Raw genomic sequence first — 72,089 nt, 5'->3', positions numbered from 1 at the left:
CAGATATCTTCTCTTCATTTTGTAATTGTTGTTATTTTTCATCTTTGAAATCTCAGTGATCTTTTTCAATAAGCCTAGAGTTAATTGTTCTATGCAAGAATGAGATGACATATTTTTCTTTTCTTTTTTTCCAGATTCTTCCAGAATTTGATTTTTCAACCCATAAATATTTTCCAGTGGTCAAGATAATCTAATGAGATTAAGGACGTCTTCCTAAATATCGGCAGAAGACCATAGCTGGAATGTTCTCCTTTAATGCTTCTTTCTTCCTCATCCTTGAAATAAATCCTGTCTACTTTTAACAAAACAAATGAGGGGGAACAGTAAAGTATGTTACTGTTTTAGAACAGTGTGCTTATTTATTATCGATAACTTGATAAGCAAGCATACGTAGAATAATGTACTGGAATTTCCTACGCGCACAAATATTTTGTATGAGTCTTGACGTTAAAGCCAATTGAAAAGAAAATAGGCCGCTTGTGTTCAATTTATATTTATTGCAGATTCCAATGAGAAGCTTTTCACATCAGGTTCTGATTTGTTTGCCCCCTTTCGCCTAAAGTCCTAACATTTACTTCATGTGACTTTAGTTGCATAAGGAAAAACTCAAAATCAAAGATTCATTTTCATTCAAAGGGGATTTCTTTTAAAAGCCCAGTTGACATGACAATTGTTTCCAATAGAATTTTGTTTTAAAGTTTCGATTTTTGAATAACATTTTTATTTACCCTGTAGAGAAATTTTTAACACTGTTCTATAGTGAATAGGTTTTAACTGAACTGAATTAGAACTAACGCCCTAACCATTTGATCATTTGAAAATCCAGTACTTTGTTCTGTCTTGTTTAATTGGCTCATTCTAAGAATGAAGCATGGAAATATGGATTAATTGCACAGGGCAGTTTCATCTTTGTGGGCATTTAAAGAGTGGATCTTGAACTCGTTTCTTCAGAAACAAGCAGCGTTTCAAGTAAAGAGTGGTGACATTTAAACAGATGCCATTACCGTGTGTGCTGTATTATACATTTTGTTAAAGGCCGAAGTGAAATAAGAAACAGGTAAGCAAATCAAAGTTGACATTCAGAGTTTGCTTCCTTTTTTTTTTTTTTTTTTAATGTTCGTTGCCTGTGATGCTTGTAATAAAATCGGAAAATCAAATTTTGTTAACCGAGTAAGAGTGTATTTTTGTATGTGTTTGATTCAAATCAAAAATTCATTTGTCCCCTGCGCACAGTTCAGTTTGTCAGATCCCATGCTCTGCAATTCCTATGCCTGCTTGTTTGCTTGAAGACTAAGAAGTCTTGAATGGTTTCCACTGATCTGTGCACACTTTGACTTGCCTCATAAAGCCAACACATCATCATTTTACCTCATTTTTGTTTGGCGTGGCTGTGGACTATTAAAAGAATTGCTATTCTTGTGTTTTTCGAAATGCACTCCTTTTTATGATGCAATCTTCTTCTTTCGGCTGCTGCCGTTAGGGGTTGCCACAGTGGATCATCTTCTTCCATATCTTTCTGTCCTCTGTGTCTTGTTCTGTTACACCCATCACCTGCATGTCCTCTCTCACCACATCCATAAACCTTCTCTTAGGCCTTCCTCTTTTCCTCTTCCCTGGCAGCTCTATCCTTAGCATCCTTCTCCCAATATACTCAGCATGTCTCCTCTGCACATGTCCAAACCAACGCAATCTCGTCTCTCTGACCAACTTGAGCTGACCCTCTAATGTCCTCATGTCTAATCCTGTCCATCCTCGTCACACCCAGGGCAAATCTTAGCATCTTTAACTCTGCTACCTCCAGCTCTGTCTCCTGCTTTCTGGTCAGTGCCACCGTCTCCAACCCATACAACATAGCTGGTCTTACTACCGTCCTGTAGACCTTCCCTTTCACTCTTGCTGATACCCGTCTGTCACAAAGTACTCCTGACACTCTTATCCACCCATTCCACCCTGCCTGCACTCTTCTTCACCTCTCATCCATAGTATTGTATCACTTTAGATAGTTCACAGAAATATTTGTCTTGGGTTATGTTATGGCTTCTGGATTACTGTATCCCTAGAAAAGAGTAAATGTGTTCGAGTTCCAAATATACTTTTTGCAAAAAGTGAAGCAGCAGAACAGGGAGTTCAAACGCAGATCCTGGGGGCTACAATGGCTTCAGGTTTTAATGCTTTAGTGTTAATTGACTTGCTTTTCAAGACTCGGAACCCTTGTTTTTTTTTTTTTTCCCCCTTAATCAACAATTAATGATATTCAAAGCAAGCCAACATGACAAGCTAACCTGATCCGATTTGCATTAGTGTGTCTATCAAGCGAAAATCTGAGAAATCGCCATCTGTTTTGGTCCGCAATTCAGTCCTCAGTAAAAAGAAACTCAACACGTTTGAAAATGCAGAATACGAGTACCAACAACCCATAGAATTAAAAAACTGGTTTTCCTAACATAAAGAATTGGCTTTGAATTCAAAACTGGGTGGGGCTCGAGGTCCCTGTCTTAGTTGCTCATCTGTTAGCTCACTTTGCATCTCATGTTTGTTTAACTGCTCATTAATAAACAATTAAAAGTTCTGAGTCTTCACAAGCAAGTCCATTAAAATCAACCACCAGCCACCCCTGCAATAGAATAAGATCCAGCGCCCTGCACAATTATTGGCTCTCCTGGTTAAGATGTGTTCTTAGGCTTCTAATAAATTCTTTTTTTTCCCCGATAAATATAGGCTCACGACACAAAAAAGAGAAAAATCCAACCTTTAATTGAAGCACATTATTATACATTTTTTACATGAAATCACGTGTGCCACGATTATTGGCACCCCTGCTGTTAATATTTCGTACAACCCCCTTTTGCCAACAAGACAGCACTTAATCTTCTTCTTTAACATTTCACAAGGTTGGAGAATACAGAGACAGGGATTTTTGACCATTCCTCTTTGTAGATCATCCAGAGTCCTGGGTCCTCCCTTATGCACTCTCCTCTTCAGCTCACCCCACAGGTTTTCAGTTGGGTTAAGGCACTCTGGGGACAAAACTTGATTTTGTGCCTGCTGAGCCATTTTTGTGTAGATTTTGCCATCCTGCTGGAAGACCCAATGACAACCCATCATCGGCTTTCTGGCAGGGGCCACCAGATTTTGATTTAAAATGTCCTGGCATTTCAAGGAGTTCATGATGCCACACACCCTAACAAGGTTCCCAGGGCCTTTGGAAGAGAAACCACATCACAGATCCTCCACCATACTTTTCAGTGGGCATGAGGTGCTTTTCCGCATACTCATTCTTGGATTCATGCCAGACCCACTTAGAATGGTTGTTGCCAAAAAGCTCAATTTTAGTCTCATCTGACCAATGCATACAGTCCCAGTTGAAGCCCCCAGTACCGCTTAGCAAACTCCAGACGTTTGTTTGTGATTGTAGGTGAGAAAAGGCTTTTTCTTTGCATGTCTCCCAAACAGCTTGTTGGCATGGAGATAGCATCTTATGGTTGTCATGGAGACGTTGTGACCCCCAAGATACCACTGTTTGGTGCAGTTCTCTATCAGTGAGGTTTGGAGAATTTTTCACTTCTCTTACCAGCCTCCTCACATTAAACACTGGTGCTCCTTGTTCACTTGTCACTGTTCCTGTTGTTTTACACTTCTTTATTATTCCTCTGACTGTAGCCACAGACGGCTTTAGGCGAGTAGCTATTTTCTTGTAGCCATTACCTGACTTATGAAGGTCGACACACATCTGCCTTACTTGAATGGCATGTTCTCTCGTCTTTCCCTTGTTGAAGAGTGGCTGTGAGCAATAGGACTCTGTGTCACATCATATTTATACCCCAGGGATACAGGAAGTCATTAATTACTAATTCAAAGTTCCAATTTACTCTGATCAACTTTAAAAACTAAACTAGAAATTACAAAAATACTTCACTTATATTTATTTTATAGGACTTGTTAGGGGTGCCAATAATTGTGACACACATGATTTCATGTAAAAAATGTACTTCTTAATGTAGGATTTTTTTCCCCCCAATTAATAAATGTACTTCAATTAAAGGTTGGATTTTTCTCTCTTTTGTGTTGTGACCCTATATTTTTTTGGGGAAAAAAACAACAACAACATTTATTTATATAGCACATTTTCATACAAAAAAGTAGCTCAAAGTGCTTTACATAATGAATAAAAGAAAAATAAAAGACAAATAAGAAATTAGAATAAGACAACATTAGTTAACATAGAAAAAGAGTTAAGGTCCGATGGCCAGGGAGGACAGAAAAAAACAAAAAAAAAACTCCAGATGGCTGGAGAAAAAAATAAAATCTGCAGGGGTTCCAGGCCACGAGACTGCCCAGTCCGCTCTGGGCATTCTACCTAACATAAATGAAATAGTCCTCTTTGTATTTAGGGTTCTCACAGAAGGACTTGATGATGACGGTCATGCAGACTTCTGGCTTTTAATCCATCAATGTTGGAACATCATGGTGCTTTGAGTAGATGGCGGTGGCGCAAGCCCCCACCACAAAGAAACCAGAAAAAGAAACAGAAGAGAGTAGGGGTTAGTACAGATTTTAGAGCCGTAATTTTAATTTTAGAGCCGTAAAAATAATTTATTAGAAGCTTAAGAACACATCTTAACCAGGGGTGCCAATAATTGTGGAGGGAGAATTGCTGTATCTGGGTATCTTAGAAGAAATGAACGTAATATTAGACCGCTGTAGGCCTACAGCCCAGTATTTGATTAAGCAGATCTAACAAACACTTGCTGCAAAACATCTGGAAAAAACTTTTTTGCACAGTACTGCATCTAATAATTTCACGAGAGTATTATAAAAAAATCATCATTACATGACTTTAAAATCTGAGTAACATATTTCAGTGTCTCAACATATCAGACGTGAATGGCCTACTTACTTTATGATTCATTCTGTCCCACGCAGCTTCATGGCTCTTTGTGTTCTGTGCCTTGTTCTGTCCAGCCAAAGATACGAGAGGGCATCTTCATTTCATTTTGAGCAAAAAGTGATCAACGCAGGAACATGTGCTCTCCATTAAAATTTCACTTTTTTTTGTCACTAGAACAAGAGAAAATAATATTCCATCTCATTGCTCCACAAAGCATTGAGCCGTTTTTTCGTCCTTTAGGGTATCCATGATGTGTTCATTACACACTAAGAATCCCGAAGATGATACTTCTAGCAAACAACTTACAGAGTGTCAGGAAAAATACAAGACTGTTTTAGGCAACTCCGCCCAGTATAAATTTGACCAATGCTTATCCACTTTGGTTAGAGATCTCTTCTGTCGATTCTTAGAGGCACATAAGGTCACAACCAAGAGATCTATTTGACAGTCTTCATAAAACGGTGGTTGTGAGCCTTTAAAGCAGCAGTTGGCAACGTCAGTCCTGGAGGGCCGCTGAGGTTTTTCGTTCCAACCCAGTTGCTTCATTAGAAACCACTCCTTGCCAATCTGAGATCTTATTTAATTGTATAGCTTGTTAGTCTGTAATGTTAGGTTCTTGTATAGCAGATTTCTTCCTTTCCAAGGACATCGTCCAAATGGTGTGAAGCCTAAAACTGATCATTTTCAGTCTGTCACATTTTTCTCTTGGAGTGTTTTATTAAACCAAATAGTGGCTGATCAATCCACACAGGTGTAAAAGACAACAAGATAGATGGAGAACTGCTGCCTCCTTTGTTATTTGCATCTTATTGCTAATAAGGAGCCATTAAAAATGGCAAATGCATCTGTTTAAGACTGAAATAAGCAATTAAGGGTGGGGAACCTTAACAAGCGAGACCACTAAAATGAAGCATCAAAATGTCATCGGCAATAATTGACTTCTCATTAAGAAAGAGGGTTGGGAACAAAAACCTGCAGCCACTGTGGCCCTCCAGGACCGATGTTACCCCCTGCTTTAAAGAATTCTGAAATGATTTTTAATGGTTTGGAGATCCATTAAACTACAGCTGCAACCATACTGTCCAAACGTTTGGCCAGGTCAGTCGATCTAAACTGCTGAAGTCTACAGCAGGGTCTACTCAGACTCCATATCCCCAGCCTCTCCTGACATCAGAGATTCTGTCTTCTGAAGCTGCAAGTCCAACTCAACCCCGAGGCATCCTAAAGCCATTCACAGTTAAGACACTTTAAGCCATCCACTTTTTTGATGTCCAAACAAGGATTTTGTAAATTTAAATGGGTCACTGAAAAAAGCTGCCCTTGCCTGTGACGTCTTTATCCTATTTTTTTCCTCAGATTCTCTGCTCCCCATAGCGCTCGTTTCCTCTTGTAGGACCTCTATGCCCTGTCGCTCACTACAAGAAGTTGCCTTTTTTCCACCATTTTCTTAGCTTTCTTCTTTCTAGCACTGTTACATATTTGCCTTTGCCGACACAATTGCACTTTTTGTTCTCCTGCCTTTTCTATTATAAATGACATAGCTCATCTTTTCGAATTTTTTCTCAACGGCCACCTTACTATTACCAAGAATTCTTACCAAGTCTTCGTTAATTGTTTCCCGTTCATGTTTCTCAGATTCCTTTGCCCATTTAACCTTGGCTCTCCTTCGACATCCCTTTTCTTGTCTCAGCTTTTTTCCTACTTCGGCCCTCATGGCCTTGGATTCACCGCTCTCCACTGGTCCTCCCTCATTCATGCAAGGGATAATGTGTACTGTGGTCTGCCCACCAACCTCTGGACTTCACCCGACTGACTTCTCAAGAAGCACTGATCAATGTGGCATCCCTCCACTGCCTTCAAACAACCTTTCTTACCTTGTTGCATCCTTGGACCTCTGGCTTGTGCTAACCTTTACCCACCCTCATGAACAACCTTGCCATGTTTTCCCCCTTCCCTCATAAGACAACCATCCCTTTTCAGTTCTGCTGCTTTGAACAAAACACAGCAGCAACTAGAAATGCCCCCAACTGAGTTTTATTTGCAGCACTCTGTCAGATACTCGCTAATCTAACGTCAATAGTCAAATCTTTTGATCTAAGAAGCCAGTTTAGGCCTGCCACAACAGAACCCTACCCACTCCTAAGTCATTACTCATTAAATTTCCAGGCAAAATGTGGGAAAACAAACTAGGGAAAATATAATTTCTTAATTAAACTAATCAAAAGTGGCTTCATTTCTAATTAATATGCATGGAAAGCATGCATTCTAGTAAATTAAGACACTCCAAGTCCTGTCATGTCAGCCTGAAAACAAACACCAGTTCTGGCACCGCCGGCCGGAGTCGTGTAGATACAGTAGGTGTAACAGATTGTATACTGGAGTCTCGTTCTCCGTATGTTCTTTTAGAAAAGGTCACTGCATTTATGAATGAGTCACCCTTTTACAATTCAAAATTACAATCTGCCAGAAGCATACTTATCTCTCTAAAGGTCAGAGGTTGGAAACTGGCATTGTCTTCTTAAAGATACTTTTGAAAACCTCTAGGCAAACAATACTTTCTGTTTCTTAACTGAATTGCATGTCTTTCTGGCTACAAGCATTTGACTCTCTTTCTGTTTCTATCCAGGGATTTGATTTTTTATGTTGGTTTACACTTAGTTCTGTTATGAATATTTTGTTTTCTTTACATTGAACAACATTTAATTTCGTAACAAATTTTCATATAAAATATGTAACTCAAAGTGCTTTACAAGATGTTCTGCTGCAAAGCCTTACTTTGTTTCACAGAGGTATATGGTGATTGAGCTGGGTTTAGAAGACAGTCAGTGGCTGAAAATAAAACTCTTGGACTTCCTGCATTATCATTAACTGTACTTCACATGAGAAATTTCCAGTACAGTTTGCATGTTTTGTATAAAAATGTAGACTGAGATTGTGCTCCTTATGCGCAGTTGCCAACAAGGAGCCAGGGAAAAGAATGGCACATACGTGTTGCCTCCGACGACGGGTGAACAAAGTGAGGTGGGAGCGTGTGACACCTCATGATGAAATAAGCATCCGTAGTATGTGTGTGCCCTTTTCAGTTATTATTGCCTAATGGTCTACAGCAGGGGTCCCCAACCACCGGTCCGTGACCCACTACCGGGCCGCGAGAGAACTGCCAGCAACGGAGACTCACTCAGACTTTTCAGAACGCTTGGCGGGCAGGGCTTTGCAGCGGCGCAGAGAGAGGAGAGGGACCGAGGTGAGAGACTATTACAACAAAGTATTGTTACGGTCCCGATAGTTTCCCAATATGACACGAGTCTGTAGAAATCGCGTTACTACGAAGTACATTCAGCAGATGCTTTCATTACAACGAAGTGACCTTGAAATGCCTGAATGAATCATCCACAGAGCAGTTAGATCTGTGGTCACAGCTCAGTACACGTTTGCACAACGATCCCCAAACAGAAACATTGTAAAAAAAATTCTTTCTTCGAACTTTCCTCGTACTGTTTTTTTTTTTTTGCTGTTTTTGTTGTCTGTGGATTTCAGTGATACCTTTTGCTTATTGCTTGTCAGCATTTGAAAAACATCCATTGGAATTTAACTCATTGTCACCCTCCAGAGAAATGGCAGACATGAAAAAAACGATAACAGTGTTAATGTTTGTGATATGCTTTGCATTTGCCATTCCAACAGATTGCACATGTCTTTGTTATATGCAAAAAAAGAAGACAAATCTCGGGTTGCAAACGTATGCGAACTGCTTAATAATAATAGAAATGTTATGTAAATTGTGTATAAAACTCACCCCCACCCGCCCCGACCGGACTGCATCTAATAAAGTGGTCCTTGCTGTCAAAAAGGTTGGGGACCACTGGACTACAGAACACAGACGGCAATTCACATCTGGAAATCAACCGTCAAAGTCAATAACTGAGCTGATGAAGACTTTCTGATGTGAATCCCCGTCCCTGAAAGATTCCACGGAAGAAGATGAGCGATACCGGAAAGCGCACAGTCTCTTTATATAATGGCTGAATGTCATAACAATGCTTTGCGTTGGGCTTCTTTCTTTCTTAAACTGACATGGACACATTATTTTGCAATATGTACACAAACTCAAGTTGCAGATCAATACTCAGTAACTTTTTTGGCTCAAAAAAATGGACGTATTCAATAAGTTTTAATGATTTTTTATTCAACTATGGTCCCATGTATCCATTAGCCCCCATTGTAAGGTGCAAGAATAGACGAGGAATTTTTAAAATTTATAATAAAAAAAAAGCACTTAATTTTAGATCACAAAAATTGTGATCTAAAATGAAGTGCTTTTTTTAAATAAATTTTAAAAACAAATTAATACTGTATATACCATGACTGTGAAAAAATAACATTGACTTGAAAAATACTGAATTTATTCTTCTGAAGAGTGAAGACTTCAGAACAAAGCATCACCTCCATCCTGTGACAACTCTTAAGTATTACTGCTTTATACCGGGGTTCTGAGACTTATAGTGAAGATATGGGAGGAAGACGAGTGCATACAAGCTGTGAAGAAAATCAGCAGCGATATATTAAAGCATGTATGCACCAAAGAACTTACAAATTAGAGAGGTGTATCCTTTCAAGTAAATTAAAGATTAGAAATCTTTCAAAAGCATTTCAAAGATGGTTCGGAATGAATAAAGGGTTCTTGGAGTAATTCTTTAGACAATAATTAAAAACAAGAGATATAATTCATAAGTCTGTGCCCTCTTCTTTTATGCTGTTTGCTTATAATCCTATATACCGGCATGACTTTAGGAATCTTAAAATCTTGACATGATGTTATTTTTCAAAAACTAGGGAAATACAATTGACAAGCTTGTTGAGTTTAATGATCTGTTCTCATCAAATCTGTTCTAATATATCCATCTTCTATTACCTTTATGTTATAAATAATTTAGAATTTTCAACAACAGTGAGTCAATTTTATTATATAGCTGATTTTTAATAAATATTTCCTGGGCTTTGTCTAATTTTTTTTTTATTACATTGCTTTTGAATTGCCAAGATTTTCAATATTATTATTGTTTGCTAATTATATATCTTTAAGCCTTATTAATTTTGTACATCATGTTTTACATTTTATTTGTACAGCAGTTTTTAGAGGACACTGACATTCTGAAGATCTGTTGCTATGACTAGATGACCCTTAGCTTGGGAGTTCTGGAGGCCACACTGTGTGACGTTAGCAGTGCAACTATATTGAAGTTTCTATAATGTGTTACACTCTGTGCAGACTTTCTGAAAAACGTTTTTGCCTGTGCTTTAGTTTTTATCTTCTAGTTTTACTGAGTTTTATGATTTTTGACTTGGCTTTGACATTGTTCTGCCTCAGAAGAAGACAGTAAAATGAAACACAGCTAGGAAGACAAGCCAGGCTCAAAGCCCAAAATCAATGTGATCAAAAATTATGTTAAACAAAATCAAAGATCTTTGTAACAAAAAGATGTTTGGTAGCTGCCAGATGGAGTTTAAATCGCAAAAGTCACACACCAAATGCTATTGTTTTTAATCCTATACTCGGAAGAATTTTGAGTACACATGCCCACACGTTGCACCAATTACGTCACATATCAGGGATTCCTGAATATTTGCAGGAAAGTTTGCTGAACCAACAGGTGACACAACCGTAACAAATGGTGGCACATTTGGTACTTTTTCAGGAAAACTGACAACCACCATCTGATTTCTTGGGTCGAAAAAACCCAAATACTAAAATGCATTCAAGAATTGACACAAAATTTGATTTGATATCCCAATCACAACTGACACCCGATTTTTAGCCCACACTTTCTTTTGTGACATTTCATTTTTCTGTCCATTTTTTTTCATTTTCAATGTCACTTTTTCACCGTGTGTCAGATATTTCCAGGTTAGTTGTTGACAAATCGCCTTTCTCCACTTCCAAATGACAAATACAATAGAGAAAGCAAAGCTTGCTCTGTGTGCACCTTCCCTGATTTATTGAAATTAATTCCTTTTATATAGTTCTGACATCCTGGCTTGATTAGGATATTTCATACCTGAAATTGTCTTAAAACAGTACTCTTTGATCCATTTAACTTTATTACAAACATGAAAGCCTTAATTGATTGATCACAGTTTCTATTTATAATAAGTCATTTACCACAGGCTCATATGTCTGATTTAAATGCAGTGCATATGGAAAGTATAAAACAAAAAAAATGAAACACGTTCAATCATATACATCATATAGCCTCCAGATAAAAAAAAAACATATGCTTGAGAAATCTGAAAATGAATTAAAACTCAAAAGTAGAGAATTGTAACTTGACTTTTACACCCACCTTCATTCAACTGTAGTAAATCACCTTATTTCAGAATGAATTCTTCTGTTCCTGTAGCAATCTTTGGCAGTCAAAAAATCTCATAGAAAAAGACGGACTTGGGAGGGTGGGATGGAGAAGCAAGTGGCTACCAATAGACTGCCAAGAGGCTAAGAAGGAGCATAAAGCAGGGTACAGATATTTAAATGCCTTATGATTAAAAAAAGTCAAGGCATTTACTAAGGAAATTAATCCACATGGTTCCAAAAAGACTCTTGATAGGTCAGGGAGTACAGTAATCCCTCGCTACTTCGCGGTTCACTTTTCGCGGATTCACGACTTCGCGGGTTTTTAAATACAAGTGATTGCCCGCCTATCGCGGAAGTTATGTTCCAGACCCATCAGCAACAGGAGAAAATCTGCGATATAGAAAGACCATATAAATAAACATTTTTATAGTTTAAGCCTTAAAATACCCATCCCACATGCTTTAAACACATGTAAACTTATAAAACACACTTTGTTAACACATATGATATGTGGATGTCGGGCTAAGGATATGAGTAACATTTCACTATTATAAAACATTTTAACTTCACGCAAGACAAGACAGTGAGACAGGAAAATAGGTGCTGTACAGGCTTTTAAATTATTGACACGCAGAGTGACAAGCAGCACAAAGCCAGCACAAAGTCCACTTCTCCTTAGCGTTCATTTAGCTCCCCACCCCCTTGACAATGCGAAGTGGCAGGAGCGTACTGCGCTTCCGGGGAGGGGGGGTTTGAGCGAAGGTGCGTTCAGCTCTCACACACCCACACACACACACTCACACTCCTCCTCCTTCCAAACGGGCAGAGTGACAAGCAGGCATTTTGGCAGAAGCAGCACAAAGTCCATTTCTGCTCAGCGTGAGTTCAGCTGCCCCCCTTCACAAAGCGAGTGCAGACACATCGACATCTGATCGCAGTGTGCAGTGTTGGTCTGAGGTGTTTAAGAATGTAGAAAGTGTTTAAGAGCATAGGAAGTGTTTATAAGAGTGTGGGAAAGGTTAACAAGAGAGCGAGAAAGGTTTATAAGAGTGTGGGAAGGGTTTATAAAGCCTTAAAATATGTATAAATAATAAAATAAATATAGGTCGCTACTTCGCGGATTTTCACCTATTGCGGGGGGCTCTGGAACGTAACCCCCGCGATAGGTGAGGGATTACTGTATAGCCAAAATGGTTGACCACAGTATGGTGCAAGATGATTTAATGGCATGAGTTACAGGCCTCGTTTTCAAAAATGGTCAGTGCATGTTTATACAGCAAACACTTAACAACTATCCAAAACCGGTATCGGCTGATCGTTACCAACAATGGCGTACAGTATATTCATTTCTAGAATGTTTCATTAATAGCAAAGACCTAAATCCTAATAACTTGACCAAGACACCATTGTCCTATCTTCTTTAAATCCAAATAGGATTCCCAATTCTATCTATATGTAACCACCCCACATCTCAAATTGTCCTTCCATAACAGCATAATGAGACCACTTGTCAAAGATCTGCCATCCTATATAAAAGACCCTAACCAAATTCCCTATTTGTTATGCGGCTTTAGATCTTAAAATCTTGAATACTTCACTTTCACCATGGACATTTTTTTTTATCTGTAGTCCTTTACTTCCCACAATGAGGACCGGATAACTCTGAGACTGGACTTCAACAAACATCCCAGACGTCCTATTCAGAATATTCTCCTCAGAACTTTTTTCCTTCAATAAATGAAAAGAAAAAGGCTGTGTATCGAGTTTACACAGGTTGTATTTTGTATTATAATTTGTCTGGTGACCAAAAACAATTGTGTATTATGAATAAGGAAAGAAATAAAAAAAAAAAAAAATTGGACATGTACCGTATTGTCAAGGCAAGTACTGGGCTTTCAACGATTTCAACAAAATTTCTTTTTCTGTGGCAGAAAATTAAAAAAAAGAAAAAAAAAAAAAAAATCGATCAAATTTAGAGCTCAAGTTTTAATTTATTGTGGGCTTCTTGAAACCATCACAGTGTCAAAATTATACATACAACACACCAAATATTTGATCAAATGTCCCCGCAGCATGTTTCACCTCAATCAGAGGTTCTTGAAAGCCATCAACAAGCTTCTGGCAGAATTCTGGTTGGATATTTGATCACTCTTCTTGACAGAATTGGTATAATTAAACTGAATATGGTCGTTTCCTGGCATGGACCTGACTTTTAATCACATCCACATATTTTCAATTGGGGCAATGTCAGGACTTTACGAAGGCCATTCCAAAAAAACAGCTTTGTTGGGTATTTAAGGTTCATTGTCCTGTAGAAACACCCAATTGTTTCAAACCCAAAGTTTCAATATTCTAGCTGATGGTTTAAGGTCATGCTGTAGAATTCAGAGGGAATCCTCCATCATCATTATTCCTTCCACTTTGTGCAATGCAAAACAGCCTGAGAGCCACCCCTACCTTTTCTCCTCCTTACATACCTCTGGTCACTGTAGCCAAACAGCTCAATCTTTGTCTAATCTGATTATAACATTTTCCTCCTGAAAGCCTTTTCTTTTTCCATGTGATAAGTGACAAACTTTAGTCAAGCTTCAAGGCTGTCCAAGAGAAATGCTTCCTCATCTGTGAGTTGTGGAAGAGGTGGCTTGTCATAAAACGCAAGTCAGGAACACAGTGATTAGGTACATCAGAAAACAAACTGTTAAAATAATCATGTATTTCCTTATTAATAATTTGAGAATCAGTAGATGTTGAAACTGGTTTAGCTCTAGAGGAGATTATTGCAAATGCATCACATTTTCTAAGACTTGGTCAAGTACTGTAATTTAATGGGCTTGGCTCCCAATATATAATAATGGGTCCTGGTGCAGACAATCAAAAACTTGGCTCACTCAGGGCACTGACCTAACCATCTCTAGATCATGATTCTTATCCAATAGCTGGGATGTGTTCTTTCTAATAGCAAACAAATTATTCTTCCAATTGAAAAATATAGTAACACAAATATGGATATGAAATATAGTATGTTAATATTATAAAAGAAGAAGCAGTAAAACCTTTGAAATAACATTTAATTTTGACAATAAAACTGGAGTGCATAAGCTGAAACTGAAAATGGTTGTCTTTAAATTAAATTTGAAATATATACACACATTCAAACAGCTGTTCATCATCATGTGTTCTATGCATCTTCTGTGGAATATAAACCAAAAAAAAATAACTTTTTCCTTCCATACTAAATAAAAATTAATATAAATACTTTCACATACATCCACAGATCATCTCAGTAAAATGAATGCTTATCTACCAATGAAGTATACACAATATACTATACACTAAAATTTATTTGGCTCAATGATCTATGTGCTAGTTTTATAATAAAATTGTAAGTGTTCAAATCAATTTTTGTGTACAGATTATGCTTTGAAACTTTCATAAAGAAAAAAGTATAATGCATTATGAATCACTGTTTGCCTCTATTTGAAATTCACAAGGCCAAACCTAAAACTGAGAAATAGAAATTCTGCATGCATACCAATTTTGAGAATATTGAGCTCATAAATAAAGGAAAGCTTTGTTGTATGTCAAAATTTCAATTATAACTGATGAAAGTGGAGGAGGTAGTGTTATAGACAGTAATAACCAACTAATGATTCCTTCTTTGACTATACAATAAGGAACACTAAGATAAAAATTACAGGACGTAATGCAAAAATAGAAATGTATTTTTAAAAACTACAACAGATATAAAAACATTTTTAATATGCAATGAAAGGTCCATGCAACATGTTGAATTAAGAACATGTTGGGTACTTGTTATATTGTACATACTTATATATGGAGTCTTTGATTAAAACCACAAAACAGTGTGACAGCCCAGTGAACCAAATGTGCTTGGCTACTACATTAACAGAAGCTCAAACGAGTACAAAACATGGTGGTTCAGTCTAACGTGATGTGATATGGGCTACTGTGGCACTAGGAAACACAGGTTACTGAAACTTGCTTCCTGCTGTTTCTCTAAAGAACATTAAATAAATAAATGCTGGGAAAATTATGCTTATGAGAAGGAATGCACCCAATACTTGGGTTTAGGAAGAAAGATACCACAATCATGAATAGAGAAAGTGGCAAGACAACCAATGAAGAGTAAGGTGTGCATGTGTGGCATAAGGGGAATCAAGAGGATGTAAAAATTAAGATTTGTCCGTCACAGCTCAATGCCTTTTAGACATCCCATCCAGTTAAAACCAAACATATAAATACAAAGTCAGTGAGTACATTAACAATAAATGCCACTAAAGTTACGGATCTTGGTATATTTTGCCATACTTCCTTATGACATGGCTCTGTGGTAATCAAAGCAACATTCAAACTTTTGACACTAGTTTGAGTCTTCTAAAGAGGATAACAATGCAATGCTCTAAAAATTGGTTATGGGTCTGTACTGTAAAACTACAAGTATGTAATAATAATTAAAAAAATAAATAAATTAAGACAACACAGACACAGAACATATATTATGAAAAGTGTATTAATGCAGCTGGCCAGTTACCTGCTACATTGCTCCAAGGAAAATGGACATAACCTGTCATTGCTCTTTTAATTTGCTAAATTTAACTCTGGTTTTGTTTTCTTCCCTCCTAATGCAATGCATTTTAAATTCTAACTTCATGTTCCTTATATATACATCTATTTGTCAACATACAGTATGTTTTTTTTTCTTAGGCTTATTTTGCAAATATACAGTATGTTCAAAGTATAATTTAAACTATTACGTATTTCATTTAAGGCATTAATACATAAGTATAAATGTACTAACAACTATACACAGCAGCATAGAAATAACTATTGATAGGCAAGATTTTTTTGCTTTGTGTAGCAACCCCATAAAAAAAGTTTACTTATAAAAAAAGAAAAAAAAAAAAAAAGCTTTTCATTGTAGAAATAGAAAATCTGTTAACTTCACTAAAATAAAACAAAATATTTATCAAATGTCAAATATTAGGTATTACATTTTGTAATAGATTTAGGTACTGTCAATTTTTTGATCTGTCAGACATCCTTTCAGGACCAAGTTCTTACCTAGGTATTACATACATTGCTTTTTTATCTTAATGCAGTTCAAAGCATATTCTTCATCCTAGTGATTTGGCGCATTTTAGAAAAATGGCAAAAGAGGCTGAATGTGTACCAGTAATGTTCAAGAGATACCACATTCATTTCCTTGGAAGCACTTATTAGACGTAATCTCAAACCACTATATGAATAGAGCATGCTCACTCCATTTACCAAGTTAATTATATTTCTCCTGTTAATGGTGATCCTGTTCAGTTTCATCTCTTTGTTCAGAGTCTAATAGAGAAGGAAAAAAAACTCAATAAATTTTTTTATCATAAACAACACTAGAATATTAAACTCTCATGTAGTTTAACACAAAACTATACATACCAAAGGCAAATGGTCATTTAAAGTTTCAATAATTAGAAGGTATTCTGATGACACAAACAGCATAAAAAAGTCTCCATGAAAGTTTTCCCAGAGATATCAAAATCATAATAAAATAACATAGCATATATTTAAACAAACAACATTACGGGATTTTACCAGTGTACTTACTGCAGTAAAACCTATTGAAACAGCACATCTTTATTTTTATTTATGTCTTATCCAGTATATATATCTATATACTGTATATATATCACCTGTTTGGATTTATATATATTTATTTGCATACTTAGCGAATTGTAAACCTTGTATCACAACAGAACAAATCACACATTCCAAAATAATGTAGATTTGCATAAAATAAATCTATATACCCAAAGTTAATTACTCTCTAAGGAAATATTATATATATATATATATATATATATATATATATATATATATATATATATATATATATATGTATAAGTAACAGCGCAAGTACAGACACAAATCAAGTGCATGTGTGTACTGTATAATATTAACAAAAAGAGCAGCTTACTACTGAAAACGGCAAATATAGGAGTGAGTGGGGATCGAACCAGGACTCTTGATTACACTTGGTTTGTGTCTGTACTTGCGCTGTTACTTAGAGAGCCAGATCGGGGGAGGGGTGATGTTAGAGCGGGTGAGCTTATTCAGTGCTGCAGAAACAACGCAAATGTTGATCTTTTTTTCTTTCAGTACATGTGCCTTCCCTGTTTGTTTGTATATCTCTGCCTGTCTGTCTCTGTATTACGCAGTGCTCTGTCTGTCTGTGTGTTATGGATCTTGAAAAAAATAAGTTATATGGACAGTTGTTCATGTTAATTGCAGTCTCAATTGTTAAAAAAATATTTTAAAAGGAGCATCCCACATGAAAATATAACGATCTCATTAACTGACAGTGCATACCAATTTACAAATTTTATGTCCATTTGAGGTTAAAAAGAAAAAAAAGAAGTAACACTTTATCCCCAGCGGGGAATTGAACTCATGTTTGTGAGGCAGAGAAAAGCTACTCGGTCTGAGAGGCAAATCTTAGCGCGCTACGCCACGGAAGCTGTTATATGGTGTGTGAAGCTTTTGTGGAAGTGTTTATTTGATCTTAGGAACTCGGGCTTTACACATTCTATAGTTTATGCCTACATTTTGTAACATTTATTACTAAAATATGAAAAAGTTTCTGTTTTAGCAATGTGTTTACACAGATTACTGTAGAAACGGATCACGCATGAAATGCATGTATTCCAAATAGCGATCTATTATTTCTATTCTAAAACTCCAGCAGTTCAGTCACTCCCAGGTAATCAAACAAGGCATGAGCTGGGAAAACTTAGTGAACGTTCTGCGACGGTGGAGGATGGAATAGCCGGCTGTTCGCTGCTCCTCTTAATCGGCACATTTAGAAGACAAAAGAGAGGTGAGAACGGTTTTAAGGTGGGCCGGATCTACGAGTTTTTTCGTAGACTCTGGTAATTCTAGTGTTAAAGATGCTGTTTTATGGTTTGAATTTTCTAGAATTTTTGTTTGCTACTTTTGTTCCATTTTCTTCTCCTACGTTTTGTGTTGCTTTTTAGGAATTTATTAATAAGTTCTTCACATGTTAAGGAATTGTCTTTGCTGTCCTTGGACCAAACATTTTAGACAATTTCCCCCCTCCTATTTAAAGGCCATTTTTGGCCTAGAAAAAGGCATTAGCACAATTTTTGAGCCTGTACAGTCCAGGAGCCTCTTGTTTGAGTTGGGTTTAGGCTGCCAAGGGTGAGGCCAATTTAGTGGCTCAAGACCTGCATAGAGGGTAGGACTGGCTTTTGTTACTTTTGAATCATTTACTTCAATTTTGAATTTTGCTATGACAGGAATCATAACAATTTCCACACTCCAAAGACACATGTCAGGTTTACTGATGACTCTAAGTTGGTCCTATATGAAAGACTGTGGACGTGTATCCTATGATGGTCTGGGTACCCATTCAGGGTGGAATCCTACTTTGCCAATGCTGCAAAGGCTGCCTTCATCTCTCTGCTGTATACAATAGAATATGCACATTCATAAAAGGCGCAGAAATCTTAAGCACAGAAGGTAAAATGGACAATCTATTTAAAAAAATAAGTTTACAAAACATTCCAAAACTGTATTGTGAACTAATAGAAAGCAAGAAGCCATGCAGTTCAATTTTAAAATTTATGAGTTAAAATACAGATAAATGAGAATCTGCGTCTATAACAGATTTGGGAAAAAAAGATAGAAAATTTTAAAATTAACATTTTTTCAGTAAAGTAATTGAAGGAAAACTTTTTTCCACAAAAAGACATTTGTTTTCATTTCACAAATTAAAATGTGGAGAAAAACTGAAAATTATTTGACCTAACTGTAATACTTCCCCAATGTACTGATGAAGTCAGTAGGACATCTTGGCTCCCTTGTTCCCCAGGCTTACTATACTCACACCATGTCTCTGCTTTAGCATCTAGCATAAAAGTAGTACTCAGTAATCATGTGGAGAATGATGGTGTAATGTTGTAATACATAAAGAAGAGGTCACTGCACAAGCTATGATCAAAGATTTTTTGGACTCACCATCTCTGAAATTCATCTTTAAAGAACCTTATCTCAAGATGGATCAGTGCCTATTAACTCAAAGAAAACCATTTCATCTGAGATTATTCTGTGCTAGCATTGAGCTGATGTACTTCAAGCATTCTCTTACACCTTAAAAATTGTTAAGACAGAGTCAAGGACTTGCACTTGATTCAGATGATACTACAATGCAATGGTGGCAGCCTTCACTAGGATTATTTCTTGGAAGTTCAAGTTATGTTAGATTATAAAAACAGTAAAATCCAATACATGAAAAAACAAATGAGTCAAGAAGTAGCAATGTGTTTCACTGATATAAGAGCTCTATAGGCATGACTGCAATACTGGATAAAATATACAATTTTTTATGTGTACCACTATTGTGTTATATTCCAACACTAATCTTTACCATGTTATTAACAGGCAGGATATTGAATCAAAGTATGCTTATTTTTATATGATTTTCATAACGTAATAAGACAAAGAGTTACCTTAAAGGTAATGGTCTTTCCAGGCATGTGTGTCTGTGTCATTAACATTTTATTAACACCAGATAGTCTAAAAATTTAATTTGCTATAGTACTAGCAAATGGCATCTAAACATCGGAAAGCACTAATTTACCGAATTTCTAAACTTGCATTCTTGCTCTTTTGAATTGTATTCTTGTATAATTTTTTTAAAATGCCTTGTTTTGGGGTGCTGTGTGAATGCTGCTATAGGAAATAAAGTTTGACTTATTAGCAACTTTTACACTAGGTGAGTCAGAATTGTTTTCTACACTGTAGAACTACTTCTATGGAAAGTACTTCCAAGCCATCAATCAGAACCCTATATGTAATGTGATCTGTCCTGCCCTATTTTTGTGGTTTTTAAAGATTTTAAGGAGCCCTCTGTTAACATGAAAATGTGTTTATATGCTTTCACTGTAATGGTATATAAGCCATTTGTGACACTGTCCAGGCATTCTGTGTGATACCAACTCTTATGGCTTTTTGGTATGAATGCTGGTGTGTAGATAGATGTGCTTCCAAATGCAGCAGGCAGGTTAACCAAATTCATGGATGATGTAGACACATTAACATTTGTATAAAGCTAAATGATAGATAGATAGATAGATAGATAGATAGATAGATAGATAGATAGATAGATAGATAGATAGATAGATAGATAGATAGATAGATAGATAGATAGATAGATAGATAGATAGATAGATAGATAGATAGATAGATAGATAGATAGATAGATAGATAGATAGATAGATGATAGATAGATACTTTATTAATCCCAAGGGGAAATTCACAAATATCAATATTATTCTTCTTTCGGCTGCTCCCGTTAAGGGTTGCCACAGCGGATCATCTTCTTCCATATCTTTCTGTCCTCTGCATCTTGTTCTGTTATACCCATCAGCTGCATGTCCTCTCTAACCACATCCATAAACCTTCTCTTAGGCCTTCCTCTTTTCTTTTCTTTTCAATATGCTTTATAAGAATTACCGTAATTTATTTCCATTTGTGTATTTTTGGTGGCTTTTGCTCCACAGTTTTTTCTGGTAATGGACAAAATAATGCAGTATACAATTAAACCTAACTGTATTATTTTATACAATAAATAAGGCTTTTATCTATAAACACACTTGCAAATTATTTTGCAATAAGACTAAATTAAAATTCTGCAATGATCAGATACTCTAAGAAAGTTTTAGAATTTAGGATAACAGTGGTATTTCACCTTTTCTTGTACTTCTAGGCAAACTGATCACATTTAAAAAATGTTCCCATTAACTCATAAAGGAGAGTGTGTACTTAATTACCTTTGTGTTCTGCTAAGGCAGCCTGTTTATCAGCTTCAAACTCGCCAACATTGTCGTCATCACCATTGTAATCAGCCTTATTGTCTTGCTGGTCCATTTCTACATCGGGATTGTTATTCTGCTTACCTGAAAAAATATGGAAAAATTTAACAATGAAAAATGTTAAACTAATACTAAAGTATAAAGTTTGCAAAAATAATTTCTATCCAGCCTGTTAATTTATATTTTGAGTTATTTGTTGAACTATAAAACAGTAAATGTTGCCGATGAATAATTTGAAATATTCAAGTCTAGGGTGGCTATATTGAAGTTGACTGTAAAAATGCAATGGTCTTCATTATTTAACTGTTAAATTAAGGAGTCTTTCAGGACAGAGAAAATGGTGGAAAAATAATGAGCATGTAAATAATTTATCCAATGATGGGTGTATAATTTATTCACATGTACTGTTAGGAATAGTGGCCACATTGTAAAAAAAAAAAAAAAACTGTAAACAAACACAAATGTACATAATCAATCTCTCTAAACCTGTTCCAAACAGCTTGACAGGCTTGCCACTTCCATGGCCAAATAAGTCTTGATTTCTGCTGCAACATTCGAAAGGTAGGATCAGTATTTGGAGTCAAAAATATGAAAGCATGGATCCATCCTATATTCTATCAACGGTTCAGGCTGGTGGTGGTGGTGTAATGGTGTGGGAAATATTTTCTTGGCACACTTTGGGCCCCCTACTACCAACTTAGCACCATGTCCATCCCTTTACGACCGCAATGTACCCATCTTCTGATGACTACTACTACTAAATAAATATTATACTTCCAGCAGGATAACGTGCCATGTCACAAAGCACAATCATCTCAAACTGGTTTCTTGAACATGAGAATGATTTCACTGTACTCAAATGGCTTCCAGAGTCACCAGATCTCAATCCAATAGAGCACATTTGGGATGTGGTGGAACGGGAGACTTGCTTCACGGACATGTAGCTGACAAATCTGTAGCAACTGTGTGACGCTATCATGTCAATATGCACCAAAATCCCTGAGGAATGTTTGCAACACCTTGCTGAATCTATGCCTTGTGGAATTACAGCAGTTCTGACGGCGAAAGGGGATGAACACAGCACTAGCAAGGTGTACCTAATAAATTGGCTAGTAAATGTACATAAGTGATTTTGTTTTATGAGAATTCAACTAGTATGACCATTTTGGACAAAGCTTAGTTATTTTTTATCATCTGCTTAGAAAGTGTTTCATGTGTGAATGCTGCCAACCTACATTCTTGTAGATGTGCTACATGGGTCAGGACACTGAAGGGGTCTCAACAGGACACACTTCAAAAATGATGCAAAGTATATTTATCATTATACTTAAAAAATACACCATACTGTTCCACACAGCCTTTTGTGTTTGCATCTGGCAAAGTTTTTTGTATTTTAAGTCCTCTGAAATAATAAGCTATATAAACAAATTTCTGTGTATGCCGAACTCAAGGCAGTTTTTAACGAAGGAAACCCATCAACCAAGTTCAAGTACTTTGTGTCTTTCTGAAACACTCAGTCTGAGGTCAAGAGTGCTCTGAAGCAGGATTTCATTATGGATATCTTTGTACTTTGGTCCATTCAGCTCTCCCTCAACCATGATTATTCTCCCAGTTCCTACCACTGAAAAACAATACTACAGCATGATGCTGCCACCACCATGCTTCCACACTGAAATGGTATGGTGCAGGTGATAAGCGGTTCCTGGTTTACTCCAGGTGTGATGCCTAGAATGGAGGCCAAATAGTTCAGTTTTGGTTTCAGTAGACCAGAGAATTTTGTTTCTTATATGAGAGTCCTTTAAGTGTCTTTCTACAAACTCCAAGCAAGCTTAAATGTATCATCTAGCCACTCTGCCAGATTAGTGGAGTGTTGGTGTGTCGGTTATCCTTCTGGAAGATTCTCCCATCCCCACACAGGTTCACTGGAGCTCAGCCAAAATGAACATCGGATTATTGGCTACCTGCCTTACGAAGGCCCTTCTCCCCTAAGTGTCATAGTTATTCCAAACTTTTCCATTTAATTATGGAGCCCACTGTGCTACTTGCATCAACGTGTTATTTCATTTTTTTTAATGAATTTGCAAAGATTCCCAAAATCTGTTTTTTGATTTGTTATTCTAGGGCATTAAGTGTTGTAAAATGACAACAAAAAGAATTTAAACGATTTTAGAATAAGGCTGCAACACAACAAAATGTGAAAAAATGAAGGCTGAGATTTGTTTTATGGCAAAAGCTGGAGAATATACTACTCTTTAAATTATTGTATATCTCCTCCTTTCAGTGAATTACCTCTGCTCTTTCATTCTAAAACGTAAAGCCTTAAATATAAAAGGCCCACTGCACACTCATACTCCATTTACTGTCTTGCTGCACCTGATCTATGGACTAGAAGAACTTGCTTTCAAAACAGTACTTAGCTCAAAGCTGTGAGATGCATTAACTTAATGGCTTGATCTCAGACATTTCTGCACATATTTCATGCCCAACTCTTTTTGTTACGTTGGTGGTTCATTGAATACTACCACTCTTCTCATGCTTGATTTGACTTTTTTGTTCTCATAAGCCTCACCAAATCAAATTCTACATATTTTCTTGTTTTTATGGCAATAAAGCAAATAGTGTTTACCACCTAGGAATTGACGTTATACATAGTAAATTTTCCATTACCTTTTGTAAATAGTAATAAATACTTGTAAATACCTCCATAACCATATGAAAATATACCATAGGTTTTAAATCCTATTTATTTAGTAAACTAATGTATAACTTGTGAGAAATCATACTTGCCTCTGTGGAGGATTTACTAACCTCCATCAAATAACATATCATCTGGAGAATCATCAAAGATCTCTAAACCATTCTTAATGAGTTCTTCTTCTTGAACTTCTTCCTCTGTTCCTTTTGTTTGAATTATATCATTTTCATGTTCTTCATTTAATCGCGCTGTGTCAGTTAATGTACCTTCATTTACTTTTCCTGGATTCTGTAATTCATCTTTAAAAATTGAATTTTCATTAACTTTCAGCTTTTCTTGGTCTTCCACACTCTGAAGCGGTTTAGTAGAAATTGACTGTGCACCTTCAATATTTGACTTTTGTTCTGCAAAATTATTAAATTGCATATGATTTAGTAAAATACAGTACAATTTCAGTAAATAATGCTAAGCTGCTTTCACGGTTTGCCTAAAACGTACAGCATAGAAACCAATCAAGATTTAGTTTTGACTCATGGGCTAAAACTAACAAGAAGCAGCACCTTTGGTTTGATTTCTATTTTGAGAAAATAAGACGCATTTACACTTTCTAGTGTTGGTCTCAAGTTAAAATTCATTAATAATATTTGACCATATGTATTTAGTCTTGCTGTATATAGGACTTTCTGTTAAGGTAGACTTTTAATGGAAGGAATGATACATGGTTGGGATTGCTGTGTCAGTCTCCTTTTCCATGTGCCATAAACACACTAAAGTAGATAAGACTTACATGAAGGGATTTCAGTGCAGCAAAAATGTATAATGCTTTTTTTTTTTTAATACTTTCATCCAGGAAATTTACAGGATGTTAGTTACTTCATGCAAACAAATAGGACGATCTAATTTAAACAAACAAATTGAAGTGGGCTGACTCTTTAAATTAGGTTCAGTTACTAGATTAATTAACACTTGTTCTTGATGTACATGTTAAAACGAGACAATTCAAATCAATGAGAATCTGCTTTCCTTGTTTGGTCCTAACTCATTGAAGATCTGCTTTTTATACATGAACAGGTTTGCTATAAAAATGCAGAAAAAAGAATGCTATTTTTCCAAAATCTTTTTTATACTTGATGTCCTATTACATTAGAAATGTACTACCCACTTGAAATGATGTAACCTCCAAGCAATGACAGTAACCAGCTATGGATGCCATGACAGAAGTATGTGGAAGATAACATGGAGGATGCTTCAGACTTCAGAAAACTGATAATTGAACTGGGGCTGGGCGTGAAAGTAATTAAAGAAATCAACACAAAAGTGAAGTAACGTCTGTACTATTTGCATCAGGAGATGAACAATTGGGGGAAACATACAAGTAATTACTTAAAGGCAAAGTTCAAGTAATTGCTTTAAGGTAAAGCAGAGGGAAAACCTTGGAAGGTAATATAGAGCAATAATAATAAATAACATCAGCAAAATTCAGGAATAAACTGAACTAGATGATCAAACTTGAGGATGCGAAATATATAGTCACAACCCACATGAGACAATGGAAACAAATGGTGACTGCACCTCATGGAAGAATAAGTGCAATAGAATGTGAATGCAAAATTTCCCATAACATATTTGTGGAGTCTGAATACAAAATAAGAAGGTATTATAAGAAACAAGCAAGTTGAGATTCTGTGTGTACATTTTGATATTGTTTACTGTTTCTGCACGTGTCCCCATTGAGGCCTACTAACGTTTCTCCCACTAACGTTTTAAGTCATAACAGGTAAGTTACAGTAAATGATTTTACCAATCATAAAAGTATAAAAAAGTACAATGGGTTATGTAAGATATGAATGAAGTACCCTGTGGCATGTAAGTTGTTTTGCACAGAGCAAACAAATATTTTGATAGTACTATTTAACTTACAAATCAAGCTCAGTGCTCCATTATCTGTAGATTATAATGATTTACTATTTCAATGTGATTTACAATAGGATTTACTAGGGGGGCCTGATATTCAGGTGACATGGACAATCCTGATTTCAGGATATGCGTCCAAAAGATAATTGAAGAATATCAGAATGTCACTGTTTTAACAGGCTGTCCATATAATAAAAAAAGTGCTCAGCTGAAACAAACATCTTCACAATATACTGTATTTAGAACTATGAGTATGAAACGCCAAGTGGGACCGCCCTCTCATACCACATTTCCCAGTTCAATGTAATATACATAATAATAGTTTGTTCAAAACTCCACTGGAGAAAGTTTGATTAAGGAAAACCAAGAAGCAAACAAAAACAGTACTGCCATTGATTTGTTTCCACTTGAAGCATAGTGTGAAATTATATGTGTTCATATGTAAAAGTGTCCTGTCTCCACTTGTGCCCTTCTTTGGTGATTATGACGAGATAAAGCAGGTATTGAACAAATGAGGCTGGGATTTATGCCTGGGTATAAATGCTAAGAAAATAATATAAAATGTTCTCAGTATTTATTTCTTATAAAATAAGAGTAAGAGCCATTTGCGAGTTATTTAGGTCATGTTAAGTTGATAGAAGTGTTTTCTTAGTTATGGTAAATGTTTGCCTATAAATTGGAGCATAGCATATGGAAGATTCTTATAACCCCCCACAAGCAGAACTGAAATGGAATATTCTCACTATCTCTTGTCCCTCTGATTGCAGATTAGTCTCAGTTAGTGACTGACCTGCCTTGCCTTGTGTAAGGCACACAGGGCACACGGTTTCAAACCGTGCCTTACCGTACTCACTGGTATGTGCAGAGCCGTACGTTTAGAACGTATTGAATGTGAAGTAAAGCACAGAGAAATAATTCAACATTAATTGTAGAAACAATTGGGAGTTTAACAAGAAACATTTTTCTTTTTTTGCCTTTTATTCTACAACCTTTCTCTATTATTGTGTGGACTGTTTGCTTTGAAATTTCATTAAACCTTTTTAAAATTAACTTTTTTTGGACTGAGAGATTTCTTTTGGTATGCATTTGGCTTGTGCTTGATCCTAACTTACTCACCAGCAGCTACAATAAGCAAATACTGTCAAAATGTACTTACTTGTATTCTCAGGAATTTCATTTTCATCTTCCATCACATTATTGTTTATCTCAGGATTTTGTTTTGCTTTAGAGTCATCTTTCTCTGGATTATCTGGTTGTTTACTGAGACTATTTGATATTTTTCCCTCAGGTGTTAGATTTTGATTTGTCACATTTACACTACTTTGTTTTTTCTTTTCACTTTGAGCAACCTGAAAAAGCAAAAATGAAAAATAAACCAGACATAAATCTGAAAAATATGCACAATTAGATTAAATGCATAAACAGAAAATGCCTAAACAGATTAAATGTGTAGCTGGATTAAATAAAAATAAATATATATTGACACTATTTTTACCGATACCAAATTTCTTAAGGTGGTCTACAGAAAACCTAAAGCTAGTATTTTATTTTTATATGGTTTGGACCCTGCAAGGGTCATCTGCCATGGTCTGTTTAAAAAAAAACGGGAAACACATTTAAATTTGTAAGTACCCATCCTCTCTTTGAACCAGCTTTTTCTGTCTCAAGCCTATTCTAAAAGCAGTCTGTGCAAGGCAAAAATATTTCTACCTTAGGCATACTTGCAAGAAAGAAAGAAAAAAACTCATAAGAAGAGTAAGGCCAGGAGAAGTTGGCAGTGGTCAGAGCTGAACAAGACAGCTACTGTGTATCCTAAAACATGCTGATGCAAAAAATGTATCAGGCAGAATGTTGTTTTCTGAAATTTGCAGAGGTCTTAAATCTGGCACATTTTTCATGCAGTGGAGTTAATTAAAGGCTGTGACAGCATGAATGTACAAAATACTAAAAAAAGGTTACTCCAAAGCAAAAAAAAAGTACAAAAGTCTCAATATTTTGCCTATGCAGCTCTAATCAGGGTCCGGAGTCTTGCAGGTTTAATTTTTTCACTTTTTTAATATATATAAAAAGTGGAGTGTGCTTTACGCAAGCCCTCTAATGAAGAAATAAAGTCTTCCATTTTTTCCATATTGAGTGCAGACATTAACTCTATATTCCTGAATCGCTGTAGCAGACACTCTCCTTTGTATTAAATGGCTCTGAAATATATGGCAAACAACGTATAAAACACAATGTCAACTATAGGATTTATTATTTACATATTTTATGCCTGTGATTTGATGCTGCTGAACACATGACAATTCAAAATGGTGATGGTGGAATGCAAAAGAATTAGATTTTATCAGCCCCTCATTTTAAACATGTTTTCTCACCTTCCTCAATTCCTCCAGCTCCCACAATGACACCCCCAACTCTCTGCCATGCACCCCAGTAGATTTTGAAATACTGGAGTTAAGAAGCAATACAAAATAGACAAACAGCTAACCAACGTTTACATCATGCAGCGTCTTTATATAGTGATCCACCGTCAGATGATTCAGTGCAATAATTTAGTGTTTTTTTTTTTTTTGTTTTTTTTTTAAACAACTGGATTACAATTCTACATGGGTTAGATGACTAAGTACTATTTTAATCAGACCCATATAATGATGCAGGAAAAGACCTTTTTACTGATTTTCAATGTTTTGAAGAAGAAAGAAGAGACAACTGACAGACAGAAATCAGCATGGCACTAATGAGGTGAACTATGTATTTAGTTCAAAGTTAGGAGTTACATGTAGTAACATATCTGGCCTCCACAAACAGCTGTAATGAGGTAACTTTACACTAATTAAACAAAAACATCTTAGCTCAGGTGCCAAATGAGAACGTAGTCACTCAAAGCAGCACACTGCAGCCCTACAATCCAAATGCTAATGAGTTATGGGAGTATATAGCAGTGTAATGCTACATCGAGGGATGGTTCCTGTCTTATGTGCTATAGACGAAAGCCTATGCAGCTCTGTACTGCGTAAGTGGGTTTGATCCGCTGCTTCCATTTTGACAAAAGTTCATTTCTATTGTCCTCAGTCTGGGTACTTCATACTTTTTAAATGTTTATATCAAATTGTGATTTTTGCCAATTACTGTTTGCATATTAGGTTCCACATAAACTTACTGTAGCCACACCTGTTAAACAGCAAACTATACACATGCTGGCTATTGATTATTAATTTGTTTTATTAAGCAGTGTATACCCTAATAAATATAGGGTGGTCCAGATCTAATTATGCAATTTTCATTACGCTATAACTTAAGTTTATAGCACCTGCCCTGCACATAGAGATTTCACTTAAAATTAGTTTTGTTGCCGATTGATGGCAGCACCTGCACTGCATTCCAAAATGGCGGTGAGATGGTTGTCAGTCGAACTATTGCATAATTAGATCTGGACCACCCTGTATGTACAAATTACTAACAGTACTACTTACCAGTGGTCTGCCAGCAAAAATGAAGTTGTTTTCATTCACAAGTAAAGAAGCTACTCTGAACATAAACCTGTATATATTTACATACAGTATTTATATGCACACGCAATCATTCCAATATACACCTTTTCCCCCCTCATGTGATTAGTCACATGAATCAAGGAAGGAACTGTATAAAATTGGGATAGTCCAAAAATCACTAACTGTTGAAAAGCAGGAACAACTACTTTGTTCTGATCCTCTAGTTTCAGAAAGAAAAACTGTAATCAAAATTGCTTAGCCTTTAATAAATATCACAGGATTGGAGAGGTCTCCTCATGCTATCTTTGCATTGTCCATACATCTTTGAACAAGTCTCCAAATTTTTACGGAGACATTACGCTGCACAAGCCTATTTCCATTTAGGCAGACCATCATTGTTTACGCAGATCAATACAGATAGGTTCTGTACTATTCTATGTGTGCACCATTGTGGAAAATAGAAAGAATTTAGACAGGACACTGCTGCCATAAACCTAAACCTGTAAATTGTAACTAAAAAACATTTCAGAATTTTTCCAGTATTTCGTTTTTATCATTTTAGCAATTATGAGGATAAATGACAACAGACTACAACAAATTTCCATAATATCTACTGTATAATACTTTTAAACATATTTAACATCAAGTTTTAATTAGCAATAACCCGCTACACTTATGCTTGATACACAATTATATTACCAATGGAGGTTTAGAGCCAGCGCTTCCCGAATTCTTTTGTTGTTGTTGAATCTTTTCTTCATATTCCTTAGATATTTCATTCATCCGGATATTGCACTCGAGTCTAAAAAGCACATTTAAATAATGATAAAATGTTACATGCTTAGCAAGGATCATATTATAGCAGACAACTTCATTGAGATTTGACCAGATGATTCAGGCTATCTACCTAGTTACACAGCACATTGTATTTATATTTTTTAATAAAATTGTTTTGAAACCTGACCTCCTCCTACTACTAGAACAATTCTGGATTATCTTGAAATGATCAGCTAAATCTGTCCATAATCCACCCAAGAAGAAGTTATGCTTTTTGATATACACCTACAGTTGTGTGTATTTTATGGCACGGACAAATCCATGAAAATTGTAAGTTACTGCTTCTGTAACTAAAAAAACAATGATTTAAGAACTAAGCCACAGATTAGTTTTTGGCAACAGGACCTTTTTCTGAAGTATATTTTTACTCAAAAAATACTTCTACTCTGTTACATTTCTATCTCCCTTATTACTGTCACATTTGAAAAATTTACATTTAATAAATTCCTCAAGTCTCTTGTACTATGAAGAATTAGTGGCAACTCTTCACTGTTAACTGGCTTATACTGTGGATTTCATTGGCTGTTGGTCACAGATGTCTTGCTACTCTGACTAAAGTTTAAAGAAAAAAGTGCTCAAAAGTATGCTTCCTGTGCTTTTTATTTTTAAAAGCAGTTCGGAGGATAAAAGCAACCATTTAAGCCATTTCTATTCAGTAAGAAAATTTAAAAAAACACTTCCACTGCACGTAACTTACGTTTCATTTTGCAGTCTTTTCTCCAAATTATTTTGATTCTTCTGACACTCCTGCAGCTCCACTTGTAATTTTCCATAATCATTTAAAAGATTATTATACTGGTCTATGGAGACAGGCAAGAGACAAGAGAGTAAAAAAAAATGTCTAAATATACTGTCTGTCTATTTTATGGACCCCTTGCCTTAAGTATAACCTAGTGAAAACAAATAATAAAACCTGGTACAAAATTTTAATTTTGATGTTTTAATTATGCCATTTCTCATAATATCACTCATAGGTTGGATATTGCCCTCAACCCATTTTAGACAAATACAATATACTGTACGTCTTATTGATATGAGATTTTCAGTTGAGTTATGCCATGCTTAGCTTATATTGGACTAGACGGTATTTTATGAATGGCTAAATTCCACTCCTTACTCTTACTTCTGTGCCATGTAAAATTATAGAAACTATAATAAATAAATCAGAAAATCACTTGTATGAAGATAACATACTAAATAATAGTAAGTACGGGTTTATGACAAGAAGATTTTACGAAACCAATCTAAGATTTTTTTGAATAGTTAAGCATACAACATAATTTAGTTAGACTGATAAAAAGCATTTTCTCACACCAAATGTTCATACTAAAACTGGAAGCTGGAAGTAACGTATAAAACTGGATCTTTAGTTGATTAACCAGCAGGAGACAAAGAGTACAGATAAGTAGAGAATGCTCCATGTGGAGTGCGGTCATCAGTGGTATCCCTCAGAGGTCTGTCCTTAAACTGTTACTTTTTTCTGGATTTATCCTAAACCGGATAGTGATACAGCCCATCAAAACACTCTCAATGGTACATCTGTAGAATGTGGTGAGAATGGGGTGAGGTAGGTTTGCCTTCTTCAGTCGTCAAAAGAACTGGAAATGCTGATATGTCTTCTGTGTGGTGTTAATTGACCAAGTAAGGTCAGCTGGCATGAGCACATCAAGCAGTTTGGTGCTCAACAAATTCCATCGCAAAGCTTTCCCTGTGCAATTGGTGTGTGGACGGCGTGGGCCTTTCTGAAGTCAGCAATCATCTTTCATTTTATCTACATTAAGAGACAGATTTTTGCACTTACACCAGTCTACCAATTGTTGTATCTCCATTTTGTAAGCTCATCCCCATTGCTGAGGAGACCCACCACTGTTGTGTCATCCACAAATTTAATAATGGTGTTCGAGCTTTACACAGCAAGTAAAATCATGAGTCAGCAGAGTGAAAAGAAGAGGTCTGAGTACACATCCCTGTGGGGCACCTGTTCTCAGAATGTTGATACTAGAGATGGTGTTTCTGATATGAACTGCCAGAGGTCTTTGTCAGGAAGTCCAGGATCCAGCTATATGGGGAAATTTAGTAGCCTACAAGACTTTATTTTCCTATTAGCTTCTGAGATATGATGGCACTGAAAGCTGAACTGAAGTCAACAGAAAACATTCTATCATAAGGATCTCTTTTTCCATTGGGCCAGATGATGACTAGATAATATTAGATTAGATAAACTTTATTAATTTGAAGGAAAAATTCACATGTATATGACAGCAGAAACATAAAAAAACAAGGATACAGACTCACAGTACAAATAATACAGCCAATCAATCAATATGTAAATAAAAATAAACAAATGTATACTGTTCAGATATTTCAAAATGATATTTCAAAATAAACTTGATATGAGTTTCTCAGGAGGAAGCATTGAAATGCCTGATAGCAGTGGGCAGAAAATACCCTCAGAGGTGTTTCAAGTACACCATGGTGGAATGAGCCTATGGCTAAAAGTGTTCCAAGACAGCACCTCCTGGAGAGGATGGAGGAAATTGTTTATGATGGCATCCAATTTTGCCACCATCCTTTTTTCTACAACAGCTTCCACAGTGTCTAGGGTTCGTCCTGGCATAGTTCTTCTTTTGAGTTCAAGTTGCTTCCCCAGTAGACCACAGCATAGAACATCATACTGGCTACCATGGAATGTTAGAACATTTCCAGTAGCATGATGCACACCTCAAAAGACCAGAGTCTCCTTAGCAAATACAGTCTGCTCTGGCCCTATTTACACAGCACTACAGTGATGTCAGACCAGTCCAGTATGCTGTTTATATAGATCCCTAGGTACTTGTAGCTTTGCACCACTTCAAAGTTGTCATCCTGGATGGTGACAGGTCTCAGAGGCTCCTTGGCATGTCTAAAGTCCACCACTAGCTCTTTTGCTTTGCTGATGTTGAGTTGCAAGTTGTTGTCCCTGCACCACAAGACAAAGTCCTCCACAACCTTCCTGTATTCTTCCTTGTCTCCATTATTAATACAGCCTATGATGGAGGAGTCACCTGAACATTTCGGGGAGATGGCAAGGGCTGGTATTGTGCTGGAAATCTGTTGTATAGAGGGTAAACAGGACATTTCCCCAAGGTGCTTCAATATTGCACACAACCCTTTCTGACACACTGTCCCTCTGTTGGTCAGGTAGTCCATGATCCAGGAGACTGTGGGTGCATCAAGATGCAAAACCTTGACCTTTTCCCCTAGTCGATGAGGCAGAATGGTGAACATTCTGCCAGAATCGTAAACATTATCTGGACTGTGGTGCCGGCCTTGTCGAAGTTGGAGTAGGCTTGGTGGAGCATATAGATGAGAGCATCTTCTACACCCCAAACTTCAGAGGATCCAGATGTTTTGAAGCCAGAGGCCGTAGCTATTTTTTTACGACCAGCCTCTGAAAGGTCATCATGATGTATGAAGTAAAAGGAAGTAAAAGCAACTGGTCTGAAGTCCTTGGGATCACTACAATTACCTTTCTTTGGCACTTGGACCTCACAGGATGTTTGGCATCTTCAGTGGAATAGTTCTGGTGACTAGAAAACTGGAGAGGGTCATGTAATGCGGGAAGTCCAGATTTTAAGAGGCAAAAGACTAGTCTTTCAAAGCACTTCATGATAAGAGGTGTGAGTGCTATAGGACAATAGCAATTGAGGCAAGAGACAAAGGACTTCTTCAGTACAGATATGATAGTAGTGGTTTTGAAGCAACTACCTGCTTCAGGGAAATGTTGAAGATGTCTGTAAAGAAATCTGTCAGCTGGTTTTCACATTCCCTTAGCACTCGGCCAGGGGTGTGGTCTGGTCCAGCAGCAGGTTTGTGTGGGTTTACATTCAACAAGGTTCTCCTCATTTCAGCAAGATTAATGATACCAGTTCCAGTTAAGTTATTAAAGTTGTAAAATTTGCAATTGATACAAAAATTGGAGTAATGGCAGACACTGAGGAGGCAACAAAAACAATGCATTTAGACTTGGACAAGCTTCAGAAATGGGTAGACACTTAGAAAATGCAGTTTAATGTAAAAAAGTGTATACAGTAATCCCTCGCTATATCGCGCTTCGCCTTTCGCGGCTTCACTCCATCGCGGATTTTATATGTAAGCATATTTAAATATATATCGCGGATTTTTTGCTGGTTCGCGGATTTCTGCGGACAATGGGTCTTTTAATTTCTGGTACATGCTTCCTCAGTTGGTTTGCCCAGTTGATTTCATACAAGGGACGCTATTAGCAGATGGCTGAGAAGCTACCCGGCTTACTTTTCTGTCTCTCTTGCGCTGACTTTCTCTGATCCTGACGTAGGGGGATTGAGCAGGGGGGCTGTTCGCACACCTAGACGATAAGGACGCTCATCTAAAAATGCTGAAAGATTATCTTCACATTGCTATCTTTTGTGCAGCTGCTTCCTGAAACGACATGCTGCACGGTGCTTCGCATACTTAAAAGCTCGAAGGGCACGTATTGATTTTTGATTGAAAAACAAACTCTGTCTCTCTCTCTCTCCCTGCTCCTGACGGAGGGGGTGTGAGCTGCCGCCTTCAACAGCTTTGTGCCGCGGTGCTTCGCATACTTAAAAGCAAACAGCCCTATTGATTTGTTTGCTTTCCTCTGTCTTTCTGACAGACTCTGCTCCTGACGCGCACTCCTTTGAAGAGGAAAATATGTTTGCATTCTTTTAATTGTGAGACGGAACTGTCATCTCTGTCTTGTCATGGAGCACAGTTTAAACTTTTGAAAAAGAGACAAATGTTTGTTTGCAGTGTTTGAATAACGTTCCTGTCTCTCTACAACCTCCTGTGTTTCTGCGCAAATCTGTGACCCACGCATGACTATATAAAAATAACCATATAAACATATGGTTTCTACTTCGCGGATTTTCTTATCTGGAACGCAACCCCCGCGATGGAGGAGGGATTACTGTAGTACAACACTTGGGCAAAAAGGAACATCAATTAAAAATACAAGGTGGGAGACACTGCCATAAAAGAAGCAACCTTCGAAAGGGATTTAGAGATTTATGTTATAACAAAATTTTCATCAACTAAGCAATTTACAGAAGCAGTTAAAAAGTCAAATAAAATGTTAGGTTATATTGTTAAATCTTGAATATACATCAAGGGGCATTAAGCTCAGGCTACATAACACACTAAGTGCATCTGGAGTACTGTGTACAATTCTGATAGCCTTTACCACCTTTAAAAAGTATCTGGATGGGATACTGCAACAGCTTAGTGATTAGCTAAACAAATGAGCTTGATGGACTGAATGGTCTCTTCTCGTGGTCAAATTTCTTAGGCTCTTATTCCTTTTCTGAACTTTCCTTTGAGAGATCCCTTTCCCATCAAGAAGAGGAAAGTTCCTTAACTTTTCTTGATACACTGTGGAGATGCTCCAGTATCATCTCAGGGAACATATTTAGGTGAAAGATGAGGGAAATTGGGCAGGTTGTTTTTACTGAAGTCTCTAACTTGAATGTAGAAGAAAATTTGTGACTGGAAAATTATATTTGGCACTTAATAAAAACATGCAAATACATTATCAATACAAAGATCTCAAAATTTCACAATCCCTATACACCTACCACAGACTGAATGCTGTATAGCTTAAAGTAGGATGAATTGGTGATTATTCTATAAAGGAGCAACAGACTAGAGCTTCACTGTTTTAAACTGTGCCTAAGTTGCTGGTAAATGTACAATTATTGTTTATTGGAGCACAGAATACAAGTGTACAAAGATGATTTAATTTTCATTATTAACCCAGCAGATGTAAATTTGTAGACTTAGTCTAATTTACAGAACTGTATTATGCAAATATTAGCAGCCCAGTAAGAGAAATGAAAGTTTGGGAGTGCCATGACATCTTCTGCTTTAGATCTCTGAAGGGTTACCTTTTTAATGTGTTGTCATTCTGAGCCCCAGGTAAATTATACTATAAATGAGTCTAACTTTTTAAAGAATGATTTGTTGGCATATAGTGTATAGGGATGCTCCGACACTAGTATAGGCAAAATGGAAGAATTTTAATTTTGACAGTATTGATTTTCCCTGCAAAAGTAGATGGAGGGAGTTCCCTCTAATAACAACTTGTATGATATATCATTCTAGCAAAGTTACATTTAAAGAGTTTGTAGTATTAATGTTCAATAGTTATTCCTACATATTTAGAAAGTTTTGCTACTAAAGGCAAAACGTTGTTCAATCTGTTCTAATGTGCCAGAAAAGTTTTTAGAAAAAGCACTTATTTTTTAAATAAATTTTGAATCCGGAGGTCTTATGAAATTCACCTAGCAGGTTTAATACTAATGGCATAGATGAGTAAATTTCTGAGATATAATATAAAGCACATTATCATCAGTATAAAGACACATTTTCTGTTCAAGCCCTTCTGATTTGATCCCAATTATCTCTGACTGCTTACAGAGATGGTCATTCAATAACAATCACAAATGTGGTGATAATGTAAATCATTGTTCTGAAATAAGGATGACTATAAGGTTTAATAGCATTTTAAATACATTAGCTATCCCTTTATGCTGCATTATTTGTCTTATTAATCTCTATTATTGCATTCAAAACTTTTCTCTTCATGTAATTCAAATTCTCATACCTCTGGTTTTCTTATCATAATCCTAATGAAACTCTGTCTCTGACTCTTTTTTTTCCTCAGCTAAAACTGATTCTTAATAATTAAGTGGGTCTTCCTATAAAATTACTATATCTGCTTTTAAGGGTGTAAAGATGTGAGAGCACTTTTTTTGTCTTATATTTGTCATTAAGATGATACAGCTTACAAAGTTTATTGATTGAATAGAATTATACTGTTTCTTTCTTCTAGGAGACTGTTAACTGAATAAAATAGCCACGTTTTTAAATTTTAGTTTTATAGCCAATATGACATAACACTCCCAAAATACTCAGAATCCCCAACTCCTATCCTGAAGTAGTGAAAAGTTGCAAATATCTGACATGTCTGCCTATTGGTTATCAGTAAGCAGGCATGCATCCTTAGTACGAATACTGAATGTTATAATAATAGTTAAATATTGTAAATTAAATAATGTACAATACAGTGGCTGCTGTAAACTGAGATGTGTGGTGTTGACTTTTTCTTTAGCATACACAAGAGTAATTCATCAGTTTTAAGAATCTTTCTTTGTATAAAAGGTATTTCACAGCCTAGTAATATCTGCTATTTTATGCTGTGCAGCCTCCCTATTCAGATTGAAATAATATGCACTAATAAGTGCTAAGTAACAATACATTTTGATTAAAATATTCCAAACATCAACGGCACATTGTGTAAAATAACACATGCTTCTTGTATAAATCAATATTATTTGATTTTGTAACGAATGGTACGAGCTTATGTATCAGAATACTAAACCTATTGGAAGTAATTTTTCTCAATCAAATCTGTAAATAGCCCTTTCATCAGGGGAAAATACAAGGGGTCACCCTTCCTCTTGTGCCCTATAAAAGTGGTTGGCATCAGGAATGGCCTCCAACTTAAAGAATGTCTTGCCCAGTACTACCACTACAAACCATCCACCTGGAGGGAGACAACTGACAAACCAGGGAGAACCTGAAAAATGTCCATTAAACCAGCAGAGGCAAAGTTGACAAAATGAATGATGTAAAATGCATCAGTGTGAATCAGGAAATTGGCATTTTTGTTCTGTTCGGAGATGAAATTATTTAATTTTGCAGAATGGAAACACAATATGTTTTACTTTTGAATTCAGCCATTGTCCCCTGCCCACAATAAAAAAAGAGATACTGCATATGTGGTAACTTAGATTCTTCACTATGTTCAATATTTCGATCTCTTAAATGAAGAAGAGTGCATTCATGTATTACATCCTCTTTATGGTTTCATGACCTAATTAAAAGTTCAAATGAAGCCTCATCCTATTTTTGCCATAATTATAACAATTGAGCAAACACCTTCAAACTCTTGAGTATATTTATCTCGTTTCATGTTACAGCCCTTTATTTCTGGACCACAGTTTATTTAATATTGTTACAACAGTAGACCATTGACTACAGAATAGTTAAAAACAATTTCAAAGCTGTAAACAACTGTACAGTTATTTTATGCATAAATATATTTGATCTGAAACTAACCCAACCAACATAGCAAGAGCTCAGGAAAGAATGCTATGGAAACAAATATTCTGATGAATACAGAATATCGTTTATGTCTTAGATTCTTTGCTAATTTTCGTACAAGATAATTTAAATTTACTTTAAACTGCTTTTTGTTAATCATACCTTTGGCTTGCTGAATCATCAGAGCACTTGAAGACATGTTGAGCTGCAGTAAAGCCTAGAAGATTACAAAAAAATATATATAAAAAATTGTTTTAACAATAGTGTATTTTTAAAACATAAGAATTACAGTGGCATGCAAAAGTATTCAATCTGTTTGAAAGTAATCAATTTTCTGCATGACAAAAGATTTGTACACATTTATTCATTCAGTATTTAAATGTAAACTCTTTTACAATAATAATACATTTCCAAAGTCAAAATAAACCATTTGCTGTAGATACTTAATTAAGGACGAAAAACTACAACGTTAGCGTTTGCATAAGTATTTAAACCTTTGTGCTTCATAAGCGCCAGGTTTACACAAATGACAAGGAGCTCTCAAAACAACACAAAGGTGACAGTCATTTGACCATAATCAAACATAATTAGGAACTACTGTTCAGTCCTTTATACTTCTCCGGATATAAAAAGCACCCTTCGTAAGGGCCACAGTCTTTGTTGGACAATCACTGCAAAAATGAAGACAAATGAGTATTCTGCTGATGTGAGAAACAAAGTAATTGTAATGTACAAGGCAGGAAAGTGCTACAAAATATATTGAAGAGTTTGAATGGCCTGTTAAGCACTGCTGGATCCATCATCAGAAAGTGAAAAGTTCATCACAGAACCCAGTCTCTTTCTCAAAATTAACCATCTGAGCGAGATGTCAACTGGTAAGAGAAGCTACTAAAAATCCAACCATTACTCCCAGAAGTCTGAAATGCTCTTTGGCTGAAACTGGAGTGAAGGTGCGTGGGTCTACAATTTCAAGAGCTCTCCACAGAATATGCCTCTATGGGAGGGTAGCAAGAAAGAAGCCATTCCTTAATAAGGTCCACATAAAAGCATGAATGGCATTTGCTACAAAGCACAAGAAATATGCAGTTAAGACGTGGGAGAAGGTTTATGGTCAGATGAGACAAAAATAGAACTTCTTGACTAGACTTCAAAGAGGTATGCGTGGCACAAAACAAACAATGCCCATGCCTCAAGAAACAACATGCCTGGTGAACAACAGTGGAATATGGTGGTGTTTTTCATGTGCTGGGACTGGGAATCTTGTCAAAGTTGAAGGGACAATGGATGGACACAAATACCACACAATGTTTTGGAATGGTCAAGTCAAAGCTATAATCTTAACATTATTGAGAATCTGTGGCACTATCTGAAAACTGCTATCCAGATGTGCCATCCCAGAAGAATGGGGAAGAATCACTCCTGAACAATGTGCAAAACTGGTACATACTTAACCCAAAAGAAATAACGTTGTTATTGCAGACAAAGAATTCTTGACAAAGTATGAATGTGTAGGGCTTGAATACAGTACTTGTGTAAAAACTCACTTTTGAGTTTTTCCTTTTCAGTTTAATATCTACAGAGAATGGTTTATTTTGTCTACACTAAAAATAGTGAATATATTGTATACTGTATAGACAGTACATAGCTTCGAGGTAGTAACAAAACAAATTAGCAAATTTCAAAAAATCATAAACACTGGTGTTTAATAAAAGACAAAAAAAAAATAAAATTAAAAAGAGTAAATTTCACTGTTTTTAAATTAAAAGTTTGGGAAATGACAAAAGGCAGAATGATATTTTTTTGTGAGAACTCTGACATTAGCTAAAAGCCATGGAGCTTGCATATTGAACATCATTAATTCACTATTCACTCATCAATGAGATCAAATCTGGGACGCTTGGCTGTCAAGTTATTATTCCCAGATTTAAGGCATATTTTGCATTATAAACTTGAATTTTTTTTTTTACTGTCAAAATAAAATGACAATTTTAGAAGGGGCATTTTTTGACATGTCATGACTGCAATAACATACTTTTTGTATTAATGTGTATTCCTACAGAAGCTTATTCTTTCCACTCAAAAAAAAAAAGTGTTATTTCACAAAAGAATCATGTTATTTTGCAAAAATTATTGCATTAGTTTGAAAATGTATTGCATTATTTTGCAATTATTATGTTATTTTTGTACAAAAGTGTTATATTTTTTGCAAAATATTGCCTGTTGCTGACAGTAACATCGTGCATGTCTTATGTTGCAATCAATTGACAAGAACTGAGCAACAGTTAGAGGTATTTATTTAGTTTTAATCAGGTTAAAGATTAGTAAATTCAGTAGATGTTGTAACATAGGACCTGTTTAGCACAGAAAATAATTGATATGGAATGAGAGACTCCACTGAAATGCTGGTGGCACATAAAATGTACAATTTGATTTTTAATCTTGTGAATTCTAATTGGGTAATTAATATCAGTATTAAAAAGATAATGGGATTAGAAGACAGTGATAGCCATTGATCTGCACAACTGTATTACATAAAGAGTATGTACAAATATACAATAGTTACAAGGGGGAAATCACAATAATTTAACTTGGTTTTTTTTTGCTGTATGTAACAAACAAAGATTAATTTTTAACCCCCCTAGTAAAAAAAATGTGATAACTTATAACTAAAAATAACATAACTATTATCAACAAGCTAATTAAAAAAGGTTGGTTTAGTCATGGGATGCACTCTCAACCACCTGCGGGCAGTAGCGAAGTACAGAATAAAAAAAAAGTGCCATTATGTCGCACAGCCTGCACACACTTTCCTTAGGTACTTTCAGTCAACAAATTGTTCATATGAAGTGTGTCAAGAAACAGTACTGGGGCTCATTTATAAGAATGACAATTTGTCTTTATAATGTCTCACTTATAACAGCTTTTTTCATCCTTGGCCAAGTCAGCAGTTTTTTTTCTTTTTCATAATTTTGATGTGTATTTGAGAAAACGTTGTTATTACTTGTTATAATATTTATTTTTATTGAGCTTTTGTTAAAAGCTACTTTTCTCCCTTGGGAAAAAGGTGCTATATCTATAAAATTTTAACAAAAAATATATTATGGTAATTAATAACATTCACTTTATTTAGCAGTCTTTTATTATTGACTTAGGCAAGGTTCTGGAGTAGAGCACAAGTCCAGAAGTGATAGCTTAGTTCTCAGAGCTTATCTAACCAAGTAGTTTAAAGGCAGAGTCCAAACAGAACAATCTCTAATTGTTTCAAGTATAACAAAAACAAATACAAAAAGGACAAAATTAAAAAACAACCACAAACTCAAGATATGAAGTTTAATGGGAGAAATCATTCACATCCCCTCAGAGGGGAGTCTGCAGAATAGGAAAGGAAAAAAATGGTAACGAGTTAAAAACGAGTAACATCACCATAGAATAAACCCTAAAGAGCAATTGACTAACTGCAGAACATGAAGCCAATTTTGTATACTAGAACTGGAACAGTTGGTAATTAGGTCAAAGAGAGTTCCAGTAAGACAACATTATATTATTATTTCCAGAATGAGAAGTAGCAAGGCCAAGAAATTTCCAACAGGAGGCTAATAACTTAAGCCTCCACTGGATAACAGATTAGAAAAGTTATGAAACGGAAGGCCCAGGAGGAGGGGGATTTGAGGGAACAGAGGAGCTGGGGATGAATGGCTCAAGGAGAATAATTTGTCTAAAAAGTGCCACAGGGCAGCAGCAAGAGGACAGCTCTAGAACATGTTGAGAAAGGGACCGTGTAGTTCAAGATGAAGGGGGTATTGTATTAAAATCATGTAGTTATGTACCCAGGGACTGTAGGATATAGACAATGAACAACTTTACAATATATATGCTGGTGATTCATTTTTGATGTTTTGAAAAATGACACACTGCACAGGACTTTGGGGAAAGGTCCATCAGTCAATTAGACATTATAGGAAAGGATCAAAGGGATGGAGGTGATAGAAAACAAGCATAAAACATTCATTTAGATTTAGGGGAGAGAGCTGAACCAAAGGTGTATTTTGGACAACATGGGAGAAACAGAATACATGCGGACCTCAGCTGTAAATGGAAAAAATAGAGGAGGTGGAAAGAATAGTTTACCTGAATGAAAGAAAGGAACGTTTCGAGGGCCAAATCTTTAAATTATCTCAAAGAGCGGAGATGCCCAATTGAAATTACAGAGTAGACAAATATGGTGGTCACCAATATTAAGGGCTGGATAACAAAACAAGGGAGTGTAAAGCTGCCATTAATTTCTTCATGACTCTCCAATCTGATGGGCATAAGAGAGGAGATCCAATAATGGGGAAAAAAGTGAGATTTTAACTTATAAAGAAGGAATGGGAAACAAAATGAGAGATTTATTTTCTTTTCTTTCAGAAACCAGGAAGGGGAGGGCTGGGGGAAGGCTGACCCAGCAGGAGATCTACTGGAGGGTAAAGGCATGATGATGTCATTCAAAATCAAAGAGGGAGAAATTGCTATCCATCTTGTCATGGGTCTGTGTAGAATTTTTGATAGATGGTCTCTTGTAATTCCAAAGGTATTATGAAACAAGAGACTTAATGTTGTGCTAGCACTTAGGAAGGAAGAGAATGAGGGTGTATAGAACTAACAAAACTATGGAGAAAAACTTACTTTATATAATTACCAATCCTTCCACAAAATTGAACTACTGTATTTATTCTGTGAAATGCCTTCTATGCATCTTAGGAAAAGACAGCAGCAGGAAGGGAGTGTAGGTGCAATATACTGGACATGCAATAAGTACCAATCATTGTCAACAGCATAATGGAACTTGTTTGAGTTAGCCTATATGGCAATGAATCCTATCTTCCTTTGACCAAGTTCAATCAGGAGATAACAGAACTGATCATCAGAATCAATTATAAAAGCAAGATTAATGTGGTGCCTATGTTAAAGAAAAATCTGTGACACTTGATCTTTTCTGAGAGGTTGGCAAGGCTCTAACATTCCATGAAGCTATTTTTAAATTAGCTATGGTTTAAAATTAAGTGGAGAGCAGCAAAGCAACAAGAATAAAATAGTCTGAAAAGCCATGAACATCCCTGCAATGTCTGCTGGGAAAATGCGTGTCTGAAAAAAATAAAAACTTGGAGATTCCTAGTAAAATGTATAGGTAGTAATCAGATGAATTAAAGTAAGTAATCTGTGTTTGTAAATATGTGAAACAATGTGTAAAACAAACAAGTGCCTCATATACAAAATCATCAGAAAATGCACATATGAGGTACACATGCACATAAGTGGCAGCAAATCTCAAATCTTAATAATGAAAACAGATAAAATTTTAAAGCAAATGAATCTCTCTATGGGAAAATTAAAAACTGCAAAAATTTCAAATTTAAATGGATCACTAGAAAATGAAACAGGAGATCAAATATTAAGGTACAGTTAAGCAAAGATTGAAAGAGAGAAAGTCAAGGAAGAATCTAATGGAAGCCAGCACAAATACAGTAGCTAGTAATTTCAGTAAAAAATGCTATAAAAAACAAATTTAGGAAACCACACAGTTGTACAAGAAATACGTTCAAACTACTAGGAAACACTCTGACCTCTAGTCCTTGAAGTAAGGTGTTACATAACTTCTTACGAAACACAATATCCTAGGTCACTCTGCCAAGGATGCGGCCAATTTTTTCACATCAAAATGGTGAGTATGACAGTCTTTTGTACTTAGTGTACATGTAGTGTGTGACTTGCAAAGGATCTAAAGGCAAGTTATGTGGAGGAGGTCAAAAGAAGGCTCCTCCTCTTTGGACTTCACTGTAGTACAGTTTGAAATGATAATTATTATAATGATTAAGATTGCTGCCGGTCAGCTTTAGACTGCCTGAATATTTTTTTTTTTTTTTTAAAAAGTAATAAGTTCATCAAAGACTTCTTTAATAAAATCTCCTCTATCTAACACTTTCTGGGAGGTTTCAGTTCCATGAGTAGCAAACTTCTAAATAATGTGGTGAATCACTGAGGCAACAATACCAGGGTTCTTAGCAATGACTTTTGTTGACTTAGTGATGACTTATGTTATACTTTGGATTTTTATTATTGGTACAAAGTGTTTTCATGACTGTCTCACATAGCTTGTTTCTTTGCCATTGTCAGTAAGGAACCAGGATTGAAAGTGACCTTTCTTTGCACATTATACTGTGTGGTCAATTCATTTCATGTTAATACTGAAAAGTTATCATAGGTGAGCCTAATTTTATTGGTTCAGTTAACCAAACTGATTTGAATAACTCAAGAGTGTGCAATAATTACATCATGGCAACTTTGCAGTTTTAAAACTATTTCCATATACATTTTTTTTAATTGTTATGACTTGAAGTTGTGCCTCTCTGCATCAAATAAATGAACATACTGAGTATAGACCAAAGCTGTTTCACTGCCCGCTTTTTTTAAAGAGAGATCATTCAAAATTCACCTTTAAATGTAAGGGTGCCAATAATGTTGATCACAACTGTTAACTGCAAAAGCAGATAAACTTAGGTAGTGAATGAAAAGTTTATAAATAGGTAGAAAGGTTTAAAGCAAGAAGATTAGGTGTAACTGACGAAACTCAATTTGGTCGATGAGCATTATTACCGACATCAATATGGTGAATGCCTTTATCAGGGGAGCCCGAAGGATTACACTGACCGCTGCTGCTGCACATTTGGATATCAATTACGGATCTGCACGTGCCATAGTGAATGATGACTTGGGGTACTGTAAAGTTTGCCAACATCATTCAATGAATTTCAGCATGTTTCACTCCCTCAAAACAAATAATCTCACTATATGGTACATTGTTAAACAATGATGCAGCCCCGCAGTGGAGCGTCCATGTTAATTTTACTTTGGCTTCAACTAGACTAACAGCAGAGTGCTGCACAAACGAACCATAAACGATTGTGCACATGTTGCATTACATCAGCTTCTATCCATTACAGTTCCCACGTAGTTTTCAAATTGCTTTTACTTTCTGAATTACCCTCGTGTTTAAGTATAGGGTGGTCCAGATCTAACTAGGCAACATTTAATACTATTGCATAATTAGATCTGGACCACCCTGTATGTGTGTGTATGCATCTATGTATGTATTTATTATAAAAAAAAAAAAAATCTTGGAAAGGAAAACCAGGGAGACGAGACGTGATTTTCTTGGAAGACACTTAAAACACCCGCAGGACGAAAGAGATTGGCCACAGAGCATCTCGCGGTGACATGGAACATGAGATTCTTGCAAGACACGCCCTACTTACAACCAATTCAAATAAGACCACGGGCAGCAAACCACTCAGTCATGTAAAGGCATGTAGCAGACACAGATCCTGTGCTATCAGCTCATATAAAGCATATAAGGACAATACGTTCTAGATGAAACTTCAATAACTAAGCGAAGAAGAAAGAGCAGCGCGGAGAAAAGAGACCCAAAAGCGTTGGAGAGAAAAAAAAAATGCAGATAAGAGATTATGAAAGCAGTGGAATTCAAAAGGCTCAAAAAAAAAACAAAAAAAAACAAAAAAAAAAAAATGGTGTGATACACATGCAGATAAAGGCAAAGAATATGAATGCAGTAAAATTTGAAAGTATTGCAGCATCCCAGCCAGGTTTTTGAGTGACTGTTAGGTCCTACTGAGGGAGGGCGGAGTACAGCATGGAAGACTTACAGTGTGGTATTGATTGATGCAGTAAGGGGGGGGGACCCAGGACGGGAGGAGTGGTTGGAGAGGGTACTAGAAGGTTGTGCTTGGGATTACAAAGATGCCGTTCTTTTTCTTAATTGTTCAAGTAAAACTTTTGTGAGACTTTACTACGTTTGTGTTTTTTTTTTTTTTACTTCTTCTCTTTTCAAGCCAGATGCTATGAGAATCTGTGGTCCCGCAACAGTTAAAGCATAATTTCAAAGAAAACACAATTCAGTCAGGTGTATATTTATGATCACGGAGAAGCCATGCAAATTTTAACAGGCGACAAGAAAGGTAATGTAGTATATATTCCGCAAATAACATTAGACACCAAAGGAGATCTTGATATGCCATTCGTATTAAAATGTTCACAGTTTCCCGTGAGAACAGCTTTTGCTATGACAATTAACAAATCACAGGGACAAACATTAGAAAAAGTAGGATTATTTATTAGAGAAAAAGAAACGATTTTCACTCACGGGCAGTTACAGTATATGTTGCATTGTCACAATGTATCTCCAAAAACGGAATCAAAATTCAATGCGATCTTGAAGAAAAGGTAATTCCAAATATTGTTTTTACTGAAGCTTTAAAGTAAAAGTGCAAATAATGAAATTGAAACAATTCCAAAAAAAAAAAAAAAAAAGCTTTTAAAATTGTATATCCGATTAACAAAACACGGGGGTTGGCGAGCGATGCGAGCAGGAGTCGGAGCCCCCTAGTATATACAGTGCATCCGGAAAGTATTCACAGCGCATCACTTTTTCCACATTTTGTTATGTTACAGCCTTATTCCAAAATGGATTAAATTCATTTTTTTCCTCAGAATTCTACACACAACACCCCATAATGACAACATGAAAAAAGTTTACTTGAGGTTTTTGCAAATTTATTAAAAATAAAAAAACTGAGAAATCACATGTACATAAGTATTCACAGCCTTTGCTCAATACTTTGTTGATGCACCTTTGGCAGCAATTACAGCCACAAGCTTGGCACACCTATCCTTGACCAGTTTCGCCCATTCCTCTTTGCAGCACCTCTCAAGCTCCATCAGGTTGGATGGGAAGCGTCGGTGCACAGCCATTTTAAGATCTCTCCAGAGATGTTCAATCGGATTCAAGTCTGGGCTCTGGCTGGGCCACTCAAGGACATTCACAGAGTTGTCCTGAAGCCACTCCGTTGATATCTTGGCTGTGTGCTTAGGGTCGTTGTCCTGCTGAAAGATGAACCGTCGCCCCAGTCTGAGGTCAAGAGCACTCTGGAGCAGGTTTTCATCCAGGATGTCTCTGTACATTGCTGCAGTTATCTTTCCCTTTATTCTGACTAGTCTCTCAGTCCCTGCCGCTGAAAAACATCCCCACAGCATGATGCTACCACCACCATGCTTCACTGTAGGGATGGTATTGGCCTGGTGATGAGCGGTGCCTGGTTTCCTCCAAACGTGACGCCTGGCATTCACACCAAAGAGTTCAATCTTTGTCTCATCAGACCAGAGAATTTTCTTCAGGTGGCTTTTAGCAAACTCCAGTCGGGCTGTCATGTGCCTTTTACTAAGGAGTGGCTTCCGTCTGGCCACTTTACCATACACGCCTGATTGGTGGATTGCTGCAGAGATGGTTGTCCTTCTGGAAGGTTCTCCTCCCTCCACAGAGGATCTCTGGAGCTCTGACAGAGTGACCATCAGGTTCTTGGTCACTTCCCTGACTAAGGCCCTTCTCCCCCGATCGCTCAGTTTAGATGGCTGGCCAGCTCTAGAAAGAGTCCTGGTGGTTTCAACCTTCTTCCACTTACGGATGATGGAGGCCACTGTGCTCATTGGGACCTTCAAAGCAGCAGAAATTTTTCTGTAACCTTCCCCAGATTTGTGCCTCAAGACAATTCCTTTGACTTCATGCTTGGTTTGTGCTCTGACACGAACTGTCAACTGTGGGACCTTATATAGACAGGTGTGTGCCTTTCCAAATCATGTCCAATCAACTGAATTTACCACAGGTGGACTCCAATTAAGCTGCAGAAACATCTCAAGGATGATCAGGGGAAACAGGATGCACCTGAGCTCAATTTTGAGCTTCATGGCAAAGGCTGCGAATACTTATGTACATGTGCTTTCTCCATTTTTTTATTTTTAATAAATTTGCAAAAATCTCAAGTAAACATTTTTCACGTTGTCATTATGGGGTGTTGTGTGTAGAATTCTGAGGAAAAAATAAATTTAATCCATTTTGGAATAAGGCTGTAACATAACAAAATGTGGAAAAAGTGATGCGCTGTGAATACTTTCCGGATGCACTGTATAGATATATATATTTCTGTGTATATATACATTTCTGTTCTTGGCGATTATGTTGAAAAATAACACTTGTATTGTTCCCATTAATATATCGGGTTCAGAATATTTTGATCATCCTTTTTGTATATCAGTTTAATTAGTAGAAGGAATTATTTCCCAGTGATTCCTACAATTACCCTTTGTTTACTATAAAAAAAAGTTACTGCTGATATTTCTTGATATTTAACTTGTACTTTTCGTGCTATAGTTTTTCCTGGCATCTTTACAAAAGAGTCACGGATTATTATCAAACCTGTTACTCTGTTTAAACCAATTATTTTTGTGTTTGAACGGAAAGAAAGACATGCAGTTATCTGCATATACTATGCAAATTTGTAGAAAAAATATTTCTGTGCAATTAAATTTTTGTTTGACTCATATACAAAATGAAAACAAGAATTACTTAACAAAAGAGCATTGTACCTTTTCATCTTCCCAAGTTTTACGTGCACTGTCCATTTGCTCGTGGTGGAGTGACTCAATCCGACTAATTTGATCTCGTTGATTTTCTAGTTGCCCTTGAAATTCATTCTTCTTCAGCTCTACAGCACCCCGCTCTGCTGCTGCTCTTCGAACCTTTGATTCCAATTCATATATTCGTGCCTAACGCAAAAAAGTAATTGTGATAAAATATAACCACTTCTTACATAGTTTTACTCACTGTATAAAGCACACTTTTTCCAACAATACAAAAACGTTTCAGAAAAGTTTAAGAAAGTTAACAAAATTGTAATGGTTAAAGTACACTTTCAAAGATCATCCTGAAAATAATTTCAGCCAGAACGTACTATGTAAGGAGTAATACGGTTACCAATGTAACATTGTAATGTGTTCAGTTGTCACATACATTTTGAGTTTAGTGAGCTACTGATGTGGTTAATGCTGCCTCCGCACCTTTTATTTGAATACTAGCCAAGGCGCCATCTGTGTAAAGTCTGCATGGAATTTTTGATCCAGTTTTTCTCCCACTTTCCAAAGACACAAGTGTTAGGTAACTGGTGTGCCTGAATTATCCAAGCATAAATGAGTGGACATATGTGTTGAACTGTGTCCAGAATTTGACTGGCGCCTAATCCAGGTTTGGTTTTTCTGCCATGTGCTCCGTGTTGCTGGGACAGGCTTCACTCCTATGAAAACTGTTATGCCTATAGTGTGTGTGTGCGCGTTTGTAAAAAATATTCACATATACAGCATACACACAGACACTGTATATAACAAATATATATTTATATACTGTAATTGTATAATTATACTTTACATTCTATGTATTTGTTTGTGTGTTGATATTGTACTATTGGCATAATACCAAGGAGATATGGAAGAAAGAATTTGATTGTATTATGTACACATGACATTAAAATTGAACTTAAATATGGAGAAAAAATAACTTTATTTACGAGACTAAGGAGAACATTAGGAAACTGCAAATGTAAAGAAAAACTAAACTATTATAAAAAAAAAAGATACTAAATCACACATCTATTTCAGCAAAGAAAAAATGGCAAGCACTTAACATTAAGTTGTAAGGCTTTGTATTTTGGTTATATACTCTGTGTAGAGCAAACTCAACTTAAAATAATAATATTCAACTTTTGACTAGCTAATCTATTTAGATTAAAACAGCCTTTACTGAGAAAGTACAAATATTGCAAGACTGTTGAAAGTAACCAGCATTTGCTCGGAGTATACAGGATGAGTGGCTGGAAATTAATTTGCAGATCCCTAATACAGTGTTTCAAAAGTAGAAAGTGAAACCAATGAGTAACAAGTGATACACATATTGTTCAATTTCTGATAAAATAACTTCCATTTTTTAACTAATTATCAACTATCCAATATTGGTAACCTTCTTAATTTTTATATATCCGCCAATGCTTGCAGATTAGCAAGACCAGTCCCAGGACATTTTAAAAGTAATATTTCTGTATATTGAAATTAATACTTTCAAAACTGGTCCATTGAGGATGCCATGTTTTTGTACTTTCTGGCACAACTGGACAATAAAAACTGACATACTGTTTCATCAAAACTGAGCTTCTAAACCTAGAAGCTAGTACCACCCTAAGCTGGTAGCACTACTCCCTCCACCCGTGCAACCACTGGGCAGTGTGTTTAGCCTCCTTCTTGTTCACCTACACACAGCCCCAATTCCACCATTAAATCTGCTAATGATGCTGCCATCACAGTTTAGATTACCAAAACATTCACAACAGTTTACAGATAACAGATTTGCTTTCTGACATAGCGTTACCAGGATAACAATTTCTTCCTTAATGTCAGCAAAACAAATAATATTGTCACAGAATTCAGGAAACAGAAGGAATACCCCATTGCAATCTGAATTAAAGAAGATGATGTGGGTCAGAATCTTTAAATTCCTTTAAGTCACCATCTCAAATGACCCAAAACAAGTACAAAATCAGATACTGTCAAGAAGGCTCAACAACAATTTTACTTCCTCACACATTTGAGGGAAGCCTAGATAACTCCATCAGTATTCAGCAACTACTATGTGTACACTGCAGTCCATTCTCATTGGCTGTATAACATCCTGATACTACACCTATTCAGTTGTGGACTGCAAGTCACTGCTGAAGGTGGTGAAATTGACACAGAATATTACTGACTTACAGCTCTCTGCTATTCTGGATATATAAAACATACTCCCTTAAAAAAAGCAAACAGTCTTGTTAAATACCTCATCCATACTGCATAGCCACTTCAGTTTTAGAGGCAATTTTTACCCTGAAGTCTCCTTTTTTTTTTTAACAGTTACTCAAGCTGTGAACAGCATGAGCATAATTGATGTGTGTTTCTTATCTTGGATGACATTTAATGTGAAGTGTTCATTTTCTGAATTGTAAGCAGCATTTGCTGTTTGTACTTTAATACTGTCACTAGTCTGTTGGGGATTAAGAATGACAGTTTATTATGTACATGAAAATAAACTTGAAATCTGTGAATTCAGTTATTTTACCAATAAATGTTCACAATTCTTACAAAGAAGCTTCGGAAGCCTTAATACTGTAGTTCTGTATATACAGTATATACCAGGATTCAAATGCAATATGTACAGTTAATGGGGAGATTATGGTTTTGCTGCTGGTGAAGTTCTAATTGTAGCAAGTGATATTAACACAGAGCAGAAGAAACAAGAATTAAACAGAACCAATAGAATGCCTACATTTTGAGAATCAAGCGGACCTGTATATTACTGTATAGCACTACACCACTTCAGCACATCCACAGTACACTACCATATCTAGAGGACAATACTATGAATACCAGAAAATAAAAATAAATACATAAATAACAAGTTACATTTTCAAAGTTGCTAAAGTTAGTTAGACAGTTAAACCTATTTCACTGTTTCAGAATCTATATATATAATTCTCTAGGCCGCCGCCAGAGCGGGCAACACACCCATGAAAGCACGCAGGAAGGAGCCATATATAGATTCTCTAAGCCGCCGTCAAAGCGGGCAAGACACCTATGAAAGCACGCAGGAAGGAGCCACACCCACCAACTCTAAGACCACTGGATACGAAGAAAACTTGAACAGCCACACCCACCAACTCGGACGCGACGCCTCGGAAAACACGCCGTCATTTCTGTTTGTCTGTGCTACAGTCCACATGCTGCTCTGAGCCACGTTGATTTTTCGGTTACGAGGCACGACCGCGTGCAACATCACAAACTGTGTTCCACGCTACATACAGCAATTCACATCCGTGACAAACATGCGTCTCCTTAGATGGTCCTGCAGGAACACGGAAAACGTTTCCACGCCCACCAACACTCCTTATTCCCCGGCCCGCGTTCACCCTCGCTCTCTAGACATTCCCACTGCTTGCTCATGTGCCCGGACAAAACAACTCACCAACCACCCCGTAAGTCGCTTTCGTCTGTGCTAGGAGTCCACATGCACCTCTGAGCCACGTTGACTTTTCATTATTCTTTCCGGTTATGACGCACGCACCACCACCGCAAACTGTTTTACACGCCATGGTCTTAGAGTTGGTGGGCGGGTCTCCGTGAGTTGCTCTTGCGAGCGGGCACATGACCAGGCGGTGTGTATGCTTTGAGAACGAGGGTGGACGTGGCAGGACCATGTGACAAGAGGCATTTTTGTTGTGGATGTGAATTGCTGAATGCAGCGTCTAAAACAGTTTGCAAGGGGTATCCCATGGGATCCTTAAAACAATCCTTTAAAACTGAGGTTAAAACACAATGAAGGAAGCAGTCTTTAAAAACCGGCAATGGTCAACTGATGTTCTCTGGCATGATGAAAGTTAAAGAGAGGTGTTTATTCAAGGCATTTCAGAAACATCAAGGAAGTGAAATAATTTGTAAAAGGAATTGTCTAAAATTCCTCCTTAGCATTGTGTTGGTCTGATCAGCAGCTACAGGAAATGTTTGATGGAGGTTATTGCTGCTAAAGGAGGCTCTACTGTTTATTAAAAATAGTACAAGGGTTCAAATACTTTTTCCAACCTAGACTAAATGCTTAAAGAATGCATTCAGACCTGACAAAAAGAAGTACAATTGTGTGTATGTTACTACTTTAAGCAAATTAAGTTGGTCTATTATTGGAAATTAGTTGGAGGTCAGACTTCATTGTTATGAATAATACAAAAATCCAAACAATTCCAAATAGATCACAAACTTTGACTTGTAATACTATATTAGAATTAACTGCATTAGGTGTGCACTGTGTTGAGTGAACAGATGTCAAACAAGACTACACAACTGTAAGTACTCAATTACTTCATATTTGGGAAATCAGGTGTAAGAGGCCACTACATTCTTGGTTCTCAGAATCTGCTCAAAAGCTGTCATAGCAGTTTCAAGTTACACTGTCTTGTTATATAACGGGACATCTAAAAATTATGGGTTAATACCATTTACCAACTGATTAACTGCCACATATCTCAGATATCTCTACACTATTACAAGGATTTGAATTGATAATGCAGTGTATAGCTTTTTCAGTTACTTATTTGTTTGTATTTAAATTATTTTATAAATTTTTAACTTCTTTGTAAACTATACTTTTACTGGATATTTGTTTTATTTTATTGTAAAGCACTTTGGTTAACTTGTTGTTGTGTTAAATATGCTATATAAATAAAGCTGACTTTACTTGATAAAAATGTACATGCTTACCTGCAGAGCAACATTGCGTGAGTTTGAAATCCAGTAATTAAAACCTAAAACAATCAAACATGCTATTAATGCACCAATAAGGACAGGAGGGGACCTCCCTCCTCGACGACCATTTCCGAGTCCTCCCATAACAAAATCTTAACCTGAAAGAAAAGAACAGAACACAAGACATTGTTATAGTATTTCATGAATGTAGTAGGAAAACAATGAGAATTTAATTTTAAAAATACTTAAAAGATACAGTAATTGATAAAGAAAGAAAATTATTAGAAAGCAGGGGTAAGGGGTGCTGCCTCACAGATCCAGCATACTGGGTTTAAATCTCATGCCCAGTCATTGTCCGCTTGTAACTTGCACATTCTTCCTATGTTTGTGGGGGGCTTCCTTTGGGTTATCCGGTTTTCCTCTCAAAAGAAACATGTAAACTAAGTTAACTGCTGATTTTAAATTGACTCTAAGGGGTGTGTGTGTTACTGGTGTTGCAACTGATTGCTGTCCTATCCAGGGCTGTTATCTAACTACTGAGCTTAAATTGTATTAGGTGGTGTGACACACATGCGCATGGGAGGCAGCTAAAGGGCTTGAATGAGGGCAATTTCCGAATCAAACCAGAATGTGACAAGAGTGCACCGATTCTCTTTCTCGCTTTTCTGTAGACCATTCATGGGAAATTCCGCCTGGCCCTGTTGATGTCACTTCCGGTTACGAACCTATGGATGAAGACCTTTCTAGTTCCGGCCCCTTTGATGTAATTTCCATGCCCGAGCCTATGGTTGAAGACCCATCCGGTCCCAGCCCCTTTGACGTCACTTCCTATACTGACCTTTAAAAGCCTCCACCTTTCCCCTGTCCCATTAGTTCTGTTTTGAACTCTGGTTTGTGCATATCAGTACTATCACTTTTTTGCAATTTTGCAGCCAGGAAAACAATATACAGGTAGCTGCCCCAAACCTTGCTATGGCTCTTGTTCAAGTTTGTGACAGTGGGTTTGAGAATTGTATATATTTACATTAAATAAAGGACTCAAAACACTTTTCAGGGACATCTGCAACACTATTGTACGTCTGGAAAAACATCCAGTTATTGTTGGCTTCACAATTTTACCATTCCTTTACCATAAACTGTTGAAAAGACAGCAAAATCAAAGACTACTTAATCTAATGAAACAAACACCTAAAGACCATTGCCAATATATTTTTTCTTTTGCTGATGCAAATTCATACTTGTGTTTTAATTGGAACTTTCCTCAAACATCCACTTACCACATGACCTGCAAATTTATATTAATAACTGTGGTGATATACGTTTTCTAGCTTTCATAGGGTGCACTGCATGCTTCCATCCAGGCCTCCCCTCTCTCATACTTCTGCGGATACCCCTGGCCTAATACCCTCCCAGTGCATGCAGCACATAATCTCTCTAGTGGCTTCTATGTAAAGAATGTTGTCAAGAAAAAAAATGTGCTTTCTTTTAAATACTTGGTTTTACGGCATCAAACACAAACATATTCTTCAATGAGCATTGTTTTTATTTTACCACAGTGATTATTGCTTCATATTATAACATCATAGGGAAAAGCAAGCTGAGCCACAGCCCACTGTACTCTCATATTATAGCAGAGTCATAAACAGTACAGCTAAAAGCACTTGAGCCTAACTTCAGGAAAACAAAACACACATATACATTTAGTCTTCAATTAAATACTCTTAAACCACAATAAATATGGATATTTGGTCTGAACCCTTCATTTTGGAAACTTTCAAAACAGTGACTATACCATGCATACTGCCAACCATAACAACAATGAGATGGCATTATAGGCTTCTACAGTATGAAGAACACACTATCGATTGAAATTTTCTTTTCACCTGTTCACGAAAAATGATTTATTACACACTCTTAAAGACTGAAACAGGGAATAAAAAAATGTGTAATAAAACACTAGAGGAGAGCAAAAAAGCAGTTATCTATTAATTTGATCAATGGAAGCAATACATATGCCAAAACAACCACAGGTATAAGCGAGTCTTCCATACATAAAAACAGACAACAAGAAATCAAATATGTGCAAAATGAACTGTATACTGAATGCATTATTCTTTCAATTAAAAAAATTTTGAACTGAAAAACAACAAGCACAGGGTTATAAATGAATGAAATGTACATGCTAGTAGAACCAGCTGTTTCAAAATCTTTAAGGCTAGTCACAATCACCAATACAATCGCAAAATATTTAGTTCAAACATTTTTAGTCATTGTTGAGAGTTCTTTTGTTATGATTGTAAAAAAACTGTTAAACCTGCCTAACGCTCCCCTAAACATTTATAACATACTGGAAATTTTTAAATAATTCAAGATTCACTTGTGGATAATAAGAATATTTTTTTTACATAATATAACATATCCAAACCCACTTAATCCTATGCAATGTAGAAATGCTAATGCACCTAACACTTATGTAGGTAAAACCACAGTCCCAAAGTAAAACCTACGCAGACAAGTAGAAACCATGCATCTCCACATAAACAAGCAGGGTTACGGGATCCATACGCAGATTGGTTGCCAGGGAAAGGGATAATCCTGCTGCTGGGCGCTGTAAGTGCAGCACCCATCTGAGCAACAGATTTGAAAAATCTTTTATTCCTTGAGCTATACGCATTTTGAATTCTGTTACTTGTTGAGATGCTGCTGTATAATTCTGTGCACTGTTAAAGGTGATAACTCTTCTGTGTACAAATCTTGAGGACGGGGAGGTGTGGATTAAGAATGAAAGTGCCACGGTGGCCACTGTACATGTATATAGATGGATGGAAAATCCAACATTCTAGTAAAAAAAAAAAAACTTTAACGCAGATACCCACTCTAGAAAAAGCAAACAATACAAATCCACAATTAAATCCAACGTAAAGATATCGATAGGCACGCTATCTCCGTTTCAAGCGGCGTATTTTGTAATAATAGCATTTCGCACGTACAGACGTACCGGGCTGTGTTGGTCACATTTAGTAGGACAACTAAACAGTCTTGAAAAATTCACATGCGTATAAAGAGGTTACTGTTTCAAAGTTTGTAGAAGATTTTCGTTTCTCGAATCGGTGCACCCAACTTTGCGTGACGTCGCAGAAGCCGGTCTTGACTACGTAAGCACGTTTACAAACGAAGTTATGGGACCCCAAATGCGACAGAAAGCACAAGAAACCAAACATCGCGGATTAGTGGGTACTTGAAGAAAAAGAATAAAAATAAAATATACGTGAATTGGCTAAATCTTTCATACAACAAATACTGTCAGGCTGTATTACTCAACCACACACCCTCCTCACCAGTAGGCACGTAGAGCCTTGTGCCAAATTTACTTACCACGTCTAAGTCGGGATGCTTCCCGTCAGAACAGCGCGATAGGTACGTCCACCCAGAGCCACTTGCATGGACATACACCAAAAATGGATGCGCTATGACCGACTACAACCAAAGAAGCCACTCCAGGAAGTCCGCAGTGCAGCGAATGCGGAAGTCGCCTCGTGAAGGAAGACACCCGAAAGGATGGGAACGTGCCGATCGTTGGTACAGCGACAGATGCTGGTGATGAGCCGAGCGGCGTCTCCAGTTCTCCTCGCTTTTGGTACAGGAAGCGAGAGCTAATAATAGCAATCTGTGAGCGTAATTAATGTTGCTTATTTTTTTTTACCTTTATAGTCAGAGATGATCGTTCGCATTGCGAATACTATAGACTGATTGGGTCTCTGCGTGATTTTCATGTCGTTTTGTCTTTGCGTTGATTAATGTTTTACAACATATACAGTAGCTGTGATTCATTATGATCGTATTTGTTTTTATGACTTTACATTGGCACGGCTAAACGAAATTTGCAATTCGCCAACACATCCACTACACCTTTAGCAAACATAGGATCAAATTACCAGCACCGCGAAGCGGGGAGTGAAACCAAATGTGGCGCTAGCCCTGTACAATCGCCGAATCGGTAACTGAAGCTAATTATATTCAGGCATTTCAGATTTCTGATTTTGAAACTGTCCAATATAAAGTAAGATTTTGTCTCCATTTCCCACTACATGATAGGCAGAGGAGGATTAAGGCGGTCATGGCCCCCTAAGCTACTCTTTGTGTGGGCCCCCTGTTGCAGAGGCTAGAGACAGCCCCACTTACTCAAAATGCTTTACGAGGAAAAAAAATGATTTAATGCCACGTGTAGTAGCATGCTGGAAATATTACATAGACAAACATCCACAGAAATACCATGACAGCTTTTACTATAAATAGCAACTCCACAAACAAAAGGCTTTAAAGCTGGATCTGCAAGTTAATAACTGCTTTTAGCTTTCTAAACCAACAGGTGCAATGATGGCAGTAGTATACAGGCCACACTATATTACTGAGGCAAAATCACACATATCAAATAAAACAAGACCCATCCATATTACTAACCGAAGGTTGTAAACCGGATGGGCGCAGGGCTCACCGGATGTACGGAAACCCCAAAGGTCCATGCTGTGACAACGCGCACACCTACAACACGCTTGCGAAAGGAGTCACAACGCACACCAACTGTGACAACGCGCTTGCGAAAGGAGTCACGGCTCAAACCAAAGGTCCATGCTGTGACAACACGCGTGCCTACAACGCACTTGCGAAAGGAGTCACGGCTCAAACCAAAGGTCCATGCTGTGACAACGCGCGCACCTACAACGCGCTTGCAAAAGGAGTCGCGGCTCAAACCAAAGAAAACACAGAAACGAGACTACGACCTGTGAACTACACCTCAGGTAAAGCGTGCATGCCAGGTTGTACGGCCGCCCCGGACGCGACCGCCCACACCACCGCATAGGTCCATGCTGTGACAACGCTCAAACCAAAGGTCCATGCTGTGACAACATGCGCGCCTACAACGCGCTTGCGAAAGGAGTCATGGCTCAAAAACGAAAGGATTCACGTCTCAAACCGCGGGGCGCGGGGCTCACCAACTAACAACAGAAACGACAATATTCAGCGCATATTTCAATCACATGGCTCACCGGATGTACGGAATCCCCAAAGATCCATGCTGTGACAACGCGTGTGGCTCAAACCAAGAGTCACGGCTCAGAAACGAAAGGATTCACGGGCTCAAAACAAAGGTCCATGCTGTAACAATGCGCGCACCTACGACGCGCTTGCGAAAGGAGTCATGGCTCAAAAACGAAAGGATTCATGTCTCAAACCGCGGGGCGCAGTGCTCACCTGATGTACGGAATCCCCAAAGGTCCATGCTGTGACACCACACGCGGCTCAAACCAAAGGTCCATGCTGTGAGCGCGCCTACAACGCGCTTGCGAAAGGAGTTACAGCTCAAAGCAAAGGTCCACGCGCGCGCCTACAACGCGCTTGCGAAAGGAGTCACGGCTCAAACCAACTAACAACAGAAACGACAATATTCAGCACATATTTCAATCGCATTCCAGTATTACAGTATGGAACCCCCCACACGTCCACAGTACACAGCATATGTACACTGGCACCTACAACGCAAGCGCAAATACACACACAATCCCGCATGGATAGACACAATGAATGCAGGCGCCTACAACGCGCTTCTACACTGAAATATATTTCATACATATATGTGCGACAAGTCAACAACATTAATAACAATTACACTTCTATTGTAATTACAATATACAGTATTTATTAATGTACGTACATATATATGTATTTCATTAAATCCATAACCTCCCACAACGATCCCACCCTCCATCGTATGTCATCACTCCAAAGATTGTATGAAACACAGACTGATTGCCGTGCTTTCATATACATACATATATATGTATTTAATTACATCCATAGCCTCCCACAACACTCCCGCCCTCCATCATCTGTCATCCTTCCAACGATTATATGACACACATAATAATAATTCATTACATTTATATAGTGCTTTTCTCAGTACTCAAAGCGCTATCCACACAGGGAGGAACTGGGAAGCGAACCCACAATCTTCCACAGTCTCCTTACTGCAAAGCAGCAGCACTACCACTGCGCCACCTGTGAGGACATAGTGATTGCCATGCGTTTATTTGTGATTCGTTAGAGAATCGGGGGTTTACTGGTACAAATACGATACAGTAACACAAATTAATAACACAACAGCATCACAGTCATACAGCAAATGTACATTTTCCTACCTTTAGAAGATTTTCTTCCATGTTTTCCTGAAAGAGAAGTCATTGATGAGGCTGGTAAAATCCAGTTTGCACAAAATATCACTTTCAATTTACATCAGAGACAGGTGATTCAGTCTTTTTTGGCCCATTGTGGATCTCAGTCTGTTTTTAACTAGTCTCAGTTTTGAAAATGAACGTTCCCTGCTAGCATTCATTATAGGCAAAGACAAAAATATCCAATGTGCCATATCAATATTTGGAAAAACTGACTGTAATTTTCTTCCTTGTATAAGTTGCAGCAGTGACCTTGCTGAGATGTCCTTGTTTTCTTTAATAAATTCTCAGAATTTACATCCACAAAATCTTCCTCCAGATCACCTGCATATTTCTTCTGAAGATTAGCTGCTCCAGTTCAAAGATCTTCTACAGAGATGGAGGGAATATTGTTCAAAAATCGAAATGTCTGCTCAGTGTCTTTGTAGGAGTGATACCTCTGATCCAGTTCGGCAACGAATCGGTCTATGATGGCGATAAAAATTGTTGTTTTGAACTTGTCTCGGCCTGATCGCTCACAGTTAGATTCAGTGGATTCATCTGCTTGTTTTTTCTTTTTTCTGTGCCTCTGTATGTCCACTTTGTAGTGTTGGAACACAGTTGGTGACATGTTCTTTGCACCACTCTCTAAGTTGTCAAATCATCTCACAGGCAGGCTACATAATTCCTCAATGAGCTAATGAGATAACAGCATTCCATAAATCCAAATCTAGCCGAGCAGTGCTAGTCTTGCACAAGCATTGCAGTATGCGGTGCCACATGTTACACAAAAAGGAAATCTCTAGTTTTTCCATCTTCGCGTAGAGTGTCCTGGCTTCATCCCGAGCAGTAAGGGTTTGGTTCGGGTCATCAGCTAACTTTTCCAGTGACTCTTGAATTCTGGCGTAGTGCTTTTATTGCTAGTGTGTGTGCCAACCATCTAGTGTCTAAAAAGCCTTTCAAAGCCTCTATCCTGTGGATCAGCATTTTGTTGCTGACTGGATGAAAATTTGACAGCCTTGAAATATCCAGTCAATTTAGGGATTTTCTTTAGCAGTTCTTGGTTACACTGTTCTTTCATTCATTGTGTTTTTCGTTTTTGTGCTCCGCTATCATATTTTCTTTCTGGCATTTTGCCAATATGCTGTCCAGTTACCCAGAATAATACAGTGTTGTGTTATGAACTCTATACAAAATTAACTTTAACCTGGTCACATCTACCCAATCAGCTGTTTAAATTGAAAATGTTCCTTATTGCCAATGGGTGTCAGGGAGGCAGTTTTCTTTTAGTAAATTAAAAAAAAATTAAAAATAGTGTGGTCAATCCCAGGCCCCTGCACATGTGGGGCCCCTAACCTGCAGCCTAGGCCAGCCTGTGCATTAATCCGCGCTTGGTAATAGGTGGAATTGTGCCAGAAGTGTTCAAATGGAAAACAAGGCTCATGTCAAGTTTGGATTGTCAGTGTAGCTTAAATTGTTTGGTTTGGAAGTCATATCCATACATTTATTTTCATCCAAGCCTTATTGTACTTAAGTAATCCACTTCATGAATGTTGGTATTGAAACTCAATCCCAGTAGCATCAGGTTCATTGTATGAAGAACCCCCTAGGGCACATTCAGACACACGCCAGCAAATACACAAACATGATCATCATAGATTCTTTTAAAGAAACAGATTGGCATTGTTTGAGTGAGTTCAGGGTAAATCATGGACAACTGGTATAACACAGTGGTTTTCAAACCCAGCCTTGATGATCCCATGTGTCTGCAGGTTTTTGTTCTAACCAGTTTCACAATCGAGTCGTTTTATCTTTAATTGATCTCATTTAATTAACTGCTCTTATTTCTCTTTCTTATTCAGCATTCAGAGGAGCTCTGCTGTGTGATTTTTACATTTAGATTTACTGTATCTGTATTGTTTTTGCTGTAGCTTTAAATGCTTAACACTGTGTTGTTGTTTTCATGTTAATTTTAATTATATAATTAAACAATAATAATAATAATAATAATTATACAAAGATATTGTCTGTCTGTATACCTTCATTGTTATCACTCTTTAATATTGTCTTTATCAGTATGCTACTGCTGGAGTATGTGAATTTCCCCTCAGGATTAATAAAGTATCTATCTATCTAATTTGCCTTTTTTCTATGCACCATTAATTGTATCTTCATAATGACAATCAGAGAGAGTAGGCTCTCAGCCAAATGATATTGAATAGAATATTAGAAAATGTAGAAGAGAACAGGCCTTTCAGCCCAATAAAGCTCACCAGTCCTATCCACTTAAATGTTCAAAATACCATCAAGTCTTGTTTTTTTAAAGTCCTACTGTCTACCACACTACTTGGTACCTTAGTCAATGTCTCTATGGTTGTCTGTGTAAGAAAAACTACTAATGTTTGTGCAAAATTTACTCATAACAAGTTTCCAACTGTGTCCCTTTATTCTTGATGAAGTCATTTTAAAATAAAAGCCTTCTTCCACTGTCCCTTCATAATTTTAAACACTTCAATCGTGTGTCCTCTTAATTTCCTTTTGGGTTTTGAATGCTGCAACTACATCAACATCAGACCCACCTATGTGCTTATTAGTTAATAATGGACAGAACATCCAGAACACCTGGAAAAGCAGAATGAAAATGCTGATGATTATAAACATTTTATAAAGCAAGTACAAAAAAATTATACATTAACTTATGTAATATAATGTAACCCATGTAATATACAGTACATAAATACATTCTAATAAAGATTTCCCAAACTTAATTTTGCCATTTCTACATTGGCACCAAAACATAAAAGAGACAGATTGCTTAATTTGAGTAGGAGTCCAGCTGAAAACAGACATTACTTGTAACAAAAACTTGCAGTCACACAAGATCTCCAGGATGGGTGTGATGACTCGTCTAGCACTTCAATCTTAGTGCAAAAGCATCAGCCAAGATTCCTTTGATTGTGGCAAAACTGCTTTCACCTGGAAGGAAGCTTGCTTTAACTGTATGCTGTCAGAAGAACAGAAATTACCATAGTTTATCTTCTTCTTTCGGCTGCTCCCATTAGGGGTTCCCATAGCGGATCATCTTCTTCCATATCTTTCTGTCCTCTGCATCTTGTTCTGTTACACCCATCACCTGCATGTCCTCTCTCATCACATCCATAAACCTTCTCTTAGGCCTTCCTCTTTTTCTCTTCCCTGGCAGCTCTATCCTTAGCATCCTTCTCCCAATATATCTGTGAATTTCCCATTGGGATTAATAAAGTATCTATCTATCTATCTATCTATCTATCTATCTATCTATCTATCTATCTATCTATCTATCTATCTATACTCAGCATCTCTCCTGTGCACATGTCCAAACTAACACAATCTCGCCTCTCTGACTTTGTCTCCCAAACGTGCAACTTGAGCTGACCCTAACATGTACTCATTTCTAATCCTATCCATCCTTGTCACACCCATTGCAAATCTTAGCATCTTTACTCTGCTACCTCCAGCTCTGTCTCTTGCTTTCTGGTCAGTGCCACCGTCTCCAACCCATATAACATAGCTGTCTCACTACCGTCCTGTAGACCTTCCCTTTCACTCTTGCTGATATCTGTCTGTCACAAATCACTCCTGACACTCTTCTCCACCCATTCCACTCTGCCTGCACTCTTTTTTCACCTCTCTTCCACAATCCCCATTACTCTGTACTGTTGATCCCAAGTATTTAAACTCATCCACCTTCGCTAACTCTGCTCCTTGGATCCTCACCATTCCACTGAGCTCCCTCTCATTTACACACATGTATTCTGTCTGTTCCTACTCACCTTCATTCCTCTCCTCTCTAGATCATATCTCCACCTCTTCAGGGTCTCCTCAACTTGCTCCCTACTATCGCTACAGATCACAATGTCATCAGCAAACATCATAGTCCGCGGGGACTCCTGTCAAATCTCGTCTGTCAACCTGTCCATCACCATTGCAAATAAGAAAGGGCTCAGAGCCGATCCCTGATGTAATCCCACCTCCACCTTGAATGCATCTGTCACTCCTACTGCAGACCTCACCATGGTCACACTTCCCTCGTCATATCCTGTACTACTCTTACATACTTCTCTGCCACTCCCGACTTCCTCATACAATACCACAGCTCCTCTCGAGGCACCTTGTCATATGCTTTCTCCAGGTCCACAAAGACACAATGCAACTCCTTCTGTCCTTCACTATACTTCTTCATCAACTCTCTCAGAGCAAACATTGCATCTGTGGTGCTCCTTCTTGGCATGAAGCCATACTGCTGCTCACTAATCACCACCTCACTTCTTAACCTAGCTTCCACTACTCTTTCCCATAACTTCATGCTGTGGCTCATCAATTTTATCCCCCTGTAGTTACTACAGTTCTGCATATCCCCCTTATTCTTAAATATCGGCACCAGTACACTTCTTCTCCACTCTTCAGGCATCCTCTCACTTTCCAAGATTCCATTAAACAATCTGGTTAAAAACTCCACTGCCATTTCTCCTAAACACCTCCATGCTTCCACAAGTATGTCATCTGGACCAACGGCTTTTCCATTCTTCATCCTCTTCATAACTGTCCTTTCTTACTTGAGTGTGGTGGCTGGCTTGAGGCATCTACTTCCTTAACATTTTTCTTCACCTTGAATCATCTTGTGCTTTTAGGATATAATCAATCCTTTTCATAAAATGGAAATTTTGTGTGTTTCAGGTTTACCACAACAGGATGTGCTGATTGTACTAGAATGTGGAATCTTGATGTATTTAACTGTATTTGTTGTATGAATCAACGAAAAAGTGCTCTATAATTCAAAGTGAAACAGAATTATACATCCATCCATCCATCTTCCAACCTGCTGAATCCCAACATAGGGTCACGGGGGTCTGCTGGAGCCAATCCCAGCCAACACAGGGCACAAGGCTGGGAACCAATCCCGGGCAGGGTGCCAACCCACCGCAGGACACACACAAACACACCAAGCCCAATTTAGAACCACCAATCCACCTAACCTGCATGTCTTTGGACTGTGGGAAGAAACCGGAGCGCCCGGAGGAGACCCACGCAGACACGGGGAGAACATGCAAACTCCACGCAGGGAGGACCCGGGAAGCGAACCCAGGTCCCCAGGTCTCCCAACTGCAAGGCAGCAGCGCTACCCACTGCGCCACCGTGCCGCCCCAGAATTATACAGATCATCCAAATTAACCTGTAAATAAATAACCTGGAAAAGCAGGTTAAGAAAAGGTATGGATAGATGGAATAAATAATAGAAGAGAAAATGACTGATTTATGTGGCCTCTCTGTCTTGACACCTACTGTAAATAGTCTTTGGTACAATCAGTTGTTTTTAAAATATATGTAATTCAGCTGAAAGGTGCTCATATCCAATTATGGGAAATTTTCTGACTTATGGTTAAATAGTCACAAGTGTTTGAAGTCCCCTAGTTCAACCTCCTAGCAAAGATTGCATAATAAACAAAATAATAATACAAATAAATATATTATAAGAGTAGTGAAATGAAGCAACCTATAGAAAGAGGAAATCATTAAGTTATTAATAAAACTACAAAGAACAGTAAAGTCCAGTATTGAAAACTGCAGAAAATGGGTCACAACCCTCAATCTGTATAGGTATAATACATAGGTAAAGAATGGCTACCTATGGAAGTTCTAATTTCTTGTCCACTCTTTTACATAATTCATTAATTTTTCATACCTGTTTTGTCTGGTTCAGGGTCGCAGAGCCTCTCCCGGTGATAGTGGGTGTAAAGCAGGGACATGTTCATCATGGGGCACACCCACCCTACACATTCTTGTGATGTAGGTGTGGTGCCCGGCGGGCGTCCATGCCCGGCCGGGACACCTAGGAGGAGTGGAGGAGGGCTTGTGCCTCCTTCAGGACACGAGGGGGCGTCCTCCCTGGTTGTATTGGGGGCCACGGGTACAGAGCTTGGAAGCTCTACCCTGTAGGGGCCCGTGGCCACCGCCAGGGGGTGCCCTGATGCCTTGGGGACCCTGGACCCCAGCGCTTCCACCACACCAGGAAGTGCTGGGGGGAAGAGAAGAGGGAACACCCGGAGTGCTTCCGGGTACACAGCCGACACTTCCGCCACACTGGGGAGTGTCGGTGGAAGATTGCCGGGGAGCACCTGGAGCACATCCGGGTGTAGATAAAAGGGGCCGCCTCCCTTCAGTCAGAGACAAGAGTCGGGAGGAAGAAGGATGACGTCAAGAGGAGGACAAGGAGGCAGCCTGAAGAAGGCATTGTGTTGTGGCCAGGACTTTGGGGTCTTTGGGGCTTGTGAGCACGGTATGGACAATGTAAATATTAATGTAAATAAACGTGTGTTGGGTGACTTGAGCGTGTCTGCCTGTCTGTGTCCGAGCCAGTCTCCACATAGGATAAAAGCTAAAGTACCCAAGCAAAATCAATACAGACACAGGAAGAATGTGCAAAGTCCACTTAAACAGCAGTTAGACATGGGATTTGGACACAAGTCACGTGGAAATGTGAAGCAGCAGAACTAAATACTGCATGTACATTGTAATATTCATTTATATATAACATTTCATCACAAGGTTAATAATTATTATTTTGTAATAATGTTATTGTCTGTTTGTGTTAATCACTAATACATTGAATCCCATATCTTAATACAATAGTACTAGTTAAGGATGAATCCCTCTTGATTGACACTGTACATAGAAGTTTTCTGTCTTGCTTATTCTGTAATTAGTCTTATGAATAAACAGTGGTTTTGTCATCTGTAATTCTGCTTACCGGCTCTTTATGATGGGTAGTTGCCTGCTACATGGTGCTATATAAATAAAATATATTATTATTATTATTATTATTACATGTAGATAAAATCACATACATACTATGCTTTACACATAAGAGGCATATTTTTGCTACTACAATATTTCTTACAGGGAGTTCTCACCAGTCACTGAATCATTTTTTGTTAAGCAGCAATTAGCTATGATAACATAATAGTAGCTGGTATCTGACTACTTTCTAACCAGCTTGTCCACTTTAAAGTAATTGGGAGCTGTTGCCCATCCTGTCCACATTGAGCTTCCCCAGATGGGTGCTAGTCCCACACAGGATACACTCATACAAACACCCACGCAAACCCCCCCACTTACTGTACAACTGGCCATTGCAATTGCATTTACTGTATATGTACTTTTGGTTTGAGTTGGTAACAATGTAGAATATTGTAATTTTTTTTGTTGGTGGGTTATAAACATGCAGCTACACACTAAACATTGCCTGAAAGTTGTTGAAGCACATTTTTTACAGAAGGTTGTGTTGTGATGTACAAGGTGATTTCCTGTATTGCACCTATTAAAGTCCTGCATGCAGTATACCCCATACTTTGCTAAAATGTGTAGATAAATGAGTCATTGGTTTAAATAGCTCCTTTCAGAAATGTTTACAGAGAAAGAGGATACAATTATAGTTCTAAACAATGTCTGCATGTAATGGAGTTAAACTGTACATTTCATGCTTTACATGCAGACATGTCTTAGAAGCATTAGGGATTTCAATATGAGTTTGTCACATGCTGTTTTATGGTCATTTCTGTGTTTTTTACAGATGCTGCTAATTATTTAGACTTTATTATGTGTCTTTGTAGTGAATTCTATGAAATGGACACTAACAAAGAACAGTACAAACTGTAACAATGCTATTTGTATATCTTTATAACAAGCTTAGCTGATAAGTACATATGGTGACATTGTAACTTCTTCAAGCCAAATTGCTTGCTCTCAGGAGTCAGAGAGTCTAGGGCACTCCTACTGGGTGTAGTATTTCCACCTGGCTTTCTCTTGAGGAGGTTGTGCCACTCTAGCCAAAATCAATACAAGATCATTGTGCTCAAGACACTAGCAGAGAAGCCATAACATGACACAGAACGATCCAGAATATTTTTGGGGAGGTTTACAATGAATAAAAAGTGATTAATATTTTCATGAGAAGTTAACTTCTCAGACTGTACTCTCTTATTCTCCTCATCCTTTGCTACATTCCTAATATTAAGTTTATACAGTGATTAAATGATGCTGATATGAGCACATTGTATTTAGTTTGCTGTGTCATTCTACTCAGCTGAAAGGATACTTCTTTATACACTTATAAGCATAAGCAGGCAAAAAAGTGTGTGTATGTGGTGTAATATTCTGGTGCGTTCAGAGACTTGGCTACCTGGTTTAAGAGTTAAACCATATATTTTTTAGTCACCAAACTGTTTGTTATCGCTATTTTGTTTTTTTCATATTTTGTATCAGTGAGTTATTATACTCTAAAATAACAGTGACAATAGAATGTATTAGCATATGTAAAGAAATTTTTTTAATACCATTTTACTGTGACTAAAACTGCTCTTGTAGACGGCAGATTACAACTCAAGTGATAAAAATATTAATGGGCTATTGTTAGTTGTTGGATATGGAGGGTCTGTGGCTAATTGTAGTTCAAATTTTTTAAAATAATTTTAGTACTAGGGTGTTGTACCATGTTAGTCATTATGGATGTAGTGAGAACTTAAGCAAAATTACACCATTTATTGGCTAACTAGGAAGATTACAATATGCAAGTTTTCGAGGCAACTTAGGCCCCTTCTTCAGACAAGATCATCTTGCTTGAAGAAGGGGCCTGAGTTGCCTTAAAAGTTAAAATAACTAAGAGTTTTCAAAGAAGAACCTGTTGGAGAGTTAAAATCTGTGCTGAAGTCTCAAGCTAAAATTATTGGCTGCATCTAGACATGATAAAGGGGGGTTATTGTGGTGTTTTGCCAATAAAAAATATTGAATTTTTATCATTTTTAGATAATGCAGCTGTGAGGTTGTTTTTAGTGTAATAAAAATACATGTTTAGTCACTATAGCACATAGTGTCATGAGCCTTCTTTTATTAATTTCTAAATAAGTTGATTTTATTGTTGACTTTTATGGACATAAACATCATGTCACTTAGCCACTTAGACTTCAAGGAGCAGGAGAGGTGTGTTGCTGTGACTGAGGTTCGCTCCCATGATATGCTAGATGGCAGCATAATCAGGCTAGGATTCCCACATGGACATCCGCAGGGCATGCTAGGAGCTGTAGTCCTGTGGGTAGCCCAGTTTAGTTCTGTAGAGTCCCCCAGGGGAAGTTGCTGAGAGTAGTAATCCATACTTTCTGTGGCTTCCATTTAACCCCAAAGTGCTTCCTATGGATTATGCCCTAGCACAGGAAGTACACAGGGTTCTAAAATAAAAGGAACCACTTGACCTCATCCAGGCGAGTTGAAGTTGGGTGTGGAGGACAAAGTTTGGCTTGGAGGAGTGGAGGAGAAGCAAGAAAGGAAGAGGGAGAAAAGAATTGCGATATTACTAAAAGAAGCTTTTTTGTAAGGTAACTTGTAATAATAAACCTTAAGTTTGCACCAAGGACTTGTGTCTGTGTGGTTGTGTTTGGGATTTGGAGTGCTGCAATGCCCCTACTGGTCACAGGTAATACTGAGCAATGCCACAACTACAGCTAACCTCACTCCATCCCATATCCTGCAGTGAGGTGTGCTTGCTTCAGCGCATGTGACTGTAGAAGTCTCACTGTCAAGGGCAGCTGTTAGGTTTAGGTTTAGGTTTAGGTTTCTTTATTTAGTCATATTTACACAGGAAAACATGAAATTTGCCTTCTCAGTTGCATCTAATAACAGGTAACAGACAGAATGAAATAAAACAGACAAATAGAAATAAGAAAGGTTAAGGTAAGGCAGTTAGATAAAACATATTTATATCAAAAAAAAAAAAAGGTAACAGGATATATATCAAAACCTTAAACATTATCTCCGATATTTCTTATTGAAAAGTCGTATGCCACTAGGAAGAAAGGAGTTTCTGGAGCGATTTGTGTGGGTTTTCAAAGCAACTATCCTTCCTGATTTACTGAAGTTTAGTTCTACATGTAATGGATGTCTGTCATCAGTTGAGATGATTTCCAGTTTCTTTAGCATTGCCCTCTGACACATACTAGTCAAATCATCTACATCAGCCCCAATAACTTTAGCTGCATACTTCGTAATCTGCTGGAGCTTTTTTGAGTTTTGGTTTGTCAGACTATTAAACCAGGCAATGAAACTGAAAGTGATCACGGACTGGATCATACTATGATAGAAGGACAACACGAGGTCCGTGTCTACTTTAAATAGTTTGAGTTTATGGAGGAGAAATAAGCGCTGGTTGCATTTAGAAAATATTTTTTTTTGTATTTGTATTCCAGTTAAGATTGTTATCTAGGTAAGTTCCTAAGTATTTATATTCATTCACTATTTCTACCTCCTCTCCCAGAACTACAATAGGTGAACATACAGATTTCTGTCTCTTAAAAGCAAATATAATTTCTTTGGTCTTTTTTACATTCAGAGTGAGAGATTTTTTATTGCACCAGTTTACCATACAGTCCACTTGATTTAGATAGTGGCTTTCATCCTCCCCAGATATGCATCCTATGATCATGGTGTCATCTGCATACTTAATAATGGAGCAGTGGTCATTGTTCTGTCTCAGGTCACTTGTGTACAGAGTAAACAGTAATGGTGATAAGACACACCCCTGCGGACTTCCTGTGTTTGAATGAATGGCTATTGAAATAGTGTCCTGAACTTTAACTGTCTGTGAACGATTTAAAAGAAAGTTCTGAATCCATAGTGTGATAAATGGGTTTACATTCATACTGTTTAATTTCCCAATCAGTATATGAGGCTGTATAGTATTGAACGCTGAAGAAAAATCCAAAAATAGTGCTCTGACATATGAACCAGGCTGATCAAGAAAGGTATAGATTTGATGTAAGATAACAAGCAGAGCATCTTCCACACTTCTGTTTGCACAATAAGCAAATTGATTGTTGTCTTGAAAAGACTTTGTCTCTGTCATTAAAATGTTTTTCACCAAGTGTTCAAAGCATTTCATTGGAATAGATGTAAGTGCCACTGGTCTGTAATCATTTAAACAGCTTGGCCTAGAAACCTTAGATACAGGGGTAATGATTGATTGTTTCCACAGGTTTGGTACAATACCACAGGTCAGAGACCAGTTAAAAAGCAAATGAAAAACTGGGGAGAGCTGCTTAGAACAAGACTTTAAGAGCCAACCTGATATGCCGTCTGGTCCCACTGCACTGTTTGTTTTGGCCTGCCGCAAGCCTTTTTCCACTTCAGTTAAACTGAACCCAATCACAGCAGAATACCTGGTGTTTTTATAAAGCGTTTCCTTTATTTCTGTATTTTGGGTGCTGAAATCACTTTTTTCAAATCTGGCATAAAAGTTATTCAGTTCATCAGCTAAAAGCTTGTGGTCTTTGTCAGCTGGAAAATCCACATTCATTTTAGGGCCCAGTCCTGTAATTGTTTTTAGTCCCTTCCAGACCTGCTTTGGATTGTTATCATTGAACCACCTCTTGATTTTTTCCCCATACATCTTTTTATTTTGTTTAATTAACCTGTTAATCCTCTGCTGTAAAATTTGCTTATCTTCTAACTTATTTTCTTGATGTGCATGTTGCATTTGCAATAGTAATGCTTTAACCTCTTTAGTGATCCATGGCTTACTGTTTGGGTACACCTTGACAGATTTTTTCTTAATGATCATAGACTCACAGAATTGAATATATTCGCTGACAGTATAGGTGGCCTCATTCAGTGACTGTGAGGATGTCAGCAGATCCCAATTTGTACTGGAGAAGCATTCCTGCAGTTCCTCTACACTTTCCTTGCACCAGTTTTGTGTTGTTCGTATGGCTGGTTTTTCTTGTTTCAGTTTCTGTTTGTACTTCGGGAGAAGATGAACAACAACGTGGTCAGACGCACCCAGGGCTGCTCTGTGATGCGATATGTAGGCATTAGGGACATTTCCATAGCACTTGTCCAGAGTTTTGTCCCCTCTAGTGTTAATATTCACATATTGATGATAATTTGGTAATACTGACTCCAGACTGCATAAATTAAAATCACCCATCACAAGCTTAAAAGAACCAGGTGATTTGGTTTCTAGTTTATGCGCAGTTTCAAGAATTGATTCAGCTGCAGCTCCCACATCAGCATGCGGCGGAATGTAAACGACTGTCACAAATAACTGATTAAACTCCCGTGGTAGATAGTATGGGCGAAGTCCGATGGTGAGTAATTCAATGTTTGATACGCTCTTTTTCAGTGATATTCCTGCACCACCTTTTGTTAATGTAAAGGCAGACCCCACCACCCGTCTGCTTACCAGAAGCTGGATTTCTGTCTTGCCGTACGCAAACAAATCCATCTACTTCGACTGCTGTATCCGAGTCTGTATTCTTAAACCAGGTCTCCGTAAAGCACATCAGACAGCTTTCACGGTACTCGTGGAGGTATCGCGCAGATGCTCTCAGCTCGTCCAGTTTATTTCGCAAGGACTGTGCGATGCTCATGATGATGGT

General features: G+C 37.4%; 2 protein-coding genes across 7 annotated transcripts in view; one reads left to right on the top strand and one right to left on the bottom strand.

The window, feature by feature from the left end:
* Positions 1 to 1,157, top strand: part of naa35 (N-alpha-acetyltransferase 35, NatC auxiliary subunit) — a 74,796-nt gene extending 73,639 nt beyond the window's left edge. For all 4 annotated transcript variants that reach the window (XM_028802410.2, XM_051928610.1, XM_051928611.1 and 1 more), the window contains exon 23: positions 135 to 1,157. In XM_028802410.2, the coding sequence (XP_028658243.1) occupies positions 135 to 194 (60 nt within the window). In that variant the 3' untranslated portion in view covers positions 195 to 1,157. The remainder of the gene's footprint in view (positions 1 to 134) is intronic.
* Positions 1,158 to 14,290: 13,133 nt separating this feature from the next.
* golm1 (golgi membrane protein 1) lies at positions 14,291 to 56,970 on the bottom strand. 3 transcript variants are annotated; one of them, XM_028802403.2, is made up of 10 exons: positions 56,795 to 56,970; positions 53,435 to 53,577; positions 48,692 to 48,871; positions 38,381 to 38,435; positions 30,771 to 30,873; positions 29,936 to 30,038; positions 26,905 to 27,097; positions 23,948 to 24,238; positions 21,098 to 21,223; positions 14,291 to 16,589 (listed from the first exon to the last, which is right to left on the bottom strand). In XM_028802403.2, the coding sequence occupies exons 2-10, from the start codon at positions 53,561 to 53,563 to the stop codon at positions 16,549 to 16,551; spliced, it is 1,221 nt and encodes a 406-aa protein (XP_028658236.1). In that variant the 5' UTR covers positions 53,564 to 53,577; positions 56,795 to 56,970; the 3' UTR covers positions 14,291 to 16,548. The 3 variants fall into 3 exon arrangements, with proteins under 3 accessions (XP_028658236.1, XP_028658238.1, XP_028658237.1); XM_028802405.2 differs by lacking the exon at positions 56,795 to 56,970 and adding an exon at positions 56,491 to 56,546; XM_028802404.2 differs by lacking the exon at positions 56,795 to 56,970 and adding an exon at positions 56,418 to 56,436.
* Between the last annotated feature and the right edge of the window lie 15,119 nt (positions 56,971 to 72,089).

This window comes from Erpetoichthys calabaricus, chromosome 5, assembly GCF_900747795.2.
Source record: "Erpetoichthys calabaricus chromosome 5, fErpCal1.3, whole genome shotgun sequence".
Taxonomy (NCBI): Eukaryota; Metazoa; Chordata; class Cladistia; order Polypteriformes; family Polypteridae; genus Erpetoichthys; species Erpetoichthys calabaricus.
This window is presented reverse-complemented; position numbering and strand designations above follow the sequence as displayed.

Bases quoted from the DNA above. Each gene is read 5' to 3' on its own strand.
- golm1 (XM_028802403.2), bottom strand. From the start codon at position 53,563: ATGGGAGGACTCGGAAATGGTCGTCGAGGAGGGAGGTCCCCTCCTGTC. The intron at 38,436-48,691 runs GTACAATGCTCT...GTAATCTTCTAG, and splicing joins AAACTTGGGAAGATGAAAAG to GCTTTACTGCAGCTCAACAT. The intron at 24,239-26,904 runs GTAAGTACATTT...ATAATTTTGCAG, and splicing joins TGAAATTCCTGAGAATACAA to AACAAAAGTCAAATATTGAA.